This window comes from Cryptomeria japonica, chromosome 9 (assembly GCF_030272615.1).
Source record: "Cryptomeria japonica chromosome 9, Sugi_1.0, whole genome shotgun sequence".
NCBI classification, from domain to species: Eukaryota; Viridiplantae; Streptophyta; class Pinopsida; order Cupressales; family Cupressaceae; genus Cryptomeria; species Cryptomeria japonica.
The window spans coordinates 446,131,951-446,204,039 of NC_081413.1; positions in this window are offsets into that span (position 1 = coordinate 446,131,951).

Here is a 72,089-nt window from a genome sequence, read left to right on the forward strand (position 1 = left end):
CTATAAACTGTATAGGGGTTGGTGCTCCTTTGAGTTGGTGCTCATAAATTAGGGGTTGATGCTCCTTGGGTTGGTTCCCTAAAATTGTAATGTGATCTTTTACATTGTGAGGTTGGATTGGAGTAGAAGATCTCCAACAACTATTCTCACTGAGGTTTTTACCACATTAGGTTTTCCTTGTATATCTGGTGTTGTGTGATGCATTCTTGTGTATGAGTTATGTTGATGTTATAAAAAATCCTTTCACACACTTAATTTTCACTGTTTGAGCTACCAGTTAGCACTCAGTTTTTTTTATATATTACCGATATATCCCTATTAAAGAAAAAGCATTTAAATCACTAATTCACCCCCCTCTCAGTGATCCATTGTGTCCAATACTCAGTGATACATTGTGTCCAACAATAAACACAATAAGAAAAACACATAACATCAAGATTTTTGATATGGAAAACTCAATCAAGGGAAAACCCATGGTGGGAAACTACCCACAATGAGATGATAATATGTAATAGAATGTGAAATAATTACAATGGGGAATGCTCATGCATTCAGGCACACTTCCTAGAGCTCACTATTCAAAATACAATGACCTAGAAGGCTAGAACTCTTAGGGAAGGTTCACTACCATACAACAATATTCAGACTACAATCCAGTTAAGATGGATTGAAAGAAAAAAATATTTTAACACTTGATGATAGTTCTGGTTAAGCTCAATTATCTGCCCTACAACACACTCTACTCAATACAACACACTGAAAGATGAATTCACTTATTCACACATGCACCACTCCTTGATAATGAAAACACAACATCGACACCCAAATTACATGAATATAACACCTATTTATACAAATCATTAACCTTGACTACAGGGTTGGCCAAACCCTCAACACCTAATTACAAAATTACATCACATGATACATAAATCAACCATTGGACCAATACAATGCCATTAGATAAGATATCATGGACCCAAACCAACTCCTCGGACACACAACACCACCTGAAATCTCTCCAAGATCAATTGCAACACATTACACCACCAAAAATACCGTATAACATAAAGAATATCAACAGACCCATAAGATCTTCAATAATGTGCACAATGATTAATGCGAGCCACCAAAAAAAATAGGACATGATTAGGAAACACCAACAAGCATGTTAGATCCATTCATAATAGCTATGCCAACATCACTTAATCAAATCTTCATTGATCAGCTCACTAACACCCAAGAAGACTCAACAATAGAAACTTGGATGAGAAAGATAGCTTGCAAAGCATCAAGTCATGAACCATCTGAAATGAAAATACACATGAACATCCCAAACACTCTCTCAAATGCACAACACAAGATATAATCATACCAGAGCACAATTAATTAAACACTAGAATACGACCACACTGAATACTAAAAACCAATCTCCATACCGAAATCCATGACTCTATCAAATCACCACAAAACATGATGTAATCAATAAAGAGTAAATTATCTCTAGTTGATTTATCATAGCAAATAGATAAACCAACCAGATCAACTCATTGGAATCACTGGATCACCAAACCAATTCTCTGCAACACCAAAACATAGGAATATGTTGACATCAATGACAACAACATATCTTAGTAGAAGCAATATCCAACAAACCCTAGATAAAGATTAAATATATGATAATATTCTTAGCCCCAAGCATAGAGGCATGAATGAATTATGTTGCTTCCCCAAGATGATTGTAATTGAAATATCATCACCTCTTGACAAAGAGCCCCCAATTAAGTTAAATGCTTATAGTGCCATACGGTGAGGAGAAACATGAGAAGGAAAACATATATTATGGGGAAGAAGTAAGATGAGAGGTCATCCCATAATTATCTAATACTTGAATGATATGAGATTGAAGAAGTTTTCAAAATTGAATCCTCAAGATATGCAACTCATTAGTAGAATGACCATGGATTTGATGGTACTTTCAAAATGAAGGACTATTGAGATGTTTCTTACAATTCTTTCTTCAATTTTTCAAAGGCAGATTAATTAAATTATTTCTAAGAAGTTCATGTAAAATATCCTCTTGTTGTGATGAAAAGTCAGGATTAGATGTAACAATCAGTGAGAGAAGATTGTTGTGATATTTTGAAGGGTCAAAGGGATAAATGGATGAAGAAATAATATCCCTTGTAGGGAGATTCTCCTTTCTATCATCATCATTTACATCCTCTTTTTTCTATTGGGAAAGAAGGTCCTTACCACCCAAGGCTTCATCTTTGATTAATGTTATATGAAGAGATAGGTCATGAATAAAATATATAATATCATCTACTCTACAAATATGTTTAGTGTTAAAATAAGATTTAGGAGAAGGAGGATCTAGATGAATTGGTAAACCAATATTTTGATCTTGGACCCCTTGCATTAAATCATCCTTTAAAAAGGAGGATTGTGTCATGTTTCTCTTCAATGTTTCTTCTCCATTAGAGAGATCATTGATATTAGTATTGACTCTTTTCTTATGAATAAAATATATTTTAGGAGTACAAAAACTCATTAATGCTTCATCTTGAGAAGGGGTACCATGAATGGAGGGTACAATAACATTAAGGAAGGCATTTAGGATATCATCCTCTTCTACTAGGATATCCTTATGAGAGAAATTGCAGGAGAAAGATCAACATCATTCATCAAAACTTCACTTTTAGGAGAGATAGTTTTAAAAGAACTGTTAATAGTTTCATCTTGCGCTCGAATGTCCTCATGGGAAGGAGAATCCTTAGGAGAGGGAAAACCATAATTATGTATGAAAGAAAAGAATGAGCTATCATCATATTCACAAAAGCAAATCTTATTGAGATCATGAATTAAACTTGAAATTGATTTACTAAAATAAGATAACAACTCCTTTAAGAAATATTAACTCAATGTATGCAATAAATAAATTAAAAACTAGATCTAAGAACACAAAAAATTTATGCAACCCACAAAATAAACTAGGGTTTGTATGAACTTATAATACCCTAAAAATGGTCACCTAAACCATGGGCCCCTAATCTCGACTACATCACCAAAGTCCTAACCAAAGGCAATTAAATCAATCTTGAGAACCTAATTCATTAATTCCTCAATCATCAATGTCACATGGCAAATAAATCGTTCTAGATTAATTAAATATTTAATTAATTAATTAATCATTCCAAGTAAATCATTTTAATCAATTATCCTATTTATTTAATTAAATATCCTAGCGTATTTAATTAATAAATCAAATTGCCATTTAAATCATTAAAAAGGAAATAATTTACAAAAAAGGAATTAAATTGAGAGAAGAAATCAACTTGAGATGTTTATTTTTATAAAATTGAGACAACTTCAGAAATCTAAGAAAAGAAAGAAAAGCAATTAAATTGAATAAATCATTTTCTCTAAAAATAAAACTCAAAGCAAATCTTGAGGAAAGAAGTTTAGTGGCATTGAAGAGGCTTTTTCTAAATAAATATCTTGAGCAAATAAAAGGACTGTGCATTGACTCAACTAATTTTATCTCCAAAAGAAACCCAGCCTTTAATCTCAATGCATTCAATCAAGCTTTAACTGGAATTTATCTCGAGATTCACTCAATCTAATCTTCTTTGAAACTGAGTCAAAGCATCCAATTATTTCAATTCACCTGGATTGTGCTTTCTCTTGAGGAATCTCAACCGCTCATCACAATCAATCTTGACCATTGCTCTCTCTTTGGATTCTCTATAAATTCATCCTTTCATCTCTCATTCAAGGCACCCAGGAGATTTATTGTTATTATGCAATTTTTTCTCTAGAGTCATTGAGAATATTGTGCTTTGAGATTAATGCATCTTATCTTTTTGCATATTTAGTTTAATAATTCATAGCTAAATCTTGCATATCTAGCTTATTCTTGCATGCATTTAGCTTAATCTTGTGCTCCTATAGATTAAATCCTTCATCTTGGTGTAGTCTAGTCATTGTTATTGCTTAGATAAATTTGAGAGAAAGTCTATACTCTCATCTTTTAGAAGGCAATAGATCGATTTGTTATGGTTTTTATATTCATTGATTCTATCTATCTAACCATGCATGCAATGGTTTATTAAAGTGTTTGTGCCTTACAACTTGTAGATTACCACTTTTTCACACACACATTTTTGGCACCCACTATGGGGCAAAAGATTACAATTTCTGGCCTTAAAGATCAGCTCTTTTTTATTTTTAAAATTTTGTTCGTACAATTCCTGATAAAACTCATACAATTTTTTGTTAGGAATAGCACAATAAATTGTAACATATCATAGGGCTCTATGAGAAACCTCGTACAACTATCTATTTTCTCGTATGACTTTGTAAGTAATATCGTATGGTCTGCAGGGAATAATTGTACTGTTCGGTGAGAATACTCATACGACATTTGGATTTCTTGTATTGAAAGGCACCATTATTTCTAAGGTTTTTCTCATTCAATTTTGATGGTACTAATGCTAACCCTAGCTTGTTTTTTGTCTGCCTGAGAGATTTTTCATAGCCTAATGAATTTTTGCACAACGTTTGTTGAAGAACACGCTTGTTGCTTAAAAACAATATGATTATTGATTCATTGTTTTTGCAGGTTGCCTGAGGATGTTCAAGTAAACATTATGTATTTTTTAATTCATTTTTTAGGCACTTAAATTGTGATATAGTAAATGAATAAATCTATTTTTTCGTGTTTGAGAAAAGTCTAAAAGGTAGGAAACTATTCAATTGTCTACATAGACAATCATAAATCTATACCCTTTAAGCTTTTCTACTTTTAAGATTTGTGTTCCTTTAGCAGGCCTATCATAGTGGGAAAAAGTAATCACTCAGTGAGAATGACCCAAGTGAGTACAGATAGACCTAAGCATTTTGACTCACTATAATAAATAGGCCTTTCAGGATTAAAGTCTTCGAGGATGGGATTATTTGAGTTTTCTTTTTGAGATCTCTCATATCAAACATTTTGTAGGGCCTCGAGGTCTCAATCATTCTTGCATGGTAATACATCTTGTTTCAGTACCTTGTCAGGCTATAGGCCTCAATTGCGCTTATGCGACTTCAATGGGTAATTTTGAATGGAAGTCCTTACTAAGAAATTTAAGATAGAAGCTACACAGCTCACCTTTGAAAGAGGGATAATATTTGTGCAAGAGAGATAGTAACTCTCCCAAGATACTTGGCATATCGTGCCCCATTAATGTTTGGAATTGGCTAATACAGCATTGAGAATCCATTGTGTGAGACTTAATGACTGTATTCTGATTAGCTATTAGGTGTGTCCCTGAGTCTGCAAGAAAAGGTTTTCTCTCTCAGCTAGCTTCCTTAGGGTTAGCGTGATGTTCTTGAAGTCACTTTACATCCTCTGTGTTTGTTGTGTCTTTGTCTTGGAAACAAAAACTAAAACACTAAAACTGGAAAACAATCAAAAACATCAAAAAGTTTGTCGTCAAAACTCTACCCTTGTCAGAAACTCATCCCTGTCTAGTCTTGTGTCATACGAGCCTTCTAGTTTTTTGTCCTGTTCGCTAAGAGTTATTTTCTGGTTAACAGTAAATTGTTGTACAAGTCACCACTTTAGAGAGTCATCATTGCCAGTTTGTCGTACTACCTGCCATGAATTGTCGTCTGAGAAACACTAAACTATAGTACGAGTCTCTATTACTACTGTCAGTTTGTCATCTAACCAAGTCTAAACTGTCATACGAGTTTTAACAAAAACTCATACGAGAAACTGTCTTTGTCATCTAGGACTCCTTAAACTATTGTCTAGGTCATAATATTCTATCGTATGAGCCTGTGTTTTCAGCGGTCCATAAGCCTATCTTTTTACATGTTTTTCCAGATCTATCATACTTACCTAATTAGTCTAGAGTGAGCGTATATCTAGTCTTTTCATCCTAAGCATAAACAATATTGATAGTGTACCCCTATCATTGTGTTACATGATTTTGTCGATTATATCATAGCTAGTTTAGTCAATGTACATCAATCTAATCAACCTAATGTGCTTAGATCATGTCTTATATAGGATAGATCATTCCTAAAACCATACTTGGTATCAATCACTTTACTCAATCATTAACTTGAATGTACAACTAGCTTCGATTTGATCTTGACATTATATCACTTCTAGCTCTCAGTCACATCAATTATAAATGCTTGTTCAAAATAGAAGTTATCATAAGAAAGCTAAGGGACCATCATTTTTATTACAGACTAATCCATTCTTTATAGAAGACCTTGTCTCTGACAAACCTTCATCATAAAGTGTATCGATTTTTTATCAACCCTTATCTCCCACCATGTCTAGAGAAAGACAAGAAAAGCTAGTAAACACAATACTTATGATAATGTTAGCACCCATGCTACTGATAGTGACTCCTCATCTAGCAAGTCAAAATCTTCTAAACCCTCCCGAAGTTGTTATAAATAGTTGTCAAAAGGATTAAAATTTCTGAAAAATGATAAAAATTATCATGGCCAGAGAAAAAGAAGAGCATTTTCTAGAGTTGGCAAAATAAGGTTCTAAAATTCCCATTGATTATAACATTGAAAGCCTTATCACTAAAGAAGAAAATACTCCATTAATGTTGGTAAACAAATGGTTGCAAGCATTGCAAACTAAAATCAAGGAAATGAAAAATAAGGATAAATCATCTACACAGTATTCTTTAGACATGATCTGCTCATTCCCATTTGACAAGAACCTTTACATGCCTCCATTTCCTTCAAGAGTGGAAACTCCTAAGTTTTACAAATATGATGGTAACTCAAATCCTCAAGACCATGTCTGATAATTATGTGCTTTATGTATGGAGTTCATGCACAAATAAACATATCTTATGCATCTCTTTCCAAGAAGTCTAGGAGGACAAGCTATGGAGTGGTTTTCATGCCTACCTATGGGAATTAAATCTTTTGAGGATGTGGTTGAATTGTTTCTCTAACAATACATCTATAAAAGTCATCATCCAATCTCCATGATCGAGCTCTGTAATACCAAACATAAGACAATGGAACCTTTTCTCACTTTCCTTCAACATTGGAGAAAGATGTTCTCTAGATATTCATGACCTTTTCCTAATTCTGAGAAGATGGACATCTTTGTTAATAATCTAATTCCTCAGTTAAAATATAATATCCAAATGCCAGTATACCCTTCATTCAGCAAGATGGTGGACAATGCTCTCAAAATGGAAGATGTGCTTGCAAGGAAAGGAGATATATCACTTTATAAAGAAACACAACGAGGCTCAAGTTCCAAAGAGAAGAACAAATACTAGAATTATGGTAAAGATAATAATAGAAATGTTGTTAATGATGGAGTGGTTGATACTGTTAAACCAAAATCAAAACCAACAATATTTAATCTAACTAGTGGCACACAAGCCCTCAAAGTAGCTCAAAGCGCTACACAAAACCCTCCTAATAAATAAAAAGAGCGGTTTAAAGAGAAGCCATGGCTTTCAAAGCCTAAACGTGATTTTACTCCTCTAGAAGAATCCTATTAATCGTCTCTTAAGACTCTATTGGCAAACAAACTGATCACAGTTCCTGACAACTCCAAACCATATGATCCTAAAGTCAACCCCAAATGGTGGAGGGAAAACAAGTATTGTGAATATCATCAAAACAAGGATCACACAAAAAATAATTGTATGAAACTCAAACATGAGATTCAAGACCTTATCGATGTTGGCAAAATTATTGTCAGAAGTCATGTAACCAATGTTGATCATAAAGATTTCAAATATTCCTTACCTTCTTATGAGCAGGGTGATTCCTCAAAATCCAAGGGAGGTGCCAAAGTTGATTACACCGATACTAGCAATGATAATGTGATCAACAAGATTGAACCTTCCCAATCTGAATATTGCAATGTGATCATAGTCAAAGATGAGCAAAACAAACTGCGAACTACAAATGTTGTGACCCACACTAAAAAAAAAGTTACTCTTAAAGGAGCTAGTTCCTCACTTGATTAGGCATCATCAAATTCATTGATAACATCAAACCTACTAACTTCTTTAAAAAAACAACCAGATACGATCATGGTTAAATCTAAACAACTAAATTCATCACCTTCTTTTGGTTACAACATTTTTGAACAATTAAAATGAACTACCGCTCAAATTTCCATTTTTGAACTACTTAAGATCTCTTCTACTCATAGAGAGATCTTAGAAAAAGCTTTTCTTGCTACTAATGTCCCTAAATACTTAGACTTGGATTAGTTTCAATCTATGGTGGCTCACCTGACTTCACCTCACTACCTTTCTCTGAAGAAGACGATAATTACCTGAATCATCCACATAATCAACCATTTCACATTGAAGATATGATCCATAAACACTGAATCAAATGTGTTTTGATAGATGGAGGCACTAGGTTGAATATTTGTACCTACAATTTACTGATATAGTTCAGATTTTTTGAGAATGTCATTGATCAAACAAAGAAAATAACAATCAAAGATTATGATGAAGAAGAGAGAGCCTCTAAAGGTCTGGTACTATTACCAATTAGGGTGGGACTTGTGGAAGGAGATGTTATTTGTTAGGTGCCTAACCTTTCTCTATCATATAACATCTTTCTAGGTAGACCATGGATTCATGAAATGCAGGCAATGCCATCTATATACCATCAATTCTTGAAATTTCCCTAGAATGGATTTGAAGTCAGTGCTCCTGCTAACAGAAGCTACAACTGTAATGTTTTAAAATAGTGTGTTGATACCCTTGTTCCTCATCATAGAGAAGCCTCTACAAAAGAGAGTTCATAAACTTTGATGAAAGACTTAGACAAGAAACTAAAAATTACATGTACTAGCATGGATGGATACAACATAGAACCTGTACTTTCACTGATGAATCTTCCTCCATCACCAAGATAGTCTGGAAAACCATCTGAGGCTATGAAGCCACAAACTTCAATGGTAAATGTCATCTATGATGGTACTTTTGTGCAATCCCTTGCTTCTCTTGCAAATGAAATAGAAGAGGCGGTTGTTCTCAAATGGCTTTACAAAGGGGAAAATAAATATAGGGAAGTGCAACATTGTGAAATTTCTCCTTGTTGGTAAATAGATTTGTCACTATCATCGTTTATCTGAAACTGACCCTGTTTGCCTGATGAACAGTGACAAACATTCCAATAGTTGGAGAGATCGTTCTATGAAACACAATCTTCCTCTATGTTTGAGAGGGGCAACTCCATCATATGATAGGGGTATTTAGGATTTTTATGTACTTTTAACCTGAAAGTACATAAAGGAGAAAACGTAGAACTTAAACAAGAAATAAAGATAGAAACCCCAACAATAGACATATGACCATCAACTGAGATTTCTCAATATTTGCAACAAATTACATGGGGAGTTTATAATGTAATATGATTAGCCATGAGATGACGATAAAGAAGAATGACAAATATCAACATACGCAGAGATAAGATACTTCAACACATTCAAACTGAGATACCAAAGGTTGCTTGTGCATCATCACATCAATTATGCAAATCACATATGCATAAAAAGACTACCAATTTGATATATGAGAAATCGACAATGATAACACATGAATACATTTAGAATATACGAACTAAGACGTATTCCTCATTATCATGTTGGAAATATACAAGTGCAAAATCCTTTGTTTACATAGTGCAAATCAAAATGTCATTACAAGTTTCTCCTAGAATTCCAACAAAGTTTTCCCTTTTGTAAAAAGTCTCTCCCCTTACAATGCAAAAACCTTGTATTTATAAGCTTGTCAGAATAACCACCTTAGTAACTAACTTTGGATAGGTTAATAACTAACTCATTCTTATGCAAAAAGAGCTTAGTTATAAACTACTTCACTTTTGTGTGAATAAGGTCTACTTTCCAACCTTTAGTTACAATAAGTAACATAAGTTATTTTTATAAAAAGACAAGTGGAAACACTCATTGAAAGAATGAGCAGGTCTTCAATTTAGTCAAAGTGAGCACTGTGTCGTCTTGAAATCACAAACAAATTGATTTTCAAGGAAAATCACTCCAACTCAAACTTGGAAAGTTGCTCCTTTGCATGCAATTAAATATCCACCTTTCGTAATTAACCATAAATCACCACCAAGAAGATTGAAACCTATCAAATTCTCATCACACCTCTTAAAGTTAATATCCAAACAGAATTTACAAATGATGCATCTTTAACAAAAGCTACCTAGACCATTCCTCAAGTTGAGATCAAGTAACTGATCCAGTTGGTGAGAATTCTCTTTCTGGGGTGCTTCTGTAGCATATGCTAATTCTTCTATAACTTCTGATTCTTTAAAAGGTCTATCTATAGTCTTACAGAATTGATATTCATCCGCAATACCAAACTTTGCAAAATTTGAGCTGGCTAAATTCTACTTGTTTGCCTATCAATATGCAACAATTTGTTGCAAATTTGAACCTTCCTAGTTAAATTCAACCTTTGTACTATTTATAAATTCATCTTCAAATAGAAAAGTAGAATTTTTCTTAGGGTCATCTAGTACCATATTCAACCACTCATTAATATCCATACCATCTTCAAGAATATCATTTCCACTAACATTGTAGGATTCTGGGGGCAGCTGTAGATTCACTTTAGCATAATTGTTCTATTAAACATGTTGTGGAATTTCTTTAGGTTGATCTTCGACAAGGGAAGACACTATTACAGTGCCAGGAAAGGAATCATTCTTTGTGAGTGATGACTCATCATTATTCTCAATCATTGCAAGACATGTTCCATTGAACTTTGTCTCTAAACTATTCTTCTTGAAAACACAACATAACACAAAGGCATCCCACAAACCTGTGCCTCGACACTCCTTTTCATCCAACTGATATTCATGCATAACCTAATTTGTCTATTCTCTAGAAGTAACATTAACTTGATAAAGACGAGAGTCTTCTTTTTTCCAATCAACTGTTGTTGTGAAGTGACTTTGTGGTCCTTCCCTATGGCTTTCCAATAACCAACTTCAAATTCTCCATTAACAACATCATGAACATCTACTACCTTTGTGACTTCATTTTCATCATAAGTTATTGCACATTCTGAAATCATTTCCTTTCATTCCTTGAGTCGATGATGCCTCTTTGGGTTATTCCATCAAACAACCCGATGTACTTTGACTATGCTTTCCACATTTTGTATGCATATTGGCCATAGCATTCACCTAACATTTTCTAAAATAGTTCAATAAACCAATTTTGTGCATATCACGGCATGCAACGAGATCATATTTCTTTGTGGTATTTATGTCAAACAATTCACTTGCATTGTCACTTCTTCCTCATTCCACATTAATCATGAAATCTGTCAAATAGTTCACAAGTTGTCTATGCCCCACGGCTTCATATTTTGCTTTCATGTCAACCAGTTAACGTGTTATTCAATGTTCATGGTCCCTCTAGGCTTTTAGTTAAATAGTGAACATGCCATTTTTATGCTTACATATTCTCTTTGAAGCATTTTTTCAAACAAATCACATGCATTGTCTATGAATTATGATCTACATCCATGACTACCAGAGCGGCTGCGACTACAACTATGCTTTAACAAATCTTCATTTGTTGATCATGGAATTCAGCTTTACACCTGCCAATTGCATTAGCTTGCAAGTTTCAAATATGTTCAAAAAAAAATACTTAATGCCTATTTTGCAATCATTTTCTTCGATAAGGTGACATCGTTTTGATGAATTTGTCAACCATCTCACTACGATGTTTATGCCTTAGCATTTTTTTTTTTTTTGCAAACATATCGGTCAAATAAATTGCATCTTTTGCTAAGCTTCATGATTTGTAGTCATACAAACACATGACTCCAAGTGATTCTCGGCTTTGGCTAGGATTCCAAGATTTGTATTCATGTTACCATAGCAGCTACAATGAAAACACCTATCGTTACATTTATTTGGAGCATTTTGTTAGAAAGTTCGCTTGCCTATTCTGTGCTTTCATGTTTCACATTCCTCCTCTAAGCTTGTAGAGTTCAAGCCTACCACAGCATTAGAATTGTCCTTTGATGGATATTATACCCTGTTGCAAAGCCTTTTTAACAAATTTATTTTGTGCATATCTTGAGATCATTGCATTCCATGGATGACATCATTTGAGGTATTCTGTTGAACAGTGGACATGTGGCGCATATGCTTTGATGGGTGTCAATACCTCGTTTCAAATTTTTTCCTTTTATTTTTTTTGACAAATCCATTTTGTGGATATCTTGCATTCATCGCATTCCATGAGACCAAATTTCTGTGATCAAAGCATGCCATGAGATGATGTTTCTTTGAATCATTTTGTCAAACTATTAGCATGCCTTGTGTGAGCTCTACATTCTGCATACAAGTCTACCAGAGTGGTTGCAACATCGTGGTTGACAAAGTTCCTCTATCCTCTATGCTTTGCTGCATAGTGTGACTGGTTTTCTACATATCTTGTGATCATTGCAATAAATGAGACCATGTTTCTTTAAGGAACTCTATCAAAAAATTCACATGCCATGATTATGCTCCATGATGCATTGCATCTTTACCAAAACAACTGCAATAACAACATATGCCATAATTCCTCATGTCCCTCCTCTATACTCTGTGGATTATTACACTAAACCATACCACATTTCTTTAAGGAATTCAGTCAAATGATTCGCATGTCATGTCTAAGCTTCCATGATGTGCATTCATGTCTTCTAGAGCAATTTGTAAATACAACATCTGAATAACCTAATCTATCCCTTTTATGCTTTGATGAATGTCCATAACTTGTTCATAAGCATTTTTTTTATTTTTTCTAAACTCTTATGAAGGAGGTTAAGAATGCTCCATAATGGAGCATTTCTAACCTTCTTGACAAAGCAGGCCCACGGGGTTAGAAAATGAGGTTAGAGATGCTCAGTTTTGGAGCATTCCTAACCTTTTAGTGAGAGGTTAGAAATATTGGTTGAGAATGCTCAAAAACTGAGCATTTCTAACCATTTTGGCAAAAGGTTAAGAAATGAGGTTAAGAATGCTCAAAAAGTGAGCATTTCTAACCTTCTTCTTCAAAGACTATGATTTTGACCTCAGAAACCATTGATCATGAAGGAGAATAAAGGAGGAATGCAACTAACATTTTTAGAAAAAAATTTGTCGCAAATGGCCAGACATATTAAAATAATTTAAAATATTAAATTATTATTTGAAAAGTAATTTAAATATTTTAAATTTATTGCTTTGGCTAGGGAAAAATGACATAACTTTCAAATGGTAGGAATTTAGGTCTTGAAATTTGAAACACATGTCAATGGAAGGGAAATGGGTCCACACAATTATTTATAGATCATGAGGAACACTAGGATGAGATATTTTAATCATTTTGGGGCAACAGACACCAAAAATTGAAAGTTTCAAATATGACAAAGTATGAACTGGGGTCAAGTGAAAATTGGCCACATGATACAAAATGATGCTTATATCTTGACTATCAACTGATTTCCCTTAATTTGGGGTAATTTTAAAAATTCTTCCATTTTTCATATTTTGACTGGCAAGGACCTTGGATTGTGTGTTCACTGTTTACACATAAACACCTATTGGATCTTCATTCAACATTGAGATCGATTTGAAATTAAAATTTTAGGTATGCCAAATATGGGGGCAACACTCCTGAACAATATGGTAAAGGCTATCTGGATAATCCATAATATGTGATATTTAGGTACAGGTCCTCTAGGAAAATTCCAAGAAGGCATCATTGAACCTATCAAGCTACAAACTAAGTCTAAAAATGATAAAAATGGACTTGGATACCATCTAGAGGAGTCATCAACTCAAAAACACACTTCTCATCAACAACCTAAGTGGAGGAAAAATATACTACATCAAACATCAGATGAATTAAACTCTCAACAAACTTAGGAAGAGTATGAGAAAGAACAAGAAGAACTGGCAATCAACAGAGAATAAGTAGCTTGTAATCAAGTTCCCAATGTATTAGTAGTAACACTACACAAAGTATAAATCCTAGAAGATATGAGAGAAGAGGTGGAAGGAATAAAAGAAATGTTTGCACCATTAAACATTCCTATCACATATATGGGAAGAATGCAAGAAGATAATTTAGAAATAGACTCTAATGAGTATGAATGGGGTCTAGAGCCTCTATCAGATGCATCTATTGAAGAAACTTTTGAAGAACCTAATGATATCATAGATGAACCACAAGAGATAATACGTTTGAGGTTTCAATGAGAAATAGAAGAAATTAGACTAAAAAGACAAGAAGATTATGAGCAACAGTTGAAAGATGAAAAATAACAAGAAAATTCCTCACCTACTATATCTCCCTCTAATGAGATAGAGAAAATTAGATATGTGAATACAAATGAGGAAATGGAGACTAAATAAGCAGGACTGGTCATCAGTCCAGAGGAAGTTGAATGGGAAAGAAGATAGAGATTAATAGAGCCATGTCAACAAGTATGCCAACTACAAGTGATTATTGAACCAGGTGATGACAATACTGTGAATTCCATTGAATCCTTATCCCTAGTACATCCTGAGCTTATTGACCATACTTTAAAATATCAACCCATATATATACCTACTTTTGCCAATTACTATACATTAGCTTGTTATCTTAATACAGTTGCACACATGAACTCTTCTACCAGTGAACAAAGTGAGAACATGATAGAAGAAGATTACATGTATCTTAGTCTCAAAAATCAAAAAAAGAAACATAAGTGTTCTGATGGCAAAAACCACATTGTGGTGATGTCAGAATCAAAAATAGTAAAGTAAAAGACATAACTAATGGTGAAAACCTCCCTGAGGTACCTGAAGGTGAGATACTTGATATTTTTCCTAATCACTTTTAAGAGTGATCACCAGTGTTGATTGAACCTACACAACTAGTGAACACTAGAACAGAAGATACTCAGTGTATAATACATGTAGCTCAATACCTATCAGTAGAAGAACTGAAAGAATTTGTTAATTTCTTCACAGAGAAAAAGATAAATTTTGCATGGACATATGTTGATATTGTTGAGACATGGACCAGCTAGGACTTGAACCTAGGACTGTCCATATGTTGTTGGAGTGCTCTACCACTGAGCTACTGACCCCTCTTAGGTTAGTCCATCATCGATCCATGTGTGGCTTGTAGTGTCCACCCTTGACTTGACTTGTTTTGACTAGAGTTGACTTTTAATTCATGTGTGATAGACATTATTGGGCATAGTCTATTTCAGATGATTTATATGACGTTGATACTATCATTATTCATTGTGTGATTTATTAGTCACTATATACTTATTATGTGATTGATTATTGAAAGATTATATTGATCATGTGATTTGATGAGCATAAGTGCTGATGAATTTTACATGCCTTACTATAATCATGAATTATAATAATCATGCACTTGATGATATTTTATGTACTGTCCATATTTAATGATTATCTATGATGAGTTGATTGTATGGTGTGTTTGATTGTTGCCTGACTGTCTTCAAGATAGAGACAATGCCACATCACTCATTGTGAGCGGGATGTGTCATTGCGATTCTCTAACCCTTGTCTGTTATAATATATATGTGTGTGTGTGTGTGTGTGTGTGTGTGTGTGTGTGTGTGTGTGTGTGTGTGTGTGTGTGTGTGTGTGTGTCGTCATGTTGCTTTGTGGATGCAGGATTTGCAGGTACTAGAAACTGACTCCACCTGACTCCATAGGTCTGAGCGTGTCTTTAAATCCCAATCAAATGTGGTTCGAAGTTGGCACAAGTTTCCCTCACGTACTCTAGGTCTAAGATGTTCACCTTGTCGGGTTATCTTGATGTTAGCTGATTTGTTGTTGTCTTATGTTATTTTGATTTTGATTTTTGTTGGTCAAGTAAGTGTTGTGGTGTATTGGTTATGTCTCTTCGTCATGAGTTGGAGGTCTGGATATCAAATCCCTCTAGCTTCTCTTGTGTGAGTTTTGATGTATGGATTTCTTATTGTGTAATTGGATTTCTCCTTATAAGGAATTTATTTAAGTAAATAATGTATTTAATCTAATTGGCTTGAGCTTTTATTTATTTATTTAATAAAGATTTATTTATTATTTGATCTATTTAATTTAATGTTGAATGCTTGATATTTAATTTATTAGCTTTTATTTATTGGGTTCAATTGAGTTATTATTTATTGGAGTTTTATTTATTGATTTCCTATTATTATTAATAGTTATTTATAAATGTCTATGGTGGAAAATTATTTATTTAATGTTGAAGTGAATTTTATTTATTGAGCAATATTATTTTACCCATTAAGTAATTAAAAGAGGGTAATTTGTATTCTTTTATTTAAAATTCATTTTCACCCTAGGTCAATGGTTTAATTTATTTTACCTACCATTGGATTTCATTGGCTGGAAATTTATGGTAGGTAGGAAATATATTTTATTTTCTTGAACTTTGGGAAGGTAGGTATGGAATATAATATTTTTGAATATTTTGATTGGAGGATGGTTTTGCTTGGTTTTGTTTTTATTTTTTATTTTTGATAAATAGGCCTTCAGGTGCATTCACGGGGGTTGGAATCTTTGGTGAATAAATTTTTGAGATTGATTTGGAGATTGCTGGTAGTTGGATTTGAATTGGTTTAAAGGCTTGGATTTTTTTATTTTGGATTCTACATCAGATTTTCTTCCATTTTCTGCATTTTCTAGATTGGTGGTTTTACCGACATTTCGCATTGTTTTTTTTTAAAGATTGTTTGCAAGGTGTCTGAAAGATTGTTTGGGGATTTAGAAAACAATTTTAAATTGATTCTTATTTTCAGAAATTAGATTTGGAAGGGATTATTTTTTTCTTCTTATTTTTGAGAAATCAAGTTAGAATGTGAGAAATGGTTTCCTATAGTTTTTCTGTAATTTTTCATCTTGTACCAGAGGCACTGTTTAGGGTATTGGTGAGTTTTCTAGTTTTAAATCTGATTTTATTTGATGTATTTTGTTGGTTTCAATGATATTTACCTTCCTATGTTATTGGGGAAAAAATTGTGCTTTCATCCATATTGGTGTGCTATGGTTGGTGAGTTGGAAGTGTTGTTGTTTTGGGGCAGCAAGTGAGTTGGCCTTGTTGTGGTTTTATTTTCATTAATGACAGAAAATTTTATGGCTTGATATGTCTATGTGTATTGTTGGCCAAGAGGCTCGTTTTATTTATGTTGTTGTAGTTTTGACTATGTGTCAAGTTTCCTTGTCATAAGACTTTATGAATATGAGTTTGGTTGCTGTTTTGTTTTCAGTTTTGTCTCAGATTTAAATCAGATTTGAATTAAGAGTCTTTTATGATATTTTTGATGCTTTTCATTGATGGTTAATTATAGCTTTTGATGTGGTATTGTCAAGAGGTTCATTGTGTTTTTGACTACTTGAATATCCTTGTTTTGGGGAGTAAGCCATTGGATGCATATGAGTGTTATGTTCCATATTTGTATTTTGTTTTAGAGCCTCTTGTGATTTATTATTGGGCCATGCTAGGAGGAGTGGGATTCCTTGTGATGACCAGGTTCATGAGAGATAGGCTGGCATGAGGCTCCTTGTAAGGATGCATGAAGTCTAGACCACCAAGGCACATTGGAGTTTTCCATTATTTGTAAACAAGTGATAACATTGATAATGAATTAATTGGGATGGGTAATTATAACTCATTTAAAAAATATAATTAATAGTTTTGAGCCTCATGGCTTAAACCTAGGGAGGATGTCTTAGGATAAGCATGAGAAGGTCGTGAAGATGGTAAGCTAATCTCCCTTGGTCTCTCATAGGTTGAGATGGCTCCACATGTCCATCGGGGTAGTGCCTTGTTTTATTATGTTATGAGGATGGCATGTGATGACACTCCACTCCTACATGGGTTCCCCCTTTATGATTTGTGATTATGCTTATTGGATGCATTTATGTCCTGATGACTTTTAGGCCTCTGGGAGTTCATTCTTGTTGTTTTGTGTGAGTTCTTGCTTGAGATTCCTTGTGTAGTTTATTTCCTTGGTTATAGATGCTTGCTTAGGTGTAGAGTGTGTGTTGGGACCTTGTGTCATCTCCTAGCATGGGGGTTGGTTCCTTTGGTTCCACATGGTCGGGTGGTTGGTGCTTTTAAACCATTGGGACGTTCCTATCTTTGGATTCTTCTTGCGTGGATGAGGATGCTTCTTCAAATAGTTCATGGATAATAATTGCAGCAAGAATGTAAATGATCGTGTGATTTATGTAATGAAATTCTTATGTAATGAATGTAAAAGAAATCATGCTTATGAGAAATGATTATATTGTTCTATTTATGGTGATAGCTTTTGGTTATGGAATATGATTGTAATGATGAACCCTTGAGTTGTATTGTAACACATTTATATTAAATGAAATGGATGCATGAGATATGGATACATATTGTGGTTTGGAATAAAATGATGCATTTTGTATTCTTGATGATCCATGTTAAAAGGAAATGGTGTGAGTGTTGTGATAATGGAAATATCATAGAAATGATGTCTTTAACTAATTCTTCAAGTAGAAGAAATGTTAAGCCTTGATAGGATGTAAGAGTATGAGTAATATTGGAAGATATCTTAGGACATGTTTATGTTTGGTGATTAAAGAATTGGAAATTATAGTATCATACTTCGTAGTTAGTGATCTAATGGTAGGGTTGAAAATCTTATAATGCTTGGGATGTAGTTGAATGTTCCTTATGAAAATATTATATGGATGTTCTTAATGAATGAATTACTAATCTTATTAATGGAAATTACTAGTAAGAGTATGGATAGACGGTAAGATGAGTGCTTGTATTTTAGGAAAGGATTAGAATGTATCATGTGTTATAGTTTAAGAATTATATCTCCATTTGGTGGATTCTATTAGTTGTAATGGAATTAGGATATTGTACCTTAATTTGTGTTGAGATGAATTTGTGTAGTTACTTAATTTGTAATAAGATGATTGTTGGTTAATTGATATAGTGTAAGAGATTTTAGGAGTATTAAATGAGTTATGGGTTAAATGTTTAGGAAGACTCTATGATTATTGCCTTATGTACTTTAGGAATCATGATGAAGTAATAAGCATGCTAGAAGCATAGAATCATAAATGATTATGTGGAAGATAATCATAAATGGAAATGGTGTTAATACAATGTAAGGGTTAATCTTGGTATGTAAATGGTGATGTTAATAGTTGAAGGTTGGTTAATGGTAATAGGAACATTTGGACCTGGTGTATAAAATGAACCTAAGAGAGAAAAGGAAATAGCTATGCATTGAAAGATAGAATCTTATGTTAAATGAAAGATTAAGTAGGTTGCATATCATGAGTGTTAGGTATTTCTATGATGCATCTATGTGTGTATAATGATTGATATTATGAGGTATTGATCTAGAAGAGAGTAAATGTTTATTTCTTATGTAGAGAGAATAAGTAATGGTGTTAAGATACCCTAGGGAGTTAGTAGTAATGATTTATTGTATTTTGCTTGTGTAATTGTTTGATTAGCTTAAGTGAAATATTCTATGTTCATAGCACTTAAATGTTGTTGTGTTCTCGTTGCATTGCATAAGTGATGTTATGTATTGTATTGTTTAAAAAAAATTAAATAAGCATGTATTTAGCTATATTTATTTGGGGTATTTTGGTGGGCATTACATGGCTTATTTCCAACACCAACACCCCCTTTAAGCCACACCTCTTGTATGCTTGGGGATCCTAGCTGGACTTGGCTCTGATACCATGTTGAGATATAGACCAGCTAGGACTGGAACCTAGGACCTTCCATATGCTGTTGGAGTGCTCTACCACTGAGCTACTGACCCCTCTTGGGCCAGTCCATCATCAGTCCAGGTGTAGCTTATTTCCAACACCAACAGATATGTCGGGTTTTGATCCTGACCTCATAATGCATCATATTTCTATTCACTCCTAGAGTTAAAATTGTCAAGCAAAAACTCTGAAAAATGCATCCTCATATTGCATTACTTGTTAAGGCTAAGCTAGAAAAATTACTAAAATCAAGATCCATCAGAACAATTGATTATGTTGAGTGGATATCTAATATTGTACATGTTTCTAAACCTAAAAAATCAATACATGTTTGCATAGATTTTCAGAGACTTAAACATAACATGTCCAAAAGATGATTTTCTACTTCCTAACATAAACATTATAATGGATATGACTACTGGCTGTGAAATGTACTCTCTGATGGATGGTTTTTCCAGATACAATCAGATCAAGATTGCACATGAGGATCAAGAGAAGAAAGCATTCACCTATGCCTGGGGAACTTTCTACTGGAATGTGATGCTCGTTGGCTTAAATAATGCAGGTGCTACTTATCAAAGAGTTGTAACAACAATCTTTCATGACATGATGCAAAGAAACATGGAAGACTATGTCAATGATACCCTACTCAAATCTATGAAAAGATCAACACATCACTTAGAATTGGGTCTAATCTTAGACAGGATGGAAATTTTTTAAGTCAGACTAAATCCTAAGAAATGTGCATTTGGAGTTACATCTAGCAAACTCCTAGGATACATTATTTCAGCAAAAGGGATTGTAGTGGATCCCGAAAAAGTTAAAGCTATAATGGAAATTCCACCTCCAAAGAATGTCAATCAAATGAGAACTCTACAAGGGTGACTCCAATCAATAAGATGCTTCATTTATCAGCTAGCAGATAAGGCTCAACCATTCAAAAATATATTATGCAAAGGAGTTACATACAACTGGGATACAAAATGTAAACAACACCTAAAGTAGATCAAGGAGTATCTTACTAATCCACCTATCTTGATGCCACCAATTCAAGGGAAACCTTTGATTCTTTATATATCAGCTACTAACACATCATTGGGGGCACTTTTGGCTTAACAGGATGAGAAAAAAAAGGAAAGAGCTATATACTATATCAGGAGGATGTTGGTGTCATATGAGATGAACTACACTATCATTAAGAAAGCTTGTTTGGCATTGGTCTTTGCATCATAGATATTAAGACATTATGTGCTAGCACATTCTATTAAACTAGTGGCTAAGATTGATCCTTTGAAGTATCTTCTAAACAAAGCAACACTTATAGGGAGATTGGCTAAATGGGTTATGATACTCACAGAGTTTGAAATTGAGTATGTATAATGAAAAACTATCAAAGGACAAATCATTGCAGATCAACTTGTTGATGCTCCACTTGAAGACAATCAACCTTTGCACATAGAATTTCTGGATGAATCCATATGCATCTTACGTAGAGATCTTAGAAAATGTTCTTTGATGGATCTTTTACTCAACAAGGTTCTAGTGTTTGAATCCTTTTTATCACCTTTTCTTGTACCAACAGTATTGCAGAATATGAAGCCTTGGTAAATGGAATAAAGTTGGCTATTGAATGGAAATTTGACGAGCTATATATCTATGGAGAGTCCTAGCTAATAATCAACCAGATCAATGATATATATCAAACTAGAGATGAAAAACTGATGCCCTATAAAAGAATGGTTGATGACCTTAAGAAATACTTTGTCTTTGTATCATTTCAGTAGATTCCTAGATCAACAAATAGAGCAGCAGATGCTATGGCTACATTGGCATCTATACCACAACTACAAGAATTTGAGTTCTTTTATGAGTTCATGGTGGAAGAGCTACATTATCCTTCTTATGATTCTACTGAGTCCTAGATGGTTTTTTCTATCATTGGACATGACTCATCTTGCTATAGCCATATCTACTCTTACTCACGTGACCAAATTATCCCTGATAACCTTACCCATAATGAGGAAAGAAACCTGATTTAAAATGCTTCATGGTATGTCATCATTGCCAATGATTTGTATAGGTGAGGTTTTGATAGCACTTTTCTTAGGTGTTTAGATCTTGAAGAATCCCAACATGCATTATCTAAAGTTCATGAAGGTATTTGTGGATGGCACTCAAACGATCTAACTCTAGCTCAAAAACTGTTAAGGGTTGGTTATTATTTGCCAAATATGGAAAAGGATGTTGTAAAATTTGCTAAAAATTGTGAGAAATCCCATCAACATGGGAATCTAATACATGCTCTAGCAAGGGAACTAATACCTTTTATCACACATTGGCCTTTTCAGCAATGGACGTTTGACCTCATTGGCCAAATCTATCCTACATCATCTAATGTACACAAGTTCATCATAACTACCACTGAGTACTTCACTAAGTGGGTTGAAGCAGTTTCATTAATCAAAGAAATTGGAAAACAAGTGTCCATGTTCATTCTTAACAACATCATCTGCAGGTATGGAATCCCTTCTTCAATTACGACTGACAATGGAGGATAGTTCAAAAACAAAGATCTAGATGAACTCTGTGACAAGATCAAAATCAAACAGTGTTGGTCTTCTATATATTACCCTTAAGTTAATGGACAAGCTGAAGCATCTAATAAAACTTTGTTAATTATCTTGCACACAACAGTCAACAAATCTAGGAAGGATTGGTATTTGCAACTCAATCTGGCGCTATGGGCTTATAGAACAATTATCAGAACACCTACTAGGGATACACCTTTTTATTTGGTATATTGGGTTGAAGCAGTCTTGCCTATTGAGGTGGAAATTCCTTCTTTGAGAGTTTACTTGCAAGGTCTTATTACTGATGAAGATCACCGAATATCTAGATTGCAAGAACTCGAGTTGCTAGATGAACATCGGCAAGTGGATTTTGATCATATCAAAACTTACTAAAAGAGAATGTCTAGAGGTTATAACAAGAAAGTTTGACAAAGAGAATTTCAGGTTGGTGACCTTGTTTTGAGAGAGAATCCTAAAAATCAACAGTTTCAAGAACAAAAAGGGATGTTTCAACCCAACTGGTTGGGTCCCTAAATTGTTACTGCAGTCTTTGGCTCTGGCGCTTATCAACTCTCAACATCAGGAGGAGAACAACTTCATGAACCAATTGATGGTATGATGAAAGAATAAGTACTTGATCAACTACAGAGAGTGGGGGTGAATCAGTAGATAGAAAAACTGATACAAACTTCACCAATATCAAAAATCAATCTCTTAAAGTAAACTTATAACTAACAATGTAATACCTCTTTCAAGATAAAAACTCATAAGATAAATTGGTTGACTATTACAACAATTTAACAGTAAACAACTTATTCATTTCTCAATGCTTCTAGTTATCATGACTTATCAAAATAGTTAAGTAGTTAAGTAAATCAACCATGAAAACTTAACCACAAAAATATTCACCACTTGACACAAATACTTTTGAGGTGGAAACCAAAATAGGTAAAAACCATGGTGAGATGAGACTCACAAGATAACTATCTGAACTCTTCTAAATTTTACCCTATTAGGAGCCTAGCCTGTTAAAGCTTTACAAAAAGTCCTCTTAAGAACTGATCCTATTAGGAATCATCCGATTAAGGGATTGACTACAAATCCCTTGTTAGAAGCAATACGCTGTAAGGAGTAACCCTGGTAGAGGATTTGAAAATCCAAGCTAATGGGTCACCTTGTTAGAGGATTTGAATAGCACCAATCTTGTTAGAGCTTACCCGGTTATGAGATTTCAATTCAGTTGTTATTATTATAAAACAACAAGAGTTTGCTGATCTATCTGAATAGAACTACAGTTGCTTGATTAGATCCATTTCATTCTCCTATCTGCCTTTACTCAAACTACAGATACATCACTTGGTTAGACAATCACACACTCAACTGATCTATGCTCACTCTTTGCCAACTCATTAAACTAAACAACTTCATCGACCTTATAAACAAATCAATCAGGCCAATAACATAACAAAAACCTAATTCTCATAGAGATTACAAACAAATTGGTTCAAGTATGACCATTGGATTACATAGCAATCTCTGCACATCAATCAAGAAAACCTTGTTCACTCCTTGATCATTGCTTCATCAAACTTAGTAACTCATCACGTGCTTTTCATTAGATGCAATACTTTTTCTCATTCCCTAGACAAAAATTTTTACAACAACTTGCCAAAATCTCTTGGAATTATCTTCATGCAATAATCATATGTGTCATAATCATTACAGCTCATCATCAGATTGTAAACCAATATAACCAATTCACCAAACTTAATCGGTTAGGGTTTATTAAAAACAAGAGGTAGGGTTTACCGGTTACATCAATAGATAAGGTTTACACCAGTTACCAGTTCACTCCACAAGTTCTTCCTACCAGTTTCAGTAACAATATTACAAAAATATCATTATTGGTTAATTGATATCAATGACAATATAACATATCATTAATTCAATCTTCATGCAAATACCAACAATCTCCTCCTTTGAAATTGATGGCAATACAAATATTAATACCATTTATTGTTGCGTGATTGTGAATACGAATCTTGGTTTACATTACCAAGTATTCACCATGCTCTCCATGTCTTCAGCTTGTCATTGGTTCTCCTTCCCATAATCACATAATTCTTCTCCCCCTTTGACAACAATGCCAAATTGAAAGTAAAACATGTAATGTCAAATTTCACTATGCATCATCAACAATCTGTAACTTGATGCTTCGCTTGTGGAATAAATCCACTTCTACACCAATCCTTCTGTAAAATTCTACAAGTAGCTCTAGGAATGATGTAATCTACATCATACTTAATTGACTTCATGAAGAGGGACAACCCCTAACTGACTTCTAAGATACTCAAAAGTAGTCTTAGGCAGAGGTTTAGTAAAAATATTAGCAAGCTGCTCCTTGGTAGAAACATGCTCCAAGATCACATCTTTACTCTGTACTTTTTCCCTCAAGAAATGATACTTCAATTTAATATGCTTGGTATACTCATCTTCAACAATAGATTGTGAAGTACAACTTTCCTTCTTACTACTCTAAGAAACAAGTCTTCCTCTAAGAAAAAATCCTCTACCCGTTGTGCTTTTCCGATCATCAAAGTTTCCTGCCCAATTTGCATCTGTGTACACCTTCAAGTCAAAATTTCCCCCATATGGATACCATAACCCATAATAAACAATACATTTCAGATATCTAACAATTATTTTGGTTCCAATCAGGTGTGTTTCCTTAGGATTCTTCTGGAATCTAGCAACTATGCCAACTGCATGAGCTATGTCTGGTCTGTTGTGAACAACATAGTGCAATTTCCCATTCATTGACTTGTATTCCTTCTCATCAACATATTTGAACTCATCTTCCTTAGACAACTTACAACCTATAACCATAGGTGTCCCAACTGGTTTACAGTCAATGATGCCCAATGTCTTCAAGACCTCTTTCACATACTTAGACTATGTGACAAAAATACCATTCTTCATTTGTTGTATTTGCAAGCCTATGAAATTTTATATTTCTCCCACTAAAGACATTTCAAACTTATTTTTCATTTCATCTACAAAATTTTTTCTCATGTCATCATTACCTCCAAATATGATTTTATCAACAATTACTTCACTGACTAGTATTTTATCTCCTTCAGATTTGAGATAAATATTACTATCATCACTAGTTCTCAAAAATCCTATCTTCATCAGATGTGTATGAAGCCTTTATACCATTCTCTCAGTGCCTTCTTTAATCCATATAAATCTTTATGTAATCTGCATACCATGTCTTTCTTATCATTCTAAGAATAATCATCTAGTTGCTCAATGTATACTACTTCTTCTAGTATCCCATTCAAAAATGCAGACTTAACATCGATCTAGTATACCTTGAATTTCTTGTGAACTGAAAATGCAAGTAAAGTTCTGACACCTTCTATTCTTGCCACTGGTGCAAAATTCTCACCATAGTCTTCTCCTTCCTCTTGTGCATAACCTTTGCAAACCAACCTAGCTTTTTTGTGAGCTACAACACCATCTTAATTCAACTTGTTCCTGAATACCCACTTAGTACCTATCACCTTTTTTTTTTACTGTTCAGGGTACTAGGGTCCATGTGGTGTTCTTCTCAATTTGATCTAATTCCTCCTCCATAGCTTTAATCCAATGATCATCAACAATTATTGGTTCAATAGTGGAGATCATGAAGTAATTATCTCTAATTCTTCTTTTGGTTAGTACTCCAACATCCTTATCCCTAAAAGTTTGTTCAGGATTGTGATTCAGTTTCACATATCTTGGAATAACATGATCATGATCTTTAGGTTCAACTTATTCATTATTGTCATCTTCTTCTAAATTTATCTATTCCAGTTGAACTGGTACATCAATACTTTCTTTGCCAGCTTCAGATTTCACAATTTCTGGTTCCAAAAACAAAATGCAAGGATCTTCAGCCTTTTTCTCTTAACTAGTTTCCTCTAAGACTTTAGGATTTTCATCTACTTGAACATCAACACTCTCAATAATTCTTTGTGTCCATTTGTTAAAACACTTGTAGGCCTTACTCTTGGTGGAATAGCCAAGAAATATACCTTCATCACTTTTAGCCTCAAATTTGCTAGTATAATCACCTCTTTTAATAAAACATTTGCTTCCAAATATTCTAAAATAACTAACATCAAGTGATATACCATACCAATATTTATAAGGAGTCTTGTCCTTACCTCTCTTTACTAGAATCTGGTTCATAGTGTAGACAATTGTGCTGACAACTTCTCTCTAGAAATTTTTTGCTACACCTCCTTGTATCAACATTGTCCTAGCAACTTCAACAATTGACTTGTTGTTTCTCTCTATGATACCATTCTGTTGTGGTGGCCTTGGTGTAGAAAGTTGTCATTTGATACCATTTTCTTCACAATACCTAGTGAATTCCTCAAAAGAAAATTCACTCCCTTGATCTATCCTCAGACACTTTATCTTCTTACTACTCTTTTTCTCAGCTAAGGCCTTGAATGCCTTGAACTTACCAAAAGCTTCATTCGTATCCTTCAAGAATGTGACCCACATCATCCTTGAGCAATCACCAGTGAAGATCATAAAATATCTATCACCTTGAATATTTTTTGTTCTTATTGGTCCACAAAGATTTGTATGAACCAAATCCAACAAATGTTCCATTGAAAAAGATTTGCTCTTGAAAGTTGAGGATGTCATCTTTCCCATTGCACAGAGAATTAACCAATTCGTCTAACTAACGCAAACCTCTCACTATCTTGGACTTACTTTAATAATGTTATCAAAGTTTATATGACAAAATCTCCTATGCCAAAGCCAACTATCATCTATCTTTGCAATTAAATAGTTGTTGACTTTAGGATTAAGGTGAAACAAGTTACCTTTAGTTTTCTTCCCGGTTGCAATCAGTTCACCTTTATTGCCATAGATTTTGCACATACAATTTTTAAACTCCAATGGGTATCCTCTATCATTGATTTGTGCCACACTCAGAAGATTATACTTTAAACCTTAAACCCAATAGACATCATCTACACTACTATTTCCATTATGAGAAATAGTTCCCTTACCTTTAACCATCTAGGGTGAGTCATTACCAAATCTTACAACTCCACCATAAAATTCCTTCAGAGAAATAAATTTTCTCTGATCACTGGTCATGTGATCTGAACAACCACTATCAATGATCCAATCATCAGATTTATCTATCCTGGATACTAATGCCTTTTGGTCTAACATCTCTTCTTTAATGGCTACAAACACAATGTCTTCATTAGCATCAGTATCATATTTCTCATCAATGATACCACCATCAATAGCAATAAGACAATCTCTTTTGTCTTTACCCTTGTACTTCTTGAATTTCTCTCGTTTGTGCTCATTATCACCATTAGGATAGTTAGCAGCAATGTGTCCAATCTTGTTGCATGCAAAACATTTCAAAGGTAATTTACCTCTGTATTTACCTATACCTCTAGGCAACCTCTTGGCCAACAATGCTTCAAGCTCAACTAAATTATCTTCATCATCAGCTTCTCTATTGGATCTGGATTCATAACTGTGAGTGGCATCTCTACTTTTCCTCATAGATGGGTTAGGAACAAAAGCTCTAAATGCATACTCAAATTTTTGTACACTACCATCATAACCATTTAATTAAAAAGTAGTAAGCTTTCCAATGATGGAGTCAAGAATTACCTTAGTTTTATCAATGGAATTCAACTCTTGAATAGCTACAACGCAGATAGCATAGACTGGTAGTAGGGTTCTCAGTACCTTATTGATCACTGTGGAATCTTCCACTTTACCTCCTTTAATTTTAATTTCACCTACTCTCTTTTATCCTTTGACCATACTACTGGATATTCTCACCTTTAGCCATCTACATGTCAACAAACTTCTCTCTTAGACTCTCTTCTTTAGCAATCTTATCATGTTCATCACCGCTATAAATCTCTTCAAGTTTTTTCCATACCTCATATGCAGTTTCAAGACCATGAACATCTACATACTCTACATCAGACAAAGAACTGATAATAGCCTCCAATGCTTGATGATTTTCTTGTTGCTCTTTCTTCTGATCATTAGTCAACATCCCAATAGGTGCAACATACTTAGTATCGACATGTTCCTAATACTGGCTTCCCAGACTCTTGATATAAATTTTCATTCTATCACTCCATATCATGTAGTTTTCTCTATTACTTCGGACCTTCCTTCTTCATCATGATCTGGAAGATATTTACCTCAAGCTGTTAGGATTAGACCTTAGAGGACCTGATATGCTCTGATACCAATTGATGGTATGATGAAAGAATAAGTATCTGGTCAACTACTAAGAGGGGGGATGAATTACTAGATAGAAAAATTGATACAAACTTCACCAATCTCAAAAATCAATCTCTCAATGTAAACTTAGAACTAACAATGTAATACCTCTGTCAAGATAAAAACTCATAAGATAAACCGGTTGACTGTTACAAAAAATTAACAGTAAACAACTTCTTCATTTCTTAATGCTTTCAGTTATTATGACTTATCAAAATAGTTAAGTAGCTAAGTAAATCAACCATGAAAACATAACCACATAAATATTCACCACTTGACATAAATATTTTTGATGTGGAAACCAAAATAGGTAAAAACCACAGTGAGATGAGACTCACAAGATAACTATCTGAACTCTTCTAAAGTTCACCTTGTTAGGAGCCTAGCCTATTAAAGCTTTACAAAAAGTCTTGTTAAGAACTAATCTTGTTAGGAATCACCGGGTTAAGAGATTGACTACAAATGCCTTGTTAGAAGATATACCTTGTAAGGAGTAACCTTGGTAGAGGATTTGAAAATCCAAGCTAATGGATCACCTTGTTAGAGGATTTGAATAGCACCAAGCTTGTTAGAGATTACCTAGTTAGGGGATTTCAATTCTGTTGTAATTGTTAGAAAACAATAGGAGTTTTCTGATATATCTGAATAGCACTACACTTGTTCGATCAGATCCATTTCATGTTCCTATTTGCCTTTATTCAAACTACAGATACATCATCCGGTTTGGAAACCACACACTCAACTAATCTGTGCTCACTCTTTTCTAACTTATTAAACTAAACAACTTCATTGACCTTATAAACAAATCAATTAGATTGGTAACATAACAAAAACCTAATTCTCATAGAGATTACAAACAAATTGTTTCAAGTATGACCGTTGGATTACATAGAAATCTCAGCATATCAATCAAGAAAACCTTGAATGCTCCTTGATCATCACTTCATTGAACTTAGTAGTTCATCACACACTTTGCATTAGATGCAATACATTTTCTCATTCCCTAGACAAAAACTGTTACAACAACTTGCCAAAATCTCTTGGAATCATCTTCATACAATAATCATATGTGTCATAATCATTACCGCTCATCATCAAATCATAAACCAATATAACCAATTCATCAAACTTAATTAGTTAAGGTTTATAAAAAAAAATAGGTAGGGTTTACTGGTTACATCAATAGATAAGGTTCAGACTAGTTACTGGTTCACTCCACAAATTCTTCCTACCGGTTTCAATAACAATATTATAATAATATCCTTACCAGTTAATTGACATCAATGACAACATAACATATCATTAATGCAATCTTCATGAAAATGCCAACAATGATCAACACTATCCACTTGAAGAAATTCTACACTTAGTATTCTCTTCTCTAGCAACCTATAAAGCTCAAAAAAACAAAAAACAAACCAATAACATTTTTTTTTTTGCATTGTATATCATTTTATTCAAAACACTGCATCACATATAGTTTCTTTTTTAAATTCATCATATTCATAATTTTTATGGCATAGAGTTTCTGCATTTACATATAACAACATTAATAAAATAGAGCAACTGTCCAAATTTATCATCCATTTGCATTCAAGATAAACAAGGGTCATCTCCTTTCTTAGATATTCAAACATGAAGTCTTTGAGGTCCTAAGGTCAATCATTTTCAACATTACCCTATGACAATGTTTTACTTATGGTTGGGTAGTGATTTCACTATTTGAGACTTGTTAATCCCAAATCTATGAATTTCTATATCTCAAACACATTAACAAAATATCTAATTCATTCTAGACACCTAGTTGACCATATGACTAGTGAAAAATCTAAAACTCTACTTCATCGCTGCTATAATTGTCACACCCAAGTAGGTTTAATTACTTACAAGTCAAGGCAATAAAATAAAAAAACAAAATGTTTAAGCCAAATATTCATCTCAAGGCAAAAGAGCAATTATATATAACTGAAATATCATGCATACAAGTGGGACAAAAATCTTGACTATGGCAACATGCGAGTAACTCCATCAAGGCTATGAATGCCTACTAGCAATGGAGAAATATTTGAGAAATTACAGTCTATAACCTGGTCAAAGCTCTAAAAGCTTGCTGGAAATGAGATTCTATTCAGGATGCTTTTGAAGTTAGAATAATCCACCTAGCTAGTCATATAGGATTCTAAGGATCTTTAGTGAACACAAGAGAAGGAATTAACTCATTTGCATACAAATGAGTAAAATAAGATCAAAGTTTCAATAATCAATTGGGAAGTTGTTTGCATCTCCATTTGTAAATCCTAGTCACTAAGTGTGTTAATTTGGATGTTTGAAGGAACCGTAAGGATCGATTGACCGCTTATCTATGAAATGTTTTGTACCTCCAATTCAATTGGTGTATTATTAAATGCTAAACAAACATAGTCATCCTTTTTTGAATAGGAAATGCATTTTCATCATGCATATTGCATTAATATAAGTCATATAAAAAATTCATTGTCTCCACATGCATTCTGCAGATCATCATGTCATATAGGTCTGCATACTAGGGGCATAGCTGAAAAAAAATCCATAAAAAGTTCTGAAAAAAATGAAAAGAATCATAAAAAGTCTTGAAAAAATCCTAAATATCATATCAACGCAAATTTGGCATTTCCTGTTTTATTTCTCGCTTTCATGCATCTTTGCTTTACTGTTTGAGATTTGATTGAAATTTTCTTTATGTGTTGTCTTTTAAATTGATTTTCAATTATTATTCCCTCTAATTAACTCGAGGAATTCAATCTTGACTAAGAGGAGCAAGGACTAGGGGCATAATGCTTTTCTTTATTTTCTACTTGTAGGAATAATTTCGATGATCTGAAAAACATCTCATAAGCTAGGTGTCTGTGATAAGTGCCTTCACATCAAGGTCAAATCACCACACATACCTTGACTCTATTTATTTGTATGCTACAGGGAGGTTGGAATCATTTCCTTGTATGTTTTGAGTAAGTTTCTTTATTATGCAATCTGGATGCATGCTTAATCTGTCCTAGGATATGAACGATAAAAGGGTCATTGTTGACAAGATAATCAATATTGCATATGAAAAGGAAGGAACTCTACTTTGTCTGGTGTGTTTGCATGCTAGTAACATTCAGGTCATCCTAGCTCTTCATGCCTTGGTGCTTAAGTTCGCTTGGTAGATTAAATAGATGAGACATTCAGGTCATCATGGCTCTGCATGCCTTGGTGCTTATGCTCGCTTGCTATATTGTAAAATGCTCGGTGATGATAAATAAGAAAACCAAATCTAGTGACTAAGTTTTAAGTTGCATTCATACTAGAATTTGTGCATTTCAAGTTATTTTCACATGATAACATTATTCTCTTCATCCTTTGAATAGGATCTTGAATGAAACAATCATTATTTCTTTGCTAATTTCAGGGTCGAAATCGAACTCTAACGTCAATTTTCTAGTCAAATTTTCACAATGTTGACCACTTGACCCTTTCATCTTCACGCCAATCCTCACATCACTTTGTGCTCAAATCTTTTTTGAATCAATTCTGATCTGAAATTAATTCTTACATTAATTTGCATTCTCATATTATCATCGATAATTCAAATTATTATAATAAAATTGACTTAAATCAATACGATCTAGCTATCTTTCAATTTCACTCTTGAGGGGGTATACTCATTACATCAACATTATTAGTGATTAAATCATTGAAAAGTCAAGTTTTTTTTTCAAATCTTCATCTAAAGTGGAGTAAAAAATATTTTCAAATCAAAGATTAATCGAACTTCAATCAATCTCTAGGGGCATATTAGTTTCATCGCACCAAATAAAGTTGATATTGTCTTCATCTGAATCAGTCTCTTAATTGTAATTAGTTTCATTGCATCTCATCAGGTTGGTTATTCATTTAAACCTAATCAAGGGTTTAAAGAGTTTTTTTGACAGTGATCACACACTCAATCTTCAAATAGGTGTTCAGTTTCATCACATCAAATCTAGTTGGACATTCTGTTTTGCTAATCGGTTCTTGTTCAATCAAGTTCATAATTAATTTTATCTCTTCACTCAATGAATTTTTATTCAATCAATTTCTAGATCAATGCTCGTTTCTTGATCCATCGAGTTTAAAATCGGTATCTCATTCTTCATCGATCCTAGTTCAACAAGTTTGGGATTGGTATCACTTTAATCAATATGTTCAGTTTCATCGCTTCAAATCAAGCTGAACATCTCGCTCTTCATCAGTTTGTGATCCATCAAGTTCATAACTAATATCTCTTTGACTTCAACTATTCTTTGAATCAATGTGTTGCTCACACATTAATTCAAAGAGGGGCAAATGTAATACCCTAAAAATGGTCACCTAAACCATGGGCCCCTAATCTTGACTACATCACCAAGATCCTAACCAAAGGCAATTAAATTAATGTTGAGCACCTAATTAATTAATTCCTCAATTACCAATGTCACAAGGAAAATAAGTCATTCTAAATTAATTAAATATTTATTTAATTAATTAATCATTCCAAGTAAATCAGTTTAATCAATTATCCTATTTATTTAATTAAATATCCTCGCATATTCAATTAATAAATCAATTTCCCATTTAAATCATCAAAAAGGAATGAATTTACAAAAATGGAATTAAATTGAGAAAATAAATGAACTTGAGATATTTTTTTTCTAAAATTGAGACAACTTGAGAAATCTTAGAAAAGAAAGAAAAGCAATAAAATTGAATAAATCATTTTCTTTAAAAATAAAACTCAAAGAAAATATTGAGGAAAGAAGTTTAGTTGCATTCAAGAGGATTTTTCTAAATAAAGATGTTGAGCAAATAAGAGGAATGTGCATGGAATCAACTAATTTTAGCTCCAATGCAAACTCAGACTTATAATCTCAATGCATTCAATCAAGCTTTAATTCGAATTTACCTCGAGATAAACTCAATCTAATCTTCTTTGAAACTAAATCAAAGCATCCAATTATTTCAATTCACCTAGATTGTGCTTTCTCTTGAGGAATCTCAACCACTCGTCATTAGTCAATCTTGACCGTTCGCCTCTCTTTGGATTCTCTATAAATTCAACCTTTCATCTCCATTCAAGACACCCTAGAGATTTATTGTTATTATGCAGTTTTTGCTCTAGAGTCATTGAGAATATTGTGCTTTCAGATTATTGCATCTTAGCTTTTTGCATATTTAGTTTAATAATTCATAGCTTAATCTTGCATATCTAGCTTAATCTTACATATCTAGATTAATCTTGCATCCATTTAGCTTAATCTTGTTCTCATATAGATTAAATCATTCGTCTTGGTGTAGTCTAGTCACTGGTATTGCTTAGATAAATGTCAGAGCAAGTCTATACTCACATATTTTAGAAGGAAATAGATAAATTTATTATGGTTTTTATATTCATTGATTATATTTGTATAACCATGCATGCAATGATTTATTGAAGTGTTTGTTCCTTACAGCTTGCAGATTACCACTTTTTCACACACACAAAACTTAACCTCTAAATCATGTAAAATATTATCTTTGAGTACAAAATTTGAAAATTAAAATGCCTACATATTATATTTAAGAACACAAATCACAAAAGTCGTGTAAGGAGTTCGGTTCACCAAAATGTAATGGTGAAAATTAGGGTTTCACCAATTAAGGTAACAAAACCACTATTTTTTCTTAAGAGACCATTTCATTGAAAGATAGATGGACCTAATAGATCTAGGCTTAATCCTTCTTGTTAGGATCCTTTGGTTAGGGATATTTTCTCTTTGTCATTTATCTATCTTATACTTTAAGTTATATTTTATGTATATATTGTAAAGATGCTTGAGAGTAGTTTCAAATTCTAGATTTTAAGAGATCTTATAATTTTTCAGACAGTCAAATTTCAGTAATCCAAATTTCAGTAATCAGTGGGCTTATATCATCATTCACTTGCTATCTCTCTATCTCACGCTCTTTGTCTCCCCTAAGCTCTAGACCTATCTATTTTCCTATCTCTCTCCTCCTCCCTTCACCTCTCTCTATCTCACTCTCTCCTCTCTCCCCAATCTCTAAATCTTATAATTTCTTACTTAATCAAATTTCAATAATCACTAAGCTTTTATTATTACTCTCTCTCTCTCTATTTCACTCACTTTATCTTCCTCCATCTCTATACCTATCTCTTTTCCCATCACTCCCACTTTCCCCTTCTCTCCCTTGTCTATCTATCTCATTCCCTCCTCTCCTTCAATATTTAAACCTATCTCTCTCACCATTCTTTGTATCTCTCGTCTATTCTCTAAACACATGACATACATTCTCTCCTCTCTCTCCCCCTCCCTAAATCTCTCTCTCTCTCTCTCTCTCTCTCTCTCTCTCTCTCACACACACACACACACACACACACACACACAGACATACACACACTTCCTCCCTCCCCCCTTCTCTCTCTATTTTTCTTTATCTCAAACTTTATCTCCCCTGACCTTCTATCTATCTCATTCCCTCCTCTCCTTCAATATTTAAACCTATCTCTCTCACCATTCTTTGTATCTCTCGTCTATTCTCTAAACACATGACATACATTCTCTCCTCTCTCTCCCCCTCCCTAAATCTCTCTCTCTCTCTCTCTCTCTCTCTCTCTCACACACACACACACACACAGACATACACACACTTCCTCCCTCCCCCCTTCTCTCTCTATTTTTCTTTATCTCAAACTTTATCTCCCCTGACCTTCTCTCTACCTATGTCTCTTTTCATCACTTTCTATTTTTAACTCCCCTAACTCTCTACCTTCTCCCCTTCCTACTACTATCTCTCTCTCTACCTTTCCATCCCTTTCTCTACCTTCCTCCCTCCTTCCCTCTTCACACTCTCTCTAACTACTTGTCTTTATCTACCCTCCCTCTCTTTGAATACCATATGGGTTCCTAAGGGGCCATATATGTGTTAGAACAACATATGACCACTTAGGACACCATATGACACATTAGGACATTATATTGTCCTAAGGGGTCATATGGTCTCCTAAGGGGGCATATAGGGTCTTAAAGGTCCACACATGTCTTAGAACACCATATGACCCCTTAGGACACCATATGACCCATTACAACATCATATAGTCCTAAGGGGTCCTTTGGTATCCTAAGGGGTCAATGTTGGCTACTTGGAGGAATTGATTATGTGTTGCATTGATGTTAATACTGTTAGGTCCCAGGAAGGACAATTGAGAGGGGGGGGGTGAATCAGTTGTGAACCAGTTGTCAATAAATTGTAATCGAAATAAAAATTATTCCAACTTAAACTTAATGCCTATAAACCAAACTTAAGTGTTGGTAAAATAGATTAACAATTATAGCAGTACAGGTTTAACTTAATGCATAAAACATAAAGAGAAACAACATCCACAACACATGACATGGAGATTTTGGCATGGAAACCCGGTAAGGGAAAAACAAGGGTGGGAAACCTTACCGACAATCAGATGATACTACTGTAGATAGTATGTGTATACAAATGGGGTCTGGACATGTAGAAAGGCTAACTACCTAGAGCTCACTACTCAATCACAAAATAGGAGTTACACTGACTACATAATTGGATAGTTAAATCCAATGATAATGTATTGCTCAAAATAGCATCAACAATGCTAGATTCAGTACCAGTTAAGCTCTGAAAATGAGTGTCAAAACACCTTCATAACCATCCTTGAACCTTTAAATAATGTCTACATGATTCACAGAAGGATCCACTTATTTTTTGCTCTTCAATATTCAAATACACTTATACCATATCTACATCCCAATCTTAAATAATATTTTACAATCATCTATACAAAACCTAAGACCAAATGTATAGGTCGGCTCACTAAAGATATTAAAATTAAATCAATTACAAATAAGTCTTGATGCGATACAACATGTTAGCTCAACACATTTACCACAATATCCAGTCAATAAACAATGTCCATAACGTGCCATGCTGATCTGGAGTACTAGTCCATAACCAAGACCTATCTGCCAGTAAAGGAAAATCTGTCAACCCCATTAGACCAATAAGAAAAACACCAAATCCAAAAATAGAGTCCATGTCTTCGACATAATCAAATGATCTCCAAGATATCATCACTGTTGGTGAACCATATAGCCTTTTGGTGAACACATACCGGTGACTATGCATAAGCCACTAACCATACCGGTGAACATAATGTAAACTTCCAAGAAGACAAGTGTTGACACCAATGAAAAAACCAATGCAACACATGATAAGGTCATGCATAATACCAACAAATACTAGTTGTTTTGATATCTACCAACTTTTGGTAGAGTGGTTGGATTATCATATTGATCTGGAGATTTGTCTCTAGGTTTGGTCCAGCGATTGGAATTGGTTTGGATTGGTTATTCATGTGCTCTTGATGTGTATCACATTTAGTTGGTTAAGGATTTGATGATCTGAATGGTATTATATGTTCTAGTAAGCTTTTTGATTGTCGGTAAGGGTTTTATCGACAGTGCTTTGATGAAGATCTTTTGATGAATCCGATAAGTGGTTTTGGTCCGACTTCTAGAAGGTTATTAGGATGTTGATGGTTATCATGTTTGTGTTCCAGTTGTTCATGGTGTTTCATTTGGATTATGGTGACCTATTTTAGGTCTGGTGGTTATTCTGTTAGGTTATGGACCGGTTTATGCAACGTGTTGGTTGATGCTCCCGATGTGTCACTGGTTGGATTTATTGTTTGGTTTATGTTGTTTCAGTCTTAGGCCAACTTGGTTTATCATTGGTTTGCGGGATTATCTAATGGATCTATTGTATTATCTTTTAGGTGGCCGACCAAATTTTTTAGGTGGTCGACCTAATTCTTTAGGTCCCAGGTTGGTATAAATATAATGTAAGATCTCTTTGTAGATTATATGTGGTAGGTCAAGGTTATGGGATTATTTGTGTGTGAATAAAGTAGTAATCATATGCAAAGGTTTTGGTTGATCATAGGTGATCGAATTGGGTTTCTAAAAGAGGTTTAAGACCTCTAGTATTGAACTTAACCAGAACTGTCTCAGGCATAGGAGACATTATTCTTGTAATTCATTCATCTTTCCAGATTGTAGTCTGGATTTATTTTGTAGTTAGTGAGGCTCCTTTTGTGATGTGTTGTGCGCTCTAGGCTATTGGCCTTCTTGCATGTTCAAGCCCCTCTTATTGTAATCACATACTTTCTACAGAAGTATTATTTGACTGTGGGTAGGCTTTCCACCATGGTTTTTCCCTTTACCGGGATTTCCACATATAAATCATAGTGTTATATGTTATGGATGGTTGTTAATTGTTCCATGATTTATGTTTATACTTAATTGTTATATCTGTTATTCCGGTATTTGGTTTATGCATTCTATTGGTTACCAAAAATAGATAGGTTTAGACTGCCACAGGGCAGAGACCAAGATGATTCCTCCAAATATCTATGGATAGACACCTCCAACTATAAATATCCATCAGACTTGGACCAACATTAACAAGGACACAAATTCCTTTTGCATTTTAGGCTCTACAAAACTAGGGAGGGTGATCCCTTAAGTAAATCTCTTGGTCTCTGCAATGATACTAAAAAATTTGCTGAAAAAAAGAAGATTATCTCATAAAAAGACTCAATAGAAAGGGATAATGCTCAAGGATTGCAAATGCTTCAGTGATCCTCAACCTTAAGCTAGAGTATGAGAAAAGGCGGGACGACTTTTAGAAAATACATAAAACTTAACAAATGATATTCTGATATTTATGAGATTTGTAGAGATTCATTAGTTGAAAACAAAACAAGTCTGATAAACAAAACTAATTACAAGAACTCATTAGTGCCTTACTCCATTGAGCACCTGAAAGACGTGAAACATAAACCTAAAAGTGCGACAAAACTTGATCTAATAACATAAGATCTGAGATGATACTGCCTTACAATATATCCCATTTGTAACCCTAACACAAAACTACTTACAGAAAATCCTTGCATGAGTACTATCATTCTGCAACTCCATTTAAGTAATTTAATTGACCCCTTGGGCCCAAGCATAAATAGAAAGATACATACATCATAACAATGCACTAAATGAAATAAACCCTTGATTCGTTTCACTTAAAAATTGATAGAATCATGCGATGGAGAGAAAAAGGTCAAAATTCTATTTTTATAACTAAAATGCTATCTCTGTTACAAGATAAAATTTATGCATAACTCCTTCAAGAACCTATAAAAAATTTAACACTAAAACATTTCTTTATTTTGCTTTGTAAAAGATTTTACATCTTGTTTGCTTCACTTTGACTCACTATTCGAAACAGACTAGGAAGAACCCAAGGAACAAGAAAACTAAACCTACAAGACATTTCCCACAAATCTGAACCCTTCTTCTAGCCATGATTTCCCTTTTTATATAATTAAAGGGAGTGACAAGCTTCCGGCCAGAAGACACATGTTACGAGAAGATTCATTCTTAACAATTAGCCCTAAAAGGCTGTATGCAATTCTCTTACAAAAATGTTTACATGTCCATGCTCTCGCACTTGTAAAATCATTGTCCTTAACTGAAAATTGGTAGGGGAATAACCATTTGAACCATATTGTTATTGCCCTGACACCTTCAGATTGACTGTGAGATGTTGAGCTTTTGTCCTATTGAGAGTTTCCTTTTACATCTCTAAGTTATCATCTTTGACTATCTAATCAATTTTGAGTCGACAAGTCTGTATCCCACTCATTCTGCCTTTCCCGTGCAAGCTATGAATGGTGCCTTGTATGATCCCTCCTAATTTCTTACTTAAAATGCAGCTACATATCTCATTCAGCTTGGCAAATCTAATGGTCATTATATGCCGACGTGGCATTTGTCCTTCCATCTGTATCCACAGACCCACAAAATCTTGACTAAACAGTGCCATATCATCCTTCGATCAAAATCCATCAGTGGTGCCACCATAGGTCTTCCTAGTCACCTGGGACATGTGGCATCATCTCGCGATGCCACGGTCCGTAACCTCCTTTCAACTTCCATGGTGGGAACACGGGGGCTATCAGATCTATTCAAACTTTACCGCTTTGCACAATGCCCATTAACTCCTCCAGAATTAAAAATCGAGCAACTTTTACCTCAAGACAAAACATCTCCATTCATTTTGAACACGTGCAAATGGATGGGATCGTCAGTAGACTGACCTTTACCACCTGAGAACAAGTAACACAATTTTTTGACTAGTTATAGTACCAATCTCATCGATTTCCACTAAGAACACATGACACAATCTCAAGATGTTGTGGTCTTTATAATCCTCACATCTTTGATTACGGGGAAGAGCGAATCATTGGATCCATTCATTTCTAACAACCCGTCGAACTACTTAGGACTTTTGAGCTTAAAGAAATCATGGACACAAATATTTAAAAGGAGACCAGTCATAAGGAAATTTTATGCGACTTAGGAAAAATCATATTTCACAAACTGGTTAACCACTCCTTAACACTTAGGAAATGAAATGGCCCCGTAAACGAAAGTGGTACCCTCGGACTTAAGTGAGAAAAAGGTAACAACAAAATATATCATTTCTATGGTTTTGTTTATAATACGTAAGGAATCTTGATAAACCCTAAACCCTAGACCTTGGATCATTTACAGAGGATACAAATAAAACCTAAAAAATCAATATTTGAGCTCAAAAATTAAAAATTTCATGCAATCAAGTTTTAGAGCTATCAATGGTTCTAGTTGGGGATGTCCATTTCATAGGAATGAGATGAGAAACCAGGATCTTTGGGTGAAGTAGACCAATTACAGAGCAGACCAAAAATAAATTACCTAGATCAGGTAACTTCAATAGAAAGGAAACTATAGTAACAAATAAAACCTAACTAATGCTCATGGATAACAACTACTTTAACAAAAGTAGGACCTCAAAAATTGTCCATGAATAGGAAATTTAAGAGGGAACTTATTTACAATTATGTTGGGCATAGAGTTAGAAAAACTTACTCTACCTCAAATTATTTGTGGCCTACACAGTGAAACCACATATGATGGCCCAATGCCATCTACCAATGTTAACCAATGCTTTCCTCTATCATAAACATGATTTTCTTCTAAAAGAATCAAATGTAATTTAATAACATAGGTGGAAAACCATTTTTGAAGCTTGTTGGCTACTTTCATCCCACCACTATGCTTAATTTTATCACTACAATTACTGCTAGAAATATGAAACTTGTGCAATGATATAATATATTTGTTATTTTGTCACATATATGTGTTGAACTGAATACAACACACATCCTAACTACGATCAATATCCTATTCTAAAAAAATATCATCCTGTTGAAAAAGGAAAATCTCATATTCTGGTATATAACTTAGAAAACATGCCTCTCTTGCAATATCAACCTGCCTACTACAATAGGGACTCTCTGAAAAATCCACCTTCTTACTGATCATAACAAGAAAACTGTTATCAAGGGGAGGAAAAGGGTCAGAGATGACCTCTTCAGATATTTCACCCTCTTGTTTTGTATCCAATTTAATATCAACAATATCAGCAATAGGGGAAAACCGATTATTGTTACATATCTTTAAATCACATATTGCATCTTTATCTCTATAATATTCCATTTTAGAAGTCGCTACAATAATATCCCTATTCTTAGTTCTTTCTTCTTACAGAGGGTTAAGAACAATATGAAAATCCTTCTTAAAAATATTATAATAGAGCACCAATTGATCTTCATCTACGTCTTCATCAAATACTACATTGATATTTTCACTAAAATTAGTGCTCATCTTATCTTCAGGTTCATCAGGAATCAATGAATGACAATCTGAACTGGGACAACACACAACAATATGATCTCCATAGTATGAGTTCCATATTAATATATTCATAAGCCCCAACAAGGCTGCCATGATCATTCTGATTCTTTTGAACTAGATTTCTCTTAAATGTAGAGGTTAACTCTGGGACATTTTGGAAATGAGAGCAGTTTATAAAAGTCTAGTCCTCAATGGTAGAAATATATTGTATTAGGATAACTCCCTCATTTATACACATCATGCATCTTTCTATCCCAATAATTTTATTAACTAAAATTGGTGGGATCTTATCATCTGAATCTTTATCATCATATATGATTGATTCCTAAAAGACTGAATTTATATCATCAAAATCCTGCATAATTGCATCAATATCAGATATAACACTTTCTGATTCTTTATACTCATTGTTGGATTTATTTGAAACACAAGACTACAAATAAATTTCTTGTGAGATGCTCTCCCTAGGGTAATTATTGTTGTCATTTAGTAAAGTGATTGACACCATATCCATCTCTACACATAATATGTTGGATACTTTCTCATTAACCTCTTCTTCATCAATATGAGGAAAAACCACTACCTAGGACAAGTTCTCTTCACTCATATTTTTGTTCAAAGCATAATTAATAACAATGCTAATGTGATAAGTAGGGATATAAGGGTTTTGATACAGATTTCTATCTTCTGATTTATGCTTTCCTTCAACCTCTAATACTGTAGGATAGCATACCCTTGCGGCTAAATAACCCTTAGGGATTCCATACTTCAAATTGTTCTCAATATCCATTGCTATCCTATAAGTTTGATGTAATGTTTTAGGATCCTTATCTCTCAACAAATAACTCTCTTCCTCATAAAATGCAGCCAAATAAAAAACTAAGAATACTACATCATTTGGTCTATAGCTACTAGGAATTTCATCCAATACCCTAGTAAACCTGAGATTAAAAGAAGGTAATAACTCATCTTCTTCTTTCTAGATACCCATGAATGTTTTCATAACCGATCTTGGATTAATTCTCTCACAAAACTATTCCATGAATGCTACCTTCAACTCATCCCATGATGAGATAGAGCATACTGACATGTAAGAAAACCAGTCTCTAGCATTTTCCTTCAAAGACTGAACAAACAACTTTGTGAAAACATCTTCCTGATTTATTTGAAAATATTCCATTAATTCTGAAAACTCTTGCAAATGTTGTCGTGTTGATTCTGACCTTTTCCCATTGAATCCTAGTAATTTTTTCCTAATCCCTATAGGAATAGGATTTGGGAAACCTTGGATACCATCAAAGATCAATGGCTTATATCTTTCCATAAAGAAATCTCTATGGTGATTCGACAGAGGTTGCACATTTGTATTTGACATTTCATAGGGAAGCATAGGCATATGATACATATTTTCATTCATTTCTCTTTTTCTTTCCCTTTTCCACAAATCTTAAACTATTACATTTCAAAGGATCAAAACATACTCCATCTAATCTCATTCAGAAAATGGAAACTAAATCACAGGAGTATGTAAAACAATCACTGCCATTCACTTCCTTAGTGCTTCTTTCACTCTTTAGGGAACATTTTTTACACAATTTTCATGAAAATGTAAATACCTCGAAATGCTGAAGTTGTTGCTGCCTTCTTTAACCTGGGACTTGCAAAATCACCTTCAATCCTTCAAATTTTTAACACTAATCTTTTGACAGAGTCGCCACCTCCTTGCAGAGGACAAACACTCAAACAACTGGAATTCCTTCATAGGTCAAAGTTGTTTCAAAACAACACTACAACACTTCCTTATCATCAAATGGCATTATTGATTCCATCCTCAACTTGTTAGGGTACTTCATCATAAGAACTCAAATCTGCTTCATCTTTTCTAAAAACTTTTTTGGTTTTTCTTCAAGCAAACACACACTGATGCATAGATCTAAAAGTCACAGAGTTGCCACTCACAACTTGTGAGGTATTGCATATAATCTTTAAAAAATAGACAAATTTGGACCAAACTCTTTATAGAAAATAAACTATAGTAGATTTATCAATGATAGTTATGAGAATTGACTCAAACCGACAAGGGATAGTTTAAGAAGATTTTCACTCTGTGGGTAAAAGTTTTAGTCAAGTGACGTGGGAGAAACACTCAACCATCAAATCACAAAAGACCCAAACAACTTTATCCAACATTCTCCAGCAGAGTCGCCATTTTTGTTGGTGACTCAGATGGCATAATCTCAACTATGTATTTAGGAAAATTATTTTACTAGAGATTCTTTACAATTCATATTTTCCCTAGTAGAGTCGCCATTTTTGTTGATTCCCAAAAATGGATGGGTTTACACTGTCACCACGTAGAGACCAAGCTGATTCATCCAAATATCTATGGAGAGTCACCTCCAACTATCAATATCCATCAGGCTTGGACCAACATTAACAAGGACACAAAGTCCTTATACACTTTAGGCTCTGCAGAACTAGGGATGGTGATCCCTTCAGTAAATCTCTTGCTCTTTGCAATGATACTAAGGAATTTGCTGAAAACAAAGAAAATTATCTCATGAAAAGACTCAACAAAAAGGGAGAATGCTCAAGGATGGAAAATTCTTTAGTGATCCTCAACCTTAAGATGGACTATGAGAAAGGGTGGGACAACTTTCAGAAAATACATAAAACTCAACAAATGATATTATGATATTTACGAGATTTGTAGAGATTCATTAGTTGAAAATAGAACAAGACTAATAAACAAAATCAGTTACAGGCATTGATTAGTGCCTTACTCCACTGGGCACCTGAAAGACATGAAACATAAATCCGAAAGGGTGACAAAACTTGATTTGATAACATAAGATCTGAGATGATACTGCCTTACAATATATCCCATTTGTAACCCTAACCCAAAACTACTTACTTAGAATCCTTGCATAAGTCCTATCATTCTGCAACTCCATTTAAGCAATTTAATTGACCCCTTGGGCCCAAGCATAAACAGAAAGCTACATACATCATAACAATGCACTAAATAAAATAAACCCTTGATTTGTTTCACTTAAAAACTGATAGAATGATGCAATGGAGAGAGAAAGGTCATAATTATATTTTTATAAGTAAACTTCTATCTCTGTTACAAGATAAAATTCATGCATAACTCCTTCAAGAACCTATACAAAATTTAACACTAAAACATTTCTTCATTTTCCTCTGTAAAAGATTTTACAGCTTGTTTGCTTCACTTTGACTCACTATTGGAAACAGACTAGGAAAAACCCAAGGAACAAGAAAACTGAACCTACAAGACATTTCCCACCAATCTGAACCTTTCTTCTAGCCATGATTTCTCTTTTTATAGAATTAAAGGGAGTGACAAGCTTCTGGCCAGAAGACAAATGTTAACATCAAATTCATTATTAACAATTAGCCCTAAAAGGTTGTATGCAATTCTCTTACAAATATGTTTACATGTCCATGTGCTGGCACCTATGAATCATCATTCCTAACTGAAAATTGGTAGGGGCTAAACTATTTCAGCCATGTCGTTACATCATATATAAATCACATGCATCCATCCTGCATCCAAAACATGTTAGGAACATCACATTGTGTGTGTGAAAAGTGGACCTATATCTGTATCTAGAATACACAGCACTTCAATTAAGTCATTAGATGCATGGTTAGTAAATCAATAATCAATGAATACTAAACCATTACAAAGTGACCCATTGCCTTCTAGTAGATGCGAGTTTAGATTGCTCTCATATTGCTAAGCTATCCAGTGACTAGACAACACCTAAACAAAGGATTTTTAAATCTTTATGAGCATGAGTATGAGCTAAATGGATGGAAGATTTAAGCTAGATATGCAAGATTAATCTAACATGATTTAAGCAATATATGAATATTTAAGATAAATGATTTAAGAAATATTAAGTAACTAATATGCAATATCTCAATGCAAATTCTCAATGAACCTAGAGAAAAAACAACATAATAACAATATAATCTTCAGGATCTTTGAATGAGAGATGAGAGCCTAAATTTATAGAAAATTCAGAAAGAAACCAAAGACTGAGATCAAATGATGATGAGCAGTCAAGATTTTCCAATAGGAAGCACAATCCAGGTGAATTGATGTGATTGGATGCTTTTCTCAGTTTTAAAGGAAATTGAACTAAAATTAAGATAAAATCAAGAAAAAACTGATTTATTCTCTCTTTCATTCAATTTTAATATTTAATTGTTTTAATTGCTTTCTTTGAGATTATTTATCAATATTTAATTTGTTTTTCAAGATTATCTCCAATTGATTTCTTTTCTCAATTTTTAATTCTTTTTTTGTCAATTAATTCCTTTTTTGATTTGTTTCCTTTTTTGAAGATTTATGGCAATTTTTTTTTTTTTCAAATTAATTCCTCTTTTTTGATGATTTAATGGCAAATTGATTTATTTAATTAAATATGGAAAAGATATTTAATTAAAATAAATAAGATAATTGTTTAAAATTATTTACTTGGAATGATCAATTAATTAAATAAATATTTAATTAATATTGAGTGATTAAGTTGCCATGTGACATTTGATGACTACAGAACTAATTGTGTGCTCAAGATTTATTTAATTGCCTTTGGTTAGGACCTTGGTGATGTTGTTGAGATTAGGGGCCCATGGTTTAGATGACCATTTTTAGGGTATTACATTTGCCCCTCTTTGAATTAATGTGCGAGCAATGTGTTTGTTCAAAGAATAGTTGATGTCTAGGAGATACCAGTTCTGAACTTGATTGATAATGAACTACATGAAAGCAAGGTGTTTAGCTTGATTTGAAGCGATGAAGCTAAATGAAGTTTGATTAAAGCGATACCGATCCCGAACTTGATTGAACTTAGGAACGGTAGAAAACAAAAGATATCAAACTTGAACTTGATTGATCTAGACTCAGTGAGCGAAGATAAAAATTGATCTTGAACTTGATTGATCAAGATACGATGAGCGAAGATAAACTGTCCAGCTTGATTCAATGTGATGAAACTGAACACCTGCTTAGATTGAGTGTGATCGAAGATAATCTTTAAACCCTTGATTGAGTTTAAATGAATAATCATCTTGATGAAAAGCTATGAAATTGATTAACGTTAAGAGATTGATTTAGACAAAGACAAATATCAGCTTGATTTGAAGCGATAAAATGGATATGCCCCTAGCGATGAGGTCTTGTTAAATGTTTAGAAAAGATTAGCTTCTTGACTTGCAACAAATATTTTTGAAAGAAATTCTTGACTTTGAGGTCATGAGTATGCCCCCTCGGGAGTGAAATCAAAAGATAGAAAGGGTACACGATTATAGGCAATTGCTTTAGTGATGATGATGATTTGAGCACGAAAGTGATTCAGAGGAGTAAAATTGAGACTTAACGTTGATTGACGAGAAATTGAGCACAAATTGAAGAAGAGAATGAGCAGTTGATGAAAGCGCTAAGTGGTCAACATCATGAAATTTTGATGAGAATTGGCATCAGATTTTGATTTCGATCCCGAAAATGGACTCAGGACAACCGATTTATGGGCTCTTGATTTGATTTCATCGTACTTGTGTTGATTGATTATGAGATGTTGTTCTATATGCTTTATTCTATATGTATGCATATCTTTTCAGTATAGATGAATGAATGCAAATGGAATATGGGTGTTTATTTTTTTTCTTTTTATGCAAATAAATGAGGAGAATGAGTAACTAGTAATGCAAATGTTTATTTTTCTTCATGCAATAATATGAATGTAAATAAGTATAAAATGAAATGTATGGATCTATAGAAGATGCTCATGTATGCAACTAACATATCAATACACAAGTACTCGATTGGAGAAACGGTGATGAAAAAGAGACCACTTAGCTGAGAAATGATGAAGCTTCCAACTCTCATTCAGAAGATAAAGAGAGCATTATTATTATACAAAAATCACTCTAAATTCACAAAATGCAAAATGAAATACAAAATGAGATGCACAATGAAATGCAACCTAAACCTAGTCACTAGATTTGGATTGCTTAATTTTCATCACTGAGCGTTTTACAAACATAGCAGGTAGATTAGAGTTCCTTTCTTTTCATGTGCAATATTAATTATCTTGTTCGCAATGACCCTTTTCTCATTCATATCCCTAGACAGATTTCCTAGGGACCTGGATTGCATGATAAAGAAATTCCATCAAAACTAACAAAGAAATGATGGTAACCTCCCCGTAGCATACAAATAAGTGGAGTCGAGGTATGTGTTGCGATTTAACCTTAATGTGAAGGCACTTATCAGAGACACCTAGTTGATTAGATGTTTTTAGATCATCAGAATCATTCCTACAAGTAGAAAACAAAGAAAATATTATGCCCCCAATCCGTGCTCCTCTTAGTCAAGATAGACTTCCTCGATTTACTTAGAGGGATAATAATTGAAAACCAATATAAAAGACAACATAGAAAGAAAATTTCATGCATATCTCGAACAATTTAGTGATTGTTTTCAGTTTTGTTTTGCTTGTGTACTTAGTGATAAAACTCTTCAGTAGTCAGGAGATAGGTGACTGACTCAGAGTGGACAACTAGGTTTCACTGAGTAAAGTTGACTTGGTTGATACTGCTTAGGACATGTAATGTGCTCTGTTGATTAACCTAAGACTAGGACATTGATCAATTTCAAGCCATGAGGGTTCCAAAAGAACCGGGATGTCACGAAAGTGACTAAAAGATATGTACAAGCGAAATCAAAGATGCATCATTTGAGTACAAGAGATAAGACCAACCTAGACAAAATCCAACAGCCATACTGATCTATGTCATTGTTTTAATTTGTGTGATCATTGATAAGAATGTCTGGTTTCAAAGAGTAAGTACCCTGTATAAGACCGATCTATCTGGTTTCAAGTGTACCCTTCCCTTTATAAGACATGTTAATGTTTGATAGAGTTTGATAAATAGATTAACAAGACATGAGATAAGTTTGATTCCAGACTTTGAGAGGTTGTCTATGGTTGATTTGGTTTGAAGGATAGTCTATGCTTTCTTGCTTCGATTTGTCAATTTTTTATTTATTTTGAGTTTTTTTATTTTTAGGATTTTGTTAAGGACATTTTATGATTTGTAGGAGTTTGTTCAGGATATTTTATGTTTTTTAGGAGTTTGTTTAGGACATTTTATGATCTTTATGATTTTGTTAAGGACATTTTATGATTTTTATGATTTTTTAATGTTTGCCCCTAGTGTCTAGCAAGGTAAAAGGGATTTTGAGTACATGAATGGATAAGAGAATGATGGTGGATGCTTTCAAGGACTATCTCACAATGTTAATCTAAGCATAGGGACCTGATATAGCAATGTAAACCAAGGATTTTAGCAATGTAATTCAAGGATATAGCGTAATGAAACCATATGGTCCAAAGAAGTGGCCATGTCAAGAGGTTTGTGGAAAACATGTTTTTGCATTTTGTCCATAGTGTTGATCAAGATCAAGGAATAGATTTGGATAGGAGGTAGATATGACAAGAAAGATCAAAAGGGAGTAATGAAGGATGTAAGCAAGAAATGGAGAGGAGCTAAAGGGTCTAGATCAAGTGTAATAGATAGGACACATGAAGCCTGCAAAGATCCTTAACCTTGTCAAGATCAAAGGTGGAAAAGGGATATGAATTTAGATATTGCGAATGAGGGATAATGGAGGAAGAAGGATAATAGAGGATGTACATGGATGGAACTTGCCCCCAGTTTAAATTTCAAAAGGATAATGAATTACGCATGATGCCTGTTTGCCAAGTTTTCATCATGGTACTTGCCCAAGGTGCCACAAGAAGTAGTTTTCACTTGTGGATGAAATTATTTCTCTTTACTTTTTTTTCTGATTTTTTTTTTTTACTTTTTCATCATTTTTTTCTTTTGGAAGATAATGGAGGCATGATAGGGGATGGAAGAAGGAACCCAACATCTCTCTACTTTGGATGGTACCCTTAGAATATGAGTTGCAATAGACCATGGCTATGAAGGTATGCTCAAAGATGTTGCCAAGATAATGAAATGAAACTAGGGCAAGGATTTATGCAAAGGATTGGATAAGAGGGACAGAACGGTGAAAAAGAGGTGTTGGATAATGGAATGGACATTGGAATAATTGTATATGGATAGATGGAAATGTTGGAAAAATCAACATTGGAACACATCTTGAGGGATGGTGGACATATGGAAGAGAAGTGAATCTCAGATTTTGAGATTTGGATGGATGAAAGATTACAAATTTTGGGGCATAAGAGCCCAAAATGGATGAAGGAGGTGATGGAGAAATATATTTGGAAGGTTTGGATGGAGGAACAACAATCTTGGATGCCAAGTTTGATTTTTCTTTAGACTTTTGTGCTTCAAGTAGCCGCTTAGGGATCCACATGGTTTTTGATTTTTCAGGCTTTTGTAGTTCCTTAGAGCGCATTGCTTGTACAAGTTCCTTAGGAACCCATATAACTTTTGAATTTTCTTCTTTTTTTGTGGGACTTTGTGGCGTTTTGTATTTTTCTTTTTCTTTTTGGATCATATTTTTCTTTGTTTTGACATATCGATTAGATGGGACATGTTGATCCTTGAATACATGTGGATTACTTGACTTATGACTTTTATGCTTGGCATCCAAATTTCTTGAAGGGAGATGCGTGGATAGATAGGAATGATATGGAGGTCTTTTAGATGGATGGAAGGTACTCGAAGATGTGTTCCTTTGTTGATCTTACATAAGGGATGGAGGGATATAGGGACCTAAAATGGATGGAAGAGGTGAAGGGGAAGGCGTGTATTTGGATTTAACTAGAGAAATGTAGGATTTATGAGGGATAACAACATCTTGAGAAATTTCCCTGAGGCCATGACCTTTAACATTTTCTTTAATATGGAGGGGTTCTTTCTTTCGGAGATTTACTCCTTTGCCTTTATAAATATTTTGACTTGTAGGATACACTTTTCTTTGGAAAGAAGGAGCGAGTCCATTACGAGATAAAGGTGGAATGTAGGGAATGATAGGATCATGAAGTGAACATGGAGGATTATGATAAGGAGATGAAGAGATACTTTGATCTTGACATGGAAGAGGACCATTGGATAGAGTAGGAAGGGTGTTTGACTCTTCATTTTGAATAGGATCGTTTGAAAAGGTGGAAGAGGCATCATGATCTTTCTTAGGAAGTGGATTAGGAATGGGATTTGGAAGGATTCTTTTCTCTTGAAATGGAAGTGAGTCATCTTGGAAGAAATGGAAAGGTATAAGGGGATCATCATGGGATTCTAGTGAAATAGGATCTTTTTCAATCATTAGATGGGATTGAGGAGTTTTGGTGTCTTGATCTTGATTTATGATAGGACTTGTTTCTTCATTTTCCAGATTATCCTCTTGACATGGAGTCACTTCCAAGTAAGGGGTAGGATTGTGCATAGGCATAGGGTATTCTTGGAAGATATCCATATTTTGGCATGATGGGGAAGCATTTTGAGTGAGGACTCTCTGGAGTGGGTAGGTTTGGAATTGAAGTGTATGATGGCATAGGATTTGGGATTTTTAAATCTTTAGAGGAACTTGTATTAGTATTGAGATTAACTTGGATTTCCATAGGAGATAGCCCTTGAAGGTAAACATGAGAAGTTTCATTGTTTGAAGGAGATGAAGACATCATGGAAGGGATGGAGGCTAGATATGGAGCCTTGCTAGACATTGGTTCATGATTTTGATCATGCTTAGAAATAGTTCCTTCTTTTCCTTTAGGTGAGCCATTAGGATCTTCAATTTCATTGACACAATTATCAATGAGATCTTGAATCTTATGTTTTAATTCCACTCACATTGAAGTCTTATGTTTGTTATGCCTATGATATGCATAGTAACTACTCAAAACTGCACATCCCATGTGGTCTTTTTAGGCAATATGAACAGATTGTTCTTAAGAAGCTCTTCCAAAGCTGACTCAATAGATTGCCCCAAAGGTGTAAACTATCTATCTAGGGAATATATGTCTTTTTGTCTTGGTGAAGGTGTTTTGTGATCTTGTATGAGATTTGGTATTTGATTCTCAATTATTTGTTGGTATTTGATTGTCAAATCACATAATCGTATAATGCATTTATTTTTTAAATGGAGTCATTGATTTATTTTGTTGGATTTTCATGTCATATATTTCTTCCTTGATATATTGAAGCATTTGAGCCAAGGTAGCCATGGGAATTGGAGCTAAGGTAGCCATGGGATTCTTACTTTTGTCAGAATTTAGAAGAGATTCTAGTTTGAACAGGCATTTACAATCGACGACATTGAGAGCTAGATGTGTTGCAGAAGTCAAGATCAAATTGTAGCTAGTTATTCATTTAACGTAGTGATTGAGGGAAGTAACTAAGATCTGGTTTGGTTTTAGGAATGATCTATCAATTGTAAGATGTTATCTAAGTTAACTTAGGTTTGATAAGATGTTATTTGAACTAGCTGAGAGATGATCAACAAAATCATGCAACACAACGACAGGGGTACACTATCAAGGTTGTTTATGCTTAGGAGGACAATGACCAATTTTATGCTCGTTGTAGACTGATCTGGGCAATTTTGACTATTTTGACTGACAAGATAAGGAATTAATATGATAGAGGATTGGACAGAGACAAGATTCTGATAGACAGAGTTTCAATGACTGACAAAGAGCAATTTTTGATAAGGACTTTAAGTTTTTGATGACTAACACGGACTAGTTTTGGACTAGAACAAAGTTTTGATCACTGAGCTGTTGATTTGTTTGATTTGTTTTCTCTAGTTTTAGTATTTCAGTTTTAATTTTAGGAATGAAAACACAAAAAACACGCAAGATATATAATACTCAATCACAACACACTAACCCTACAGAAGTTGGCTTAGAGAAGAAAACCTTTGCTTGCTGACTTAGGTACACACCCAATAGCTAATTAGAATATGGCTATTGAGTCTCACGCAATGGATTCTCAACACCGTATTAGCCAACTTCAAATGCTAATGGGGGCACGATATAGCAAGTGTCTTGGGAGTGTTACTATCTCTCTTGCACAAAGATTATCCCCCTTTTGGAGGTGAACCGAGTAGATTCTATCTTATAGTTCTTAGTCAGGAATTCCATTTGAAATTACCCCTTGAATTCACACAAGCATGATTGAGGCCTATAGTCTGACAAGGTACCAAAACAAGTTGTAGTCACATAAACGTGACTGAGACCGCGAGGCCCTACAAAATACTTTATATGAGAGATCTCAAAGAGAAAACTCAAATAATCCCATCCTCTGAGACTTTAATCACTAGAGGCCTATTTATTATAGTGAGTTGGAATGCTCAGGTCTAGTTGTACTCACTTGGGTCATTCTCGTAGGGTGATTACTTTTTCCCACTATGACAAGCCCGCTAAAGGTACACAAATCTCAAAACTTAGAAAAAAGCTTCGAGGGTCTAGATTTCTGGTTGTCTGTAAAAGACAAGAGAATACTCTCCTACCTCTCAGATTTTTTTGAAAACATGAAAGACAGATTTGTTATTTAACCAAATAGAAATTGTAGTTCCTAAGAAAATACTAAATGAATACACAATGTTTAGTCGATTCTCCTTAGGCAACCTGGAAAACCAATATGTCAGTAGTCATTTTCTTCTTGATTCTTTGGCAGGCATATGTTTGATTGATAGATTCTTTGACAAGCATCCTACAAACATTAAAAGCCCAAAATTAGTTTCCAAAATAATATATAAAAAAATCATGAAAAGAAAATTATAGCATGCAAATTGTAAATTAAACTAATCTAACAAGAATTTCCATTTTTTATGACTATCCTAGTTATGACAGTTTTGATAGTACTGCACTCTATCATTTATATCTTTTCAACTAGATCTAATTTAGAAAATATCTCCAATGGAAATGTGGAACACATTGTTTTATAGAACATATTAAAATTTTGTTTAGATCCAACAGTTCAATAAAAAGTTATTCTCTCCTAACAAAGACCATTTTTTACTGTCACGGAAGAATAAGTAAAATGATAGTACTACACTATGTCAAAAATAACTTTCAAACCCGACGTATTTAGGAAAATCTCTTCAGTGAAAATGTACACAACTTGGTTTTAAACAACATATCAAAAATTAGATTAGATCCAAAGGTTCAATAAAAAGTTATGACTTCCACACCAATACCCTTTTTGACTGTCACAAAAAAAGAAGCAAAAAGAAAAAATTTTATTTGCAAATTTAACACATGTTTATTAGTTATAAAAACCAAACATTAAATTTGTTCAAGAAACATTACAAATCTTGTAGTCGTGGGTTCGATCCTCATAGTGGGTGCCAAAAAAGTGTGTGTGAAAAGTGCACCTGTATCTGTATCTAGAATACACAACACTTCAATTAAGTCATTAGATGCATGGTTAGTAAATCAATAATAAATGAACAATAAACCATTACAAAGCAACCCATTGCCTTCTAGTAGATCTGATTTTAGATTGCTCTCAGATTGCTAAGCTATCCAGTGACTAGACAACACCTAAATGAAGGATTTTTAAATCTATATGAGGAAGAATTTAAGCTAGATGCATGCAAGATTTATCTAACATGATTTAAGCAATATATGAATATTTAAGCTAAATGATTTAAGAAATATGGAGTAACTAATATGCAATATCCCAATGCAAATTCTCAATGAACCTAGAGTAAAAACAACATAATAACAATATATTCTCCAGCATCTCTGAATGAGAGATGAGAGCCTGAATTTATAGAAAATTTAGAAGGAAACCAAAGGCTGAGATCAAATGATGATGAGCGGTCAAGATTTTCCAAGAGGAAGCACAATCCAGGTGAATTGATGTGATTGGATGCTTTTCTCGGTTTTAAAGGAAATTGAACTAAAATTAAGATAAAGTCAAGAAAAAACTGATTTATTCTCTCTTTCATTCAATTTTAATATTTAATAATTTTAATTGCTTTCTTTGAGATTATTTATCAATTTTTAATTTGTTTTTCAAGATTATCTCCAATTGATTTCTTTTCTCAATTTTTAATTCTTTTTTTGTCAATTAATTCCTTTTTTGATTTGTTTCCTTTTTTGAAGATTTGTGCTCATAATTTCCAATTCCTCTTTCTTGATTTGTTTCCTTTTTTGAATATTTATGGTAATTTTTATTTATTTTTCAAATTAATTCCTCTTTTTTGATGATTTAATGGCAAATTGATTTATTTCATTAAATATGAAAAATATATTTAATTAAAATAAATAAGATAATTGTTTAAAATGATTTACTTGGAATGATCAATTAATTAAATAAATATTTAATTAATATTGAGTGATTAATTTTTCCATATGACATTGATGATTTTAGAAATTAATTGTGTGCTCAAGATTTATTTAATTGCCTTTTATTAGGACCTTGGTGACATTGTCAAGATTAAGGGCCCATGGTTTAGATGACCATTTTTAGGGTATTACACACATAAGCATACATCCTACATCATTAACATGTTAGCACATATGCATCACCACAATCATAAACCAAAAAATCATCAATCATCCATAGTAAAATCCATACATATTCCATAATAAAAAGTAAATATGCATGCCACTGCCAAATTTGTGATGTGTGTGTGTGTGTGTGTCCAATAGTAGTACAATGATAAGCTTCGAAGGGTCAAAATGTCATACTTGAACATGGAAGCACTAGCTTGTGCTCTTTATATCTCCTACACCTCCTGAGGGCTCTGCTGGTGGTGGTTAGGGAGCTCTCATGCCTACAAACTCTCTTGATGACTACGTCTGTGTCCATGTCTTCTTGGACTATGTATTCTCAACATAGGTAATATCTCTCTGGTCCTTATGCACTGCTCTCTCATATAGGCTCTTGTACTATTGTGGCTCCTGTAGGGACCTATCTGAAGCCCTCCATACATCCATCACCTCAGTGAATAGTGTCATCTGCTATCTAGGATCTATTGCCCGTCTCACCGCATTCCTCTCCCCCTGAAGCCTCATTTCCTCTACCTTTTCCCTACTAAGATTGGTCCTTAGAGTATCAATCTCCTCGTCCATCCATCACATCTCCTCTCCCATCTGTCCAATAGCTCTCCCACTCTTGGATGCCTCTAGAAACTCTAAGGTAGTCTCTGCCTCTGTCCTAAAACTATCTCACTCTGAGATAGTATCCTCCAAGTCCTTGCAAAGAGATTCCCCCTCCTCCATCACCAAGACAAACTCTCCCTCTAGGCTATCTACGCTAGACCTCTCCTTATCAGCCTTTTGCCTCTTAGCCACCAACTGATCCTGTAAACTCTATGCCTTGGACCTCTTTGTGTCCCTCTCAAAAATGGCCTAATCCAAAATAGCCTGAGCTACCTACGTAGTTTCCTACTCCCCCTCCTATCCTCCTCTACAAGGATGTCCATCAACTCTGCTCCTCCTACCTTCTCCTCTTAGTGGGGTACGCCTATCTACCTTGTCTGTGCCTAAACCTATAAAGGTAGCTCTACACATGGTACCTATCTCCTCCTACCTACCCTTCACACCTATGGCCAAACCCTATCTCCTCCTGTAGCCTCCCTCTCTCTAGCTTTGTCTCCCTCTCCCCCCACTATGTCATTAATGGAGGGTGCAAGCTCATCCTCCTCCAACATCCCTAGCTTGCTGAGTTGAACTAGCCTATGAGCCTCCCACCATGCACTATAAGCCCCTATACATCTAGCATTACCTTTCTTTGGCCTATCATCCTAGACCACAATCACTTCCCATGTCCAACTAAGGCACAAATTGAACGGTCCAATAATATCCTCCTAGGTGGCCATCTCCTTGGTAATCCATGGGTATGTCCACTTGTGGTCCATTATATCTGCCACTACCTAAACTACCTCATCACCTAATGCAGAAGATATTGATCTATAATGTGAACTATCCTACTGAACAACCAACACTCACTTTGTACCCAATTTAGCATGTAGTCCCTCCACCATTGCTCACAATTTTGGAAGGGTGCAATGTAAAATCTACCATCTCATCAAAAAACCATCTTTGGAACTACATAGTGTCTACTCATGTATAATGCAATACACCCTTGTACTTTTCCACATAAGGATATCTAATCCACCAATCTTGTGCTCAAATTGGTCATGTGACTGCAATATACTCTAGTGCCCATACATGTAGGAGTGTCACAATAGTCCCAAGGTTTTTATAACCTCAGTATATGCACATATGCATATCATGGTATAGCTGGCCCAATATGGATGCACCCCACACATACTACACTCCATCCTCAATCATATAATATAAGCATCTGCTCCAATCGATAGAGAAACTATGCCCACTCAGGTCTGGCATCATCCTCCCACTAATTAATATACAAATGAATAGGACTAGTTGTGGGATCCCTTGTCACCACTCCATCTCTCTCCGCGGGGTCATCCATGTGTGATCCATCAAAAGATTGTCTATGAGGAACAATCTCCGAAGATAGTCCTTTTTGTGCTCTAGGTGTTACTCTAGAATCACCCCTCTAAATGACACCTTCAGGATCCACCACACATCAAGAAGAGTGATGGAGGCCCCACTTGTAGGTAGATGGAATGTACATGTATCACTATTCCATCTCTCCACTAGCATGACAATTATAGCCACATGACAGTGAATCCATGACCAATGTGCATTGCACCCTAATCCTAATGAGGCTAATACAACCTGCTCAGTGCAATCTATCTACTTTTACAATGCTATTGTGGGAGGCCAATGCTCCCGTGACACCAAATTCATCTATATCCTCCTGCATTCAAGTAAAACACATTAGTCCTCCTTTCTACCTCATTCTAGCCTACTTTTGTCCCCAGGGCATCTTTTTGACACCATGCGACCCCCCCTTTTTCCTTTTCTTTTCCCCATTGTCCTTCTAAGTGTAGACGTCATTTCTCCTTAGGCAGAGACGTTAAAACCATGGCTTGTGCATTGATCCATAAGGCAGATACATCGTTAGAAAATCTGCCCTTCTTTTCCCTTTTTCCCATAGTGGAGACATTGATCTATTGATCAAAATTCTACGTACACAATGTCTAATTTGGATGGATGGGGATCACCTACGTAGGGCTTGATCCCCTACATAGACACCAAAATTGTGATCGATTTCTGTACCCTGCTAACTTTTCCCATCATTTATTACCCCCTAATAAATGCTATTCTACTAAATGTTGAAATCAAAGTTGAGGTACATACCGGTGGGCCATACTCAGTCGGTCATTGGAACCTCCAGAATCTCTCGACATGATGCTCATGGTGAGGAATGCGGGCTATAACTCCTAGTTGCTCTACTCTCTAGGATCTTTGAACTACGTATGTGAAAATGACCCCTCCTTGGGCCCCATGTGGCTTATATAGGGCCTCTCTTCACTCTCTTTCTCATATGTTCTCCACTCCCATACCCTACTTTTTCTTTCAAAATTCTTCTCCTCTTCTCTTCTTCTTTCTTGTCATTATTTTGTTCTTTTTTGAGAATTTTTCAAAAATTTTTTTAAAAAATTCCAATTAAATTCTTGAGGGGGAATGTACCACCCATGACTTCACGCTGGGGCATCTTTTTATATGTTTTTGTTAGTATTTTGGTATGGTTTTGTCATTGATGCCAACACCTACTAAACCTTATCAACTCTGGCACTTTAGAGAATTAGCAACATTCATCGGCAATCAAATGACTTATGCACAGTCACCGATATCTGGTACACCGACAAGATACAATGATCACTGACACTTGGTTATGTTGAAGACATCATTTGGACACTTAGTCTTGGCAAATCATTTTTTAGCATATTCGTATTTGCATATTTGTTGTTACCGGCAAATAGGTCCAGGTTATACACTGACAGGTTTATCTTTTCTAGATCAGCATGGCATGCTATGGGGATGACTTATTATTGTTGTAAATGCATTAGGCCGACATGTTGAATCAGTCATTGCATCAGGCATTATTTTATTTGTAAATTGATTTTATTGTAATATCTCTTAGAGGTGACCTACTAAAATTGGTCCTAGGTTATGATATAAATGTAAGATCTTATTTGTAAGATCGGATGTGGAATGTGAAGAAGAATTGTGTGAAGGTATATGCGAGATTAAGCAGAGCTATACACGCAGACATCATTTGAAGGTGAAGCAAGGTTTTTGTGAAAGCATATTAGAACTACACCGATACTGAATCCAGCATATGAAGATGTTATTTTGTGTAGTACATCCTTATTGGATTTAACCATCCAATTATAGTCAGTGTGACTCCTATTTTGTGTTTGAGTAGTGAGCTCTAGGCGCTTGGCCTTTCTACATGGGCAAACCCCATTTGTATACACTTACTATCTGCAGTATTATCATCTGATTGTGGGTAAGGTTTCCCACCATGGTTTTCCCCCTTACAGGGTTTCCATGTATAAATATTGGTGTTAAGTGTTGTGGATGACTTTGTCTTTTTGTTTCATGCATTAATCTTTACCGGAATTATAATTATCTAATAAAATTGTCCACCGGTATAAAAGACTGGTTCATCGGTATTAAGCACTAAGTTGGTTAAGTTTTTTTTGTTTTGAATTTATTTGACAACTGATTCACCCCCCCCTCTCAGTTGTCTCTAGAACCTAACAATTGGTATCAAAGCCTAGTCCTCTTTTACAGAAGTTTAACAGCTTGAGGAGATCTAATGTCTACTAACTATTTCAGGAAGGACAGTCCTAAACTTGATGGAACCAACTATGGCATATGGAAGATCAGAATGGAGACACATTTAAATTGCATTGGAAAGGACATCTAGGATGTTACAAAGAATGGCTATACTGCTCCTACTCAAAGCTAGCCTAATCCACCTAACTTGACTAAAGATGAAGAAAATGATTGCAAAGCAAGAGAAGCACTTTTGAGCGCATTAATAGATCAGAAAATCATTGGATTATCTGATAGATCAACTGCTAAAGATATTTGGGATCATTTGGAAACATTGAATGAAGGAGATTCCATAGTCAAAATTGCAAAGCTTGAAAGCTTCTGGGTCAGGTATGAAAATCTGAAAATGGAAGAAGATGAAAGGATTTCTGCTTTTATGGAAAGAGTTAATGAAATTGTTTTGGGTATTGAATGTTGTGGAGGAACCTTAAGTGATGATGAAATTGTTTCAAAAGTTTTAAGAGGATTGGCACCGGCATATAAAATGAAGGTCACTTCTATAAACGAGTTAAGAACAATGCCTAATACATCAATAACTAGAGATACATTAATTGGAAAACTTTCAGCCTTTGAAATTGAGGAATTTGGTCCTGTTGCTACTATAAAGATAGATTTAGCCTTTAAAGCATCAACATAATCTGTATCATCATTTGACAAATCTGATTTGAAATCCTTTTATACAAGAGAACTTGAAGAAAGCAAGAAAGAAAATGAAGAACTTGAAGCACTATTTGCAAGGAAAATGCCTAAAGGTCCAGTTGGAAGTAAGTATGAAGGTAAAGCACCCTTTAAATGTTTTAACTATAATAAGATTGGTCATATGGTTTCAAGATGCCCTGATAGACATGCTAGACTAAGAGAAGAAGCTAGAAGAACATACAAGCTTAACCCTAAATATCAGAGATACAGATTCAAGAAGAATAAAGATAAATCTTGTTATCTTGCTGATGAAGGAGTGTCTGATGATTCTGATGAGGATCTGATAGACAATGGATTGGTTTTTGTTGCTATAACAGAAGACCAATTGGCACCTATAGCCTAACAAATAGAGAAAGCTTTGCTAGCTAAAATTGAAGTAAAGGATGAATGGATCATTGATTCAGGATGCTCACATCATATGACAGGTTATAAAGGTAAATTCTTGAACTTTCAAGAATATAATGGAGGTCTAGTGATATTTGGAGATGATAAAGCTTGTCTGATCAAAGGTAAAGGTACAATATCTCTTGATGGTAAGCATAATACTGACAATGTTTACTATGTTGAAGGTTTAAAGAATAATCTTTTGAGTGTTAGTCAATTAGTTGAGAAAGGATTTTAGTTACAATTCAAAACTGGAAAATGCAAAATCATGAATAGAACTGGTTTAGAAATTACAACTGGTAATCAAACTAGAGGAAATATCTTTCATTTGAATAATGGTGAAAAGACATGCTTGATTTCACATATTGATGAAAGTTGGCTATGGCATAAGAGACTCTGTCATGTAAACTTTGATTGCATGGTGAAAATTAGTACTACTAAGGCAGTTAGAGATTTACCTAAAATTGTCAAACTTTACAATACAGTATGTAAGGAATGTCAATTTGGAAAACAAGTTAGAACTACCTTTAAAAGTATTCCAGAAAAATCCAATAATGCTCTTGACTTAATTCATACTAATTTATGTGATCTAGCTAGAACTAAAAGTTTGCAAGGTGATAGATATTTCATGCTAATCATTGATGACTATTCTAGAATGTGTTGGGTTACTTTTCTCAGAGAAAAATCAGAAGTGCTTGGGAAATTCAAACTGTTCAAAGCTATGGTAGAATATGAAACTGGTAAGAAAATCAAATGTCTAAGATTAGATCAAGGAGGAAAATTTACATCTAAGGAATTTAATGCATTCTATGAAGTGAATGGAATCAGAAGACAACTATCAACTCCTTAGACACCACATCAAAATGGAGTTGTTGAAAGAAAAAATAGAACTATCTTGGATGCAACTAGAAGTATGTTATCAGAAGCAAACCTACCACATGTATATTGGAGAGAGGCGGTAAGTACAACGGTCTACACATTCAACAAAGTTCACATCAAAGGTGAAATCGGTAAGACCCCTAATGAACTATGGTTTGGTATTACTCCTACTCTAAAATATTTTAGAATATTTGGAAGCAAATGCTATATTAGAAGAGATGAGTACATTGGAAAATTTGATCCTAGAAGTGATGAAGGAATATTTCTTGGTTATTCATCTAAGAGTAAAGCATATAGATGTTTTAACAAAAGATTGCAGAAAATTGTTGAGAGTACAAATGTGAAGATTGATGAACAATTCAGAGGAACTTCAAGGTATATATATTCTGAACCAGAAATAGAAATTCTAACAAATGAACCTACACTGAACTCATCGGTATAGAATGAAGATCTAGTTACACCGATATCATCTGAAAATTCCACTGTGACTGAGGAACAACAACAAACAAAGACACCCCGGTATGTAAGATTGAATTGTTCTAAAGATCAGATAATTGGAAACAAGTATAAAGGAGTTATGACAAGAGGAAGTTTGGAAAATGAAGAGGTATGTCTTATTTCTCAAATTGAACCATCATCAATTAATGAGGCCTGTGAAGATAAATATTGGATTAAAGCTATGGAAGAAGAATTAGAACAAATTGAGAAGAATAACACTTGGACATTAGTTCCTTGGCCTAAAGATAAAACTATGATCCAAACCAAATTGGTATTCAGAAACAAACTTAATGAAGATGGTAAGGTTATTAGAAATAAAGAAAGACTAGTGTGTAAGGGATATTCTCATAAAGAAGGAATTGCTTATAATGAGACCTTTGCACCGGCAGCTAGAATTGAGGTAGTCAGATTATTTTTGGCTTTTGCAGCACAAAAGAACTACAACGTATATCAAATGGATATTAAATGTGCATTTCTGAATAGAGATCTTGAAGAAGAAGTTTACATTGAACAACTTGATGGATTTTCTTTGACAGATAACAAAGATATGGTTTGTAGGTTAAAGAAAGCTTTGTATGGATTGAAACAAGCTCGAAGAGCTTGGTATGAAAGATTGGATAAGTATCTTTTGAAGATTGGTTTTTCTAAAGGTAATGCTGACAACAACTTATATTATAAAGTGACTAATGATGAAATCTTGTCTATAGAAGTTTTTGTTCATGATATAATCTTTGGAGGAGAAGATAGATTATGTAAAGACTTTTCTATTGAAATGCAACAAGAATTTGAAATGTCTATGATTGGAGAAATAAAATTCTTTTTAGGATTGTAGATTTCACAGACTAATAAAGGTATATTCTTGAGTCAATCCAAGTACTTAAAGGAGTTACTAAAGAAATTTGGGATGGAAAACTCTAAACCGGTAAGCACACCTATGACTACAAATGACAAACTATCACTCAGGGATGAATCTACATGTGTTAATCCAACTAGGTACAAATCTATGATAGGAGGTTTACTGTATTTGACACAGACTAGACCTGATCTCATGAATGGAGTATGTATTGTTTCAAGATTTCAGAGTAATCCTAGAGAAAATCATGAATCAACAGTAAAAAGGATTTTTTATTACTTACAAGGCACTACAAATCTTGGATTATGGTATCCTAGAGATGAAAACTTTGAATTATGTGCATACATAGATGCAAATTGGGTAGGAGATGTGGATGATAGAAAAAGCACCACCGATGGAGCATTTTTTCTTGGAAGCAGACTAGTTTCTTGGTTGAGTAAGAAACAAAGTTGTACATCCTTATCAACAACAGAATAAGAATATGTTACAGCAACAACTAACTATACACAGGTACTATGGCTTAAACAAATGTTGAAAGACATAAAGGTAAAATGCAAGGAACCTATAACTATCTATTGTGATAACACTACAACAATTGATATATCTAAGAGTCTTGTATTACATTCTAAAACCAAACATGTTTCCATCAAACTAAATTTTCTAAGGGAAAATGTTGAAGCAAAAGAAATAAAACTAGTTTATGTGAATACTAAAGAGCAGATTGTAGATATTTTCACTAAACCTCTACCTAAGGAGACTTTTGAATATCTTAGAGATCAGCTTGGGGTCATACCCCCACCGATAGATACTTATAGAGTTGATGTTTGTCATCAACCAACAGAATTAATAGAGAAATCTTTTACTCTGGCTTTGATGAGGAAGCTACTTCTGAGGGGGAGTAGTTAGTATACTAAATTGGTTGGTATTTTGTAATGAACTTGGTTTTGTAGTATCTTTGGCATTTGATGTCAAAGGGGGAGGGATTGGTATGGAAAAACATAAGGAAACACATGTCACTCTTAGGGGGAGAGATTATTACTTTGAGAAAGATTACTTATATTTTGGTAATTATTGGTATTTTGGTATTTGGCATTTCTATTTTGGAACTTTGATGGTTTTTCCATCTTGTGTTGCCATCAATGCCAAAGGGGGAGATTGTTGGTATTTTGGTATGGTTTTGTCATTGATGTCAACACCTACTAAACCTTATCAACTCTGGCACTTTGGAGAATCAACAACATTCACCGTAAAGCAAAAGACTTATGCACAGTCACCGGTATCTAGTACACCGACAAGATATAATGATCACCGACACTTGGAATAGCATGGAAAACGCTTGGTTATGTTGAAGACATCATTTGGACACTTTGTCTTGGAAAATCATTTATTAGCATATTCGTATTTTCATATTTGTTGTTACTGGCAAATAGGTCCAGGTTATACATTGGCAGGTTTATCTTTTCTAGATCAGCATGGCACACTATGGAGATGAATTATTATTGTTGTAAATTCATTAAGCTGACATGTTGAATCGGTCATTGCATCGGGCATTATTTTATTTATAAATTGATTTTATTGTAATATCTCTTAGAGGTGACCTACTAAAATTGGTCCTAGGTTATGATATAAATGTAAGATCTTATTTGTAAGATCGGATGTGGAATGCGAAGAAGAATTGTGTGAAGGTATATGCAAGATTAAGAAGAGCTATAAACGCAGACATCATTTGAAGGTGAAGCAGGGTTTTTGTGAAAGCATATCAGAACTACACCGGTACTGAATCCAACATATGAAGATGCTATTTTGAGAAGTACATCCTTATTGGATTTAACCATCTAATTGTAGTCAGTGTGACTCCTATTTTGTGTTTGAGCAGTGAGCTCTAGGCGCTTGGCCTTTCTACATGCGCAGACCCCATTTGTACACACTTACTATCTGCAGTAGTATCATCTGATTGTGGGTAAGGTTTCCCACCATGGTTTTTCCCCTTACAGGGTTTCCACGTACAAATATTGGTGTTAAGTGTTGTGGATGACTTTGTCTTTTTGTTTCATGCATTAATCTTTACCGGTATTAAAATTATCTAATAAAACTGGCTACTGGTATAAAAGACTAGTTCACCAGTATTAAGCAGTAAGCTGGTGAAGTTGTTTTTGTTTTGAATTTATTTGACAACAGATTCACCCCGCCCCCCCCCTCTCAGTTGTCTCAGAGACCTAAGAGTTTTACCCACCACCAATTTCGCCACTACATAAAAAAGGGGCAAAATGTAGACATCTAAAATTAATTAAATTAAATATTTAATTAATTTAGTCTTTCTATGCGATTAGGTAATTTAATTATGTTTATCTTTGTTAATCTCAAAATTAATTAAATCAAATTTAACTAATTTTGTCACTATAGCCCAATAATTAATTTGTCAATAAATTATTTATTTTTCCCATTCTTCTAATGTCTCTTCAAATCATTAATTCTCCTAAACTCTTCTTAAGTGAATTAATTCTAATTAATTAACTCAATCTTGTGATTCCTATAAATCGCTTTTCCTAATCCTCACTTAGCCTAATTAATTCTTCTAGAATTTTGATTATCATTATTCTTCAATTTTATACTTCCCCTCATTCTCTCTCCTCTTGTCACATCCTCCTAACTTATCAACTTTTCCTCTAATCTCTCATTAACCCACCTAATCTCCTCTCTTAATCATTTGCACAATCCCAATTACCTTGATTAGGAGCAAGTCAGCCATTTGCAATAAATTGTTTGTTCCCTTCACCTTCCAAAACCTTAAATGCGCCTACTTTGTTCATGTCAAAGGATTTCAAATCCTTTGCATATTCCCTTTCCCTCTCTTCCCAAGGAATTTTTAATTCATTTTTTATTTTTCCCATGCAATCTTATATTTGGGAATTTTTCATTCCCTTGTCCCTTCCCAAGGAGGCTTTAATTCCTTCTATTCTTCCAATGTGCCTAGGGATCTCTTCCCCATGCACCTAGAGGAGTGTGGAGCTAAGAAATTACTTTATGGAAAATCTCTTGGTCTCCACACCATGTCATCTCATTCTTTCCCATCACTTTCATTCATTCCCCACCCTCCATTTAAAATTGATCTTGGCCCTCCATTTTGGCCTTCTCAAATCTATAAATCCCCATTATTTCCATATCTCATGTTTGTACAATCTCATGCTGCCCCTTTGAGCCTATAAATCCCTTATAGCATCCACAATATAGCCAAATTCATCCACACCTAGCCATTTTCATGCATCCTCCATCCATCATGTCATCATCCAACTTTATTGTTGTGTAGTGGAGAATATTACACATCCATATCAAGGACCAATCCAATCAAGCGAAGGAGGGGTACATCCTTGGATTCATCAAAGTTCCAATCTGAGGAACAAGAGAGACTACATGTAAAGGTATAATGATTTTCTTCATGTTTATTCGAATGTTTTATGTGTATTTTTATTGAAACTAACCATATGCTTTCACATTTGTTTTCCCTTGGTTCACTAGCTCACATGTGGTGGATGTAGAATGGATGCACTTATTATGTGATGTGTGTGATTTGGTGATATGTATGCAATGGAAGTATTTAACTTATTATGTATGCAAGATGTGATATGCATGATGCAAATTATTAATGTATGGTGTATTAGCTATGCATGTAATGTATAATAATTGTTATGATGAATATATTGAATATTACCTTATGAGATGATATGGAATCTTAAGATGAGAATGATTATGCCATGCACACTATGATAATGGTATATGATCTTTAATGATATGCAAAATGAAAATTAATCCTAATAATATGCAAATCAAAAATGGATTTAAATGATATGGACTTGACAATGAACTTAAAATGCTTCCTAAATTATTTATAATTTATCATAATGATAAATGACATGAAAATATAGCCAAAATGAAATGCAAATGAAAAATAAAGACAAATGAAATTTTAATGGAATGATAAAAAGGTGAAATTAATATGCAAATGAACCCTAGGTGTATATGATTTTTAATAATAATGCAAAAGGACCCAATGGACCATATTGCAACTATATGATAGTGAATTTATAAGATGAAATTAATTCTACTATGCACAAGCTAAAGATGAGTAATGCAAATAAATCTTATCATGAGATGCAAATGCAACCTAATATGATGTGCCAACCATAATACGATAGAAGGGATTCGATGGAGAAATAAGAAAAATGGGGTGGTAGATTAAATAAATTGGAGTCTCCAAGAAAAGTGTATGAAAAGGGTTGAGTTCATAAATTGGATTTTGTTGCATAGATATGGAGAGAAAACCTAGTTTTGATATTGTCAGGGATCATCTATATTACTGATTATTGGAATTAGGATGTTGTGAATATCCAATGCATGGACTAGACTCTCAAACAATAGGTTTCTTAAAGCACACATGTTCACAAACACAAATGATGGTGTAAATATGAGACTGTTGGATTGTACAAGAGAAACCATCAAGCATGACATACCACAAAAAGATGCCCCAATATACACGAACCCAAGAGATACCAAGATATAGAATGATCGAGGTACCCCTAGATAGGAATAGTCATAGAGCATAAAATGAAAATCAAAGCAAAAAGACCAATCAAGAAAACAATACACACATGGCCAAGTAATATCTCTTGCTAACAGTAGGATGCTGATTTAGATAAATTACCAAAGAAGAAAATGATTCATCTTGATGGGTAAAGGTAATCGATAGGAATAAAAAATAGATAATAAACTAGCTAGATGCACGTGTGTATGCAGATGCAAATATCATCGTTAATATTTGATTAGCATAGTATGGATGGGTATTAAGTCAAGAAGAAGCTCAAATTGATGGGATAAGCTCAGAATATGGTGAAAGCTCAATATGATGGGAGGAAAGCTCAATTTGACGGGACAATCCTTATTCAAGATTTGGAGTATAGCTCATCATCTTGAGAGGAGGGAGTGAGGATGATAGATCAATGCTAGGATGTGGGTGAACAAATAAGGCAAAGAGTGCTTGTACATATATGACAAGGGACATGGATATGCATAGGAAAAGAGGGATTATGAAAGAGATATTAATTAGGGGAAAGGGATGCAAATGAATTTGACAAGTTTCCAAAAAAATAGTGGATCTGACTTATTTACCTTGACACTTGAGAACGAGTTTTCACCAAGGTACTTTCCCATAGTGCCAGAGAGTGGTTTTTACTAATGGAAAAAATTATTTTGTTGGTATTATGGATGTGTTGCATTGGTTTTGTCATTGATGTCAACACTTATCAACACTTGTGAAAACTTATCAGCATTGAAGATCCTTTGCTATGTTCACCAACATGTTCAGTGACTTATGCACAGTCACCGGTATCTGTTTCACCAGTAGGTTATATTGTTCACTGGCACTAAGGATGATCTGTTATCATCTAGAGATTACCTAGTTATCTCAAAAATATTGTTTGGACACTTGGTTTTGGTGATTTGGTTATTGGTCTAATCGAGTTTGCATATTTGTTGTTACTGGCAAATAGGTCTAGGTTATGGACTAATAAGCATTATCTATTCTAGATCAGCACAACACATTATGGAGATGTCTTATTGATTGGTTATTATTGTAAATGCATTGAGCAACATGATGCATTGCATATTGTTTCATTTGTAATTGATTTCATTGTAATATTCTTAGTGAGCCGACCTACACATTTGGTCTTAGGTTTTCATATATATGTAAGATCTCATTTGTGAGATTGAGATAAGGAATGCAATAAGGTATTACAAGGCTGTGATATTCAATATAAGTAAAGCTATAGACACAGACATCATTTGAAGATTCAAGGAAGGTATGATGAAGACAATTAGAGCTTAACCAATACTGAATCTAGCATATGAAGATGCTATTTTGAGTAGTACATTATCATTGGATATAACCATCCAATTGTAGTCATTGTGACTCCCATTTTGTGATTGAGCAGTGAGTTGTAGGCAGTTGGCCTTTCTGCATGTGTAGACCCCATTTGTACACACATACTATTTGCAGTAGTATCATCTGATTGTGGGTAAGGTTTCCCACCATTGTTTAAACCCTTACAGGGTTCCCACATACAAATATCTATTATGTGTTGTGGATGTTATTTGTCTTTTTGTTTCATGCATTAAACTTTACCGATACTGTTATTAACTGTTAAACTGTCAACCGACATTAAGTTTGGTTTACTAGTATTATGCATTAAGTTTGGTTAAGTTATATTTGGGTTGAAATTAATAGACAACTGATTCACCCCCCCCCCCCTCTTAGTTGCCTCCATGTCCTAACAATTAGTATCAGAGCTAAGTCCTCTTTTTGCAAAAGTTTAATAGCTTGAGGAGATTCTATGGCAACTAACTATTTCGAGAAGGACACTCTGAAGCTTGATGGAACTAACTATGGTATATGGATGATTAGAATGGAGACACATCTGAATTGTATTGGAAAAGACATATGGGATGTTACAAAGAATGACTATGTTGGTCCTAAATAGAGTCAACCTAATCCACCTACCTTGGCTAAAGATCAGGAGAATGATTGCAAAGCAAGAGAAACACTTTTGAGTGCGTTGTCAGATCAGCAAATCATGGGATTATCAGACCAATATATTGCTAAAGCTATTTGGGATAGATTGGAAACATTGAATGAAGGTAATACCACTATCAAAATTGTAAAACTAGAATGCTTCCGAGTTAGGTATGAAAATCTGAAAATGGAAGAAGATGAAAGGATTTCTTCTTTTATGGAAAGAGTTAATGAAATTATTTTGGGTATACAATGTTGTGGAGGATCCTTAAGTGAAGATGAAATTGTTTCTAAAGTTTTAAGAGCATTGCCACTAGCATACAAAATGAAAGTAACTACTATTAATGAATTGAGAACAATGCCTAATACATCAGTATCTAGAGATACTTTGGTTGGAAAACTTTCAGCTTTTGATCTTGAGAAATTTGGTCTTGTTGCTACAATTAAGACAGATTTGGCTTTCAAAGCATCATCATCTATAGCATCATCATCATCATCTAAAAAATCTTATTGGAAAGCACTTTATGCTAGAGAACTTGAAGAAATTAGAAGAGAGAATGAAGAACTTGAAGAGCTTGAAGCACTATTTGCAAGGAAAATGCCTAAAGGTCCAGTTGTAAGTATGAAGGTCAAGCACCATTTAAATGTTTTAACTGCAATAAAATTGGTCATATGGCATCTAGGTGTCATGATAGACATGCAAGATTGAAAGAAGAATCTAAAAGAACATATAAGCCTAACCCTGAATATCAGAGATACAGATTTAAGAAAGAATAGAGACAAATAATGTTATTATGTTGATGAAGGAGTTATTGATGATTCTGATGAGGAACCGATAGAGAATGGATGGGCTTTTGTTGCAATAATAGAAGATCAACTGACACCTACTGTTCAACAGGTAGAGAAGGCCCTGGCAACTAAAATTGAAAAAAAGGATGAATGGATCATTGATTTCAGATGTTCACATCATATGATTGGTGATAAAAGTAAATTCTTAACCTTTCAGGAATATAATGGAGGTCTAGTAATATTTGGGGATGATAAAGCTTGTTTGATCAGAGGAAAAGGCACTATATATTTTGATGATAAGCACGATACTAATAATGTTTATTATGTTGAAGGTTTGAAGCATAATATTTTGAGTGTTGGTCAATTAGTTGAAAAGGGATTTCAATTACAATTCAAGAATGGTAAATGTAAAATCATGAATAGAACTAGTTTGGAAATTGCAACCGGTAATCAGACTAGAGGTAATATCTTTCATTTGAATAACAATGAGAAGACATGCTTGATTGCACATATTGATGAAAGTTGGTTAGGGCATAAAAGACTTTGTCATGTAAATTTTGATTGCATTGTGAAAATCAATACTACTAAGACAGTAAGGTATTTACCTAAGATAATAAAACCTCACAACCCGGTACATAAGCAATGCCAATTCAGAAAGCAAGTTAGAGCAACTTTTAAGAGTATTTTAGAAAAATCCAATAATGTTCTTGACTTAATTCATACTGATTTATGTTGTCTAGCAAGAACTAGAAGTTTACAAGGAGATAGATATTTTAAGCTGATCATTGATGATTATTCTAGAATGTGTTGGGTTACTTTTCTCAGGGAGAAATCAAAAGCTTTTGGGAAATTCAAACTATTCAAGGTAATGGTAGAGAATGGAACCAGTAATAAAATCAAATGTTTGAGATCAGATCAAGGAGGTAAATTTACATCTAAGGAATTTAATACATTATGTGAAGTGAATGGAATCAGAAGACAATTATCAGCACCTTGGACACCCCAATAGAATGGACTTGTGGAAAGGAAGAATAGAACTATTCTAGATGTAGCTAAAAGCATGATATCAAAAGAAAACCTACCTTATGTGTATTGGAGAGAAGCAGTGAATACATTTGTTTACACATTCAACAGAGTTCACATCAAAGGTGAAACCGGTAAGACCCCTCATGAACTATGGTTTGGTAATACTCTTAGTTTTAAATATTTCAGAATATTTGAAAGAAAATGTTATATTAGGAGAGATGATTATATTGGAGAATTTGATCCTAGAAGTGATGAAGGAATATTTCTTGGTTATTCATCTAAGAGTAAGGCATATAGATGTTTTAATAAGAGATTGCAAAAAATCATTGAGAGTGCAAATGTAAAGATTGATGAACAATTTAGAGGTAATTCAAGGTCTATGGACTTTGAACCGGCATTTGAGATAATCACAAATGAACCTACACTTAGCACATCGATACAAAATATTGATCCAGTCACACTGGCATCATTTGAGAATTCCACAGTGATTGAAGAAGAGAAACAAGTGAATACACCCAAGTATGTAAGATTGAATCACTCTGAAAGTCAAATAATTGGGAATAAGTATCAAGGTGTAATGACTAGAGGAAGACTAGCAAATGAAGAGGTATGCTTAATTTCTCAAATTGAACTAGCAACTATTAATGAGGCATGTGAAGATAAACATTGGATTAAGGCTATGGAAGATGAATTGGAACAAATCAAAAAGAATAACACATGGAAATTGGTTCCCTGGCCTAAAAACAAAAATGTAATTGGAACTAAATGGGTATTCAGAAATAAACTTAATGAAGATGGTAAGGTAATTAGAAATAAAGCAAGATTCATGTGTAAGGGATATTCACAGAAAGAAGGAATTGACTACAATGAAACCTTTGCACCAGTAGCTAGAATTGAGGCAGATAGATTATTTCTAGCATTTGTAGCACACAAGAACTATAAAGTATATCAAATAGATGTTAAATGTGCATTTTTGAATGGTGAGAGAAAGTTTACATTGAAAACCCTGCTGGATTTTCTTTGATAGATAACAAAGATATGGTTTGTACGTTAAGGAAAGCTTTA